Below are 72089 nucleotides of genomic sequence, written 5' to 3' on the forward strand. Positions count from 1 at the left end.
GTATTCTATACAGGAAGGTAAGTGATACTTCACTTATTCTCAAGCTCAGCATTTCCTTCCGTGTTACACAGCAATAACGATAATTGCGAGGCATATAAATATCACCATTTATTGATCCTTCGAAAGAAAATGATATAAATATCATCATTTATTGATCCTTGAAAATGAAAAGGAAGAACCAATGCATATAAATACAAATGCACAAAAAATCGATCATCATAAATCATGAAATGATTCAAAATGTCGAGCTGTCATTATCTTAACTTGTGATTTGAACATATCCTAAGCACTTAGTCGTTCCATAGGTTCTTTTTGTTTAAACATTTCCTCTAAATTTTGAGCTATTACCCAAGCAAAGAAAAGAAAAGCAAATCAAACACAATATTTGAGACTGAATATGCGCAAAGAAAAACATAATAATCTGAATGCAATATTAAGAGTATGCAATTGGGCCTTCAAAAAATGCAAAGGTAAAAGCTATTTAAAATGCATACTCTTATCCACCATGATCGCTGTAGATCTATGAAGTTTCATCTTCATGCACAAATTGTAACAAGTCGCGCTTTTCGGTAACAACAGGTTTTAAATTATACTGTACACAGAGACACGTTATAATGGTAAAGGTACCTAGCCCTAATTCTTTAAATATTCTTTGGGACAGTATAAGAGTAGGCGTTCGGCGCATCTGTTCGACACCGCCATTGTAAATAACACCTACATATATTCGCGATGACATTGTGAAAGATATAATATCAGAAAAACTCGACATTGACGAAGCTATAACCATTAATAGAGCGCATCGCCTGGGAAAACCCACACACGAAAAAAACCGACCGATAGTGATGAAATTTCACTATTACCAGTAACGGGAGCTAGTTCGGACAGCCGCCATTACCAAAACCCGTGAACTCAAAGCAGCCGGTTTGGTGATCGGTATACAACAAACTGAGGCAGTACTCCAACAAAGGCGAGAGAAAAGTGCCTTATTCGACATAGAAAAGAGCGCTGGAAAGCACGTGAAATGGGCCGGCGCGAAACTACTATCCCGTGAAAACGCTAACAGCCAGTTCAAAGAAGTCACGAAATAGGACAAAGAAGGGAAGCTTCGTATTTAAGCGCGGAATGTTAATGGACTCGTTCTGAAAATCAATGATGTGGACTTTTTATGTTATGAAAAAAACTATGACCTTATTCTATTATCTGAAACCTGTACTAACAGCAAACAGCAGATAAACCTCGAAATTGCCGGATACGCTAGTTTCCATTTACATGGCAATAAACGTTTCATAGCCAAAAAAGGTCGCTACAGTGGCGGGCTGGCAATATACTACAGAAACGAACTATCGGACAATATATCAATAGTAGAGGTAAATCAATATGGAATAGTCTGGGTAAAGCTAAAAAATGAAAAAATTGTTTGCCCTAGATTCTGATATGTATTTATGTTATACATATAGCCCACCTGTTAATTCAAAAGTTTTAATTGATACAGATTTTGATTTTTTTTTATAAAATAGAAAAAGGAATTGAAAAGTACGGGTTGTAAAACATGTATCACTGGTAATCTTAATGCTAGGCCAGGTGATTTAACAGATATCTTGGAATTCAACAAACATCTTGACTCTTTAGAATTTACAAACACAGAAAATAATCAAAGCGCCGTAGGCGCTGAAGGCCTGGGGCGAGCTTTTGTGTGCTTGGGAAGAAGTTTAGTTCTTCAAAAAAAGATAGTTCGACTATGTATATAGATGTCAATATCTTTACACATAGTCAAATTATCTTTTTTTAAGAAGACGTTTTGCCGGAAGTTATTTATTAATTTAGTACGTGTATGCATTATTATAAACAGGTTTATAAAAAACAAGGCTGCAGCTGCATTTTTCGAAAAGTCACAATGGATAGTCGATCATTAAGTCATGGCCATCCTTCATAGGCGGTGAAGATATGTGGCTGGAAACGAGATTATGACCCATCTGGGTCTGTCACTTTTTGTGTGTCATAAATGCTGAATGCCCGTTTTGGATAAAAATGACGTCCTTATTTAACCAGTATCGGTACATGTTATGCTGATCAGTTTGTGTTGATAATATCTCCATTGATTGCATATCTGGATGAACATCATTATTTCAAAGTACGGAATTAATTGTACTAATATTAATCCGTAAATACTAATGGTTGCCATGGGAACAAAAAATGTTCTTTTTTCATATTTATTACTATTTTAAAGAATTTAAGCCAAAAAAGCACAGAAAATCAACAAACTATGTTCTAGACAGATATGGAACATCATTAACATGTTTATTATATACATAAATATATGCACATTTTCTGGAAAAAGGTGTGTATTCAGAAATTGAACATTTTGTACCGCTATGAACTTAAAACTAATACGAATAACTCCTCATGATACAATTTGTGTTGTGTGTCTGTACTGCCTATGATCCAAAAATATCTTTCAAAACGGGGTGGCCGATTCTATTGTTTGTACGTTGACTTCCGTAAAGCCTTTGATAAAGTTAACCATGTCAAACTATTTTCATCGTTAGAGAAGAAAGGAGTTTTTGGAAAGTTCCTCAGAGTTCTTAAATCTATGTATTCATGCTTGACTTCTCGTGTAAAAGTCTCAAAAGATGTTACAGATGCGTTTCCCTGTAATATTGGAACCAGGCAGGGAGACAAATCGAGTTCGACTATTTTTGCGCTATTTATAGATGAGTTATCGTCACTTTTAAGGATTAAATGTGAAACTGGTATTTTCATAACTAATGATATCCCAGATATTTTATGTCTAATGTTTGCAGACGATGTCGCCAACTGTGCCGAGACCGCCATTAAGTTACAACAACAAATTAACATTGTTGATCAGTTTTGTACTGATACTGGTATGGAAATTAATCTGGATAAGACCGAAATTACTGTATTTCGCAATGGTGGTCCCCTCCGGAGATATGAATCTTGGTTCTTCCGCGGACAACAACTTAACGTTACTCCTGTATACAAGTACATGGGGTTATTGTTGACTCCAAAGTTAAGCTGGAGCTCAGCCCATGATAAACTAGCTTCCCAAGCGCAAAAGGCAATATTTGCTATACGAAATTATCAGAAACCATTTGGGTTTTTTCCTGCAAAGGATTTATTTAAAATATTTGACACTATGGTAAAGCCAATATTATGTTATGGTTCCCAGATATGGGGTAACGAGTACAGCCCAGCTATTGAATTTGTCCATAATATGTTTTGTAAAAAATTATTACATGTTCGTAAAACTACCAATACTTGCATGGTTTTGGGGGAATGTGGAAGACTCCCATTATGTATTACTTATTTTACCAATTGTATCAGGTACTGGTGTAAACTATTGACTATGACATCTGATAGATACCCTAGGCAATGTTATATTATGCTTAAATCAATAGATGATGCTGGAAGAATTTGTTGGGCGACCAAAGTAAAATCTATACTTTTCACATACGGTTTTGGATATGTGTGGATATCACAAGAAATTGGTGATTGTGATATGTTTATCAATGTTTTTAGAAATAGATTGATTGACTGTTTTACTCAAAACTGGCATGACACCGTGAGTAACTCAAGTCGTTGTCACCATTATAGTCATTTTAAAACCCTACTTAATATTGAGCGATATTTGATAATAGAAATGCCAACCAAACACAAAATAGCCTATGCTAAATTTAGATGTTCAAACCATAAACTACAAGTTGAAACTGGCAGACATCTGAATATTACTTTCCAGAATCGCGTGTGTAATGTTTGTTCACAAATTAATATTAATATGACATTTGTGGATTGTGAATATCATGCATTTTTCCATTGTACTAAATATACAAGTATTAGAAATCAGTTTCTGTTCAACTGGTATAACTCTGGTACTGACCTGAATAACTTCTATGACTTATTGTCAACGAATGATTTTGAAACTATTAGAAAATTAGCAGTGTATATTTTCTATCTTATGAATTCTATAAAAGACTAGATACATGTATCAACTTTTACTTCAATACAATAATAGTGTGACACAATTCTGCAGTCTCTGTATATTACATGATATGTATGTAAAAAATACGCAGTGTATGCTTTCTATCTTATGAATTCTAGAAAAGACTAGATACATGTATTAACATGTACATCTGTACAATATTGCAATGACACAACGTGATAATTTCTGTATATTACATGGTATGTTTGTGGAAAATTTGCAATGTATATTCTCTATCTTGTAAATTCTAGAAAAGACTAGATACATGTATTAACATGTACATCTGTACAATATTGCAATGACACAACGTGATAATTTCTGTATATTACATGGTATGTTTGTGGAAAATTTGCAATGTATGTTCTCTACCTTGTAATTTCTAGAAAATACTAGATATACATACATGTATTAACTTTTGCATCTGAACAATATTGCTGTGGCATAGCTTTGCAATTTCTTTATGTTACATGGTGTGTATGTAGAAAATCTGTGGTGTATTTTTTCTGTCTTACGAGTTCTGTAAAAGATTAGAGACTTTAATATTGTCTGTATACTATCACTATGACGTAACTTTGTAATTTCTATATATTACAGGATATGTATGTAGAAAATCTGCAGTGTATGTTTTCGTTCCTATGAATTCTTGAAAAGGGACTAGATACATGTGCTAACATTTACATCTGAATAATACCACTAACACACAACTAACTGTACATTGAATGATATGTATTTTGGGCCGGAGGCCTCTGTTTCTTTAATAAAATGTTGACTTGACTTGACTACTGCCAGACATTATTTTGTTTATTTAGCGATTCAATTTTGTTCCATAATTGATAAAATTAAGTAGACAAAATACATTAAGTTAACAGTTTCTATGGAAACAGTAATTTGTGGATTGCATATACATGCTGTTTGTGATCAACAATGTATTTGAAGTTAATATATTATAAATCTTCGCATAAGTGTCAAACCAAATTCACTAGTGCATTTTATACGTAGAGATTCAAAAACATGATTTTCAACTAAAACAAAATTAAAGCAATAAGCACTACATAGTTAATGGCACACGTCACTAATTAACTCACTTTAGATTGAACTTTAAACACCAAAATATTCATTTACATGTAAAAATAAATCAAATACAAACATAACATGAACACATACGTTAACATCACATATCTTGATGTTTAAATGAACTACAACATTATTAGTGATATTATTTTATGACCACAATATTAGCAGGCATACAATACAATGTATTTCTTATCGTGTAAAGAATATTTTATAGTTAGATCACTATGAATGAGTTGTTTATCATTACAAGACAAGGATGCCCCAAACTGTAACTTTGTCACTACATAAAAGCACAAGTGTGTAAATGTTTTTGAGATATACATCGCCTTTATTTTATTCAACTTTTAGTTTGCTACATAACAGGTGTTCAATATTTAAATTTTGTTTGTTACATATGTCATCTGCTGCAGTTTGTAGATGTTTTTTTCTGCAAATTCTTTGCATGCGTGTTCAACCTTGGCCTAGAGACCATCTAGATAAAACTTGTGAACAAGTTTGGTGAAGATCAGATGAAAACTTCTTGAATTAGAGAGCGGACACCAAGCTGAATGTTTAAAACGCACCAAGTGACCCAGTGAACTGGTATTTTGCCGGGCATGCCCCATGTTCACACTTGGCGTAGACATTATGTAGATACAACTTCTGACAGAGTTAGGGAAAGATCGGATGAAAACTACTTTAATTAGAGAGCGGACACCATGCTGAATGTTTGAAACGCACTAAATGACCCTATGGTCCGGCATGACCCATGTTCGTCTTGACCTATACATTATCCGGATGCAACTTTTGTCCAAGTTTGGAGATCGGATTAGAACTACTTGAATTAGAGAGTAAACACGAAGTGTTACGGAGGACAGACAGACTGACAGACGGACAGTGCGAAAACTATATGCCGCCCGTTGGGGGCATAAAATATATTTTCATGTATCTGACATGGTGTGCAGAAACAACAAAAATGTAAAAAAAAATATTCCCTTCTCATACTTTATATATTACCCTTGGATGACAGACTGATTGGAAAAACAACACAAGATACACATTGTTGATATTTTGTACTCAAATTCATGCACATCAATAAAAAAGTATTGTATTCATTCTTTGAAGAAAAATCACGTGTTAAGTCTGGATTAAAAAATCTTATCGTTTAAAAAATGTCAATCACAACACAACATGAACACAATATATTGTCCATATTATCATCCACACAGAGTCCAAACTGCCAGTAAACTTGGTAAGCTCAGGTTGCATCAGGACAAATTCACTTGTAAAGATCTGCAATAATTAAAATAGAAAATGACTGATTAGAAACCTTAAACAAACACATAAAAAATACATATCACCAGTAGATACCATTGGCTTGTCAACAATTTATTGAAATTGAAAACCATGTCATTTTTTAGTTTTGCCTTAATGCTTGTTTAACTTACTCTATGTGAAAATAACACAAGAAATATTATTAAAATTATATAATCAAGACGAAAAAAAGATTATTGCTTGGTACATTATACAATCTGAACCCTCAAGATATGCATAGTGAATAGTATATTGTCAATGTTTAATATTAAAAAATAGTATCCATACTTAACACCATAAAGGTAAGCCATCTGTGTTGGGAAAATAAAGCGCACCCTACTTAACATTTTCACGGATTTCTTTTTAAATATTTCAATATTTTAAATGGAATAAAGTCGAGAGCCGGCTGATTCGTGAAAGTTTTCTATAGGTATCATGTTTTTTTTAAAAAACAAATCAGTATTTTTTTCAGTAATGTGCAATGACGCGTTTGAACGGTTAGAAAAATGTCAGATCAGTGTTGGGACTTCATATAACAAACGCGCGATTGCACTTTACTGAAAATTACTTATTTGTTTAAAAAAATCATAATATCTATTGAACCCTCTCACGAATGAGCGAGCTCTCGACTGAATCCCATTACAAATGGTGAAATAATTTTAAAAGACATCCTTAAATATGTTATCTGGGTTGCTCCTTATTCTCCCAACACAGATCTTAAAGTCACATTGTATACATGAAGGTGCAGTGTAAATGCAAAGTGTAAATCATATCAAACCTGCTATTTAGCTGCACATAATTTAGTGTTCGCACTCCACTTTTGCCCAATCTGTTTTTCATGAGGTGGATTTGGCACATCCATCTTTTAGCCCTATATCATGATAGTTCATCATTGAAACTACCAGGTAGTAGGTTCAGCCCCTGAATAAAAAAAAAATAGAGCAAAATAGTTATGTATGAATGTGTTATAGTTGAAAAAAATATATGACAATGACAACAAAGGTCTGCTGAAGTATTGAATCTCAATACAATCTTAACGATATTCCAATAGTCCAGAAACATATTTACTGAGAACATTTAATCAGTTTTCTTAAGCAGCAACCTCTTGGTCATGTCCGACAATTTATTGAAAATATAAAGTTTCAAAAGCATTACCACATATTCGTGTAGTTGGTCGTGCTTTATGAGAAATATATTTTTTTCTTTCTACTTTCTTTATTTGTTGTTATGAATCTTAGATCATCATTGCTTTCATGTTAAACTTGATCATGAACACAACCAATAATATTGACATCCAAAACTATAAATTTTGACAAAAATAGAAACATTTAAATATATACCAATAAAAATAATCAAATATACATTGTATTTAACACATTCCTGACATATGCATTAATGCTATCATTTGTCATGGAATTGTCAACGCTAACCTGTCATTGTGAGATTGCACAAAGATTTGCAACATAAATTTGATATTAGTTTTTAATACAACCTTGCTCAGTTCACAGTCTGTTAAATGTAATACAATAATTTTAAGTAAATAAAATGAAAGTAGAATACGTCTAAGGCAATATATGCCCGTAAGTTGTTCAACGAAATGTTAATATTGTCATTATAGAAAATTTCAACAACAAATGATAAATTGAGAAGTGTTTAAGATTTTGACAACTACTTTGGCAAACAGACACATAAACAGCGTCTAAAATCGTCGTTATGACCGCCAAAACGGCTCATACAAACATCATGATTGGTGTAATAGATTCATTAAACATGAAATTCCATCCTTTAAGACCAACTTTGATTTGTTTAATGAGAAAAACAAATGAAAAACTTTTGACAAAAACCAGAAAGTTTATCCGAAAACTGTCACTGTCGACTGTGCCCTACTGTATCTACTATATTCATTGTTATTAAAGCTGAGGTTAATTTAAACCATGTAAAAATCTAGAGAAAATACGGAAAATTAAAGTCCCACTGACTTATTTTTATTGGTTTAGATTATAGTTCAAAGTTAATGGCAAACAACTTGTTATTGTTTTGACAAAGTCCGCGAAACGGTAGTTAGAGACCGTCAAGTGAGCAACTTATTCTCGCATGAATATGTAAACAATAAAAACTATGTCGTAGCCAATGCTTAACAATTTTGATTCAATCATATTTTTTTTTACATGTATTAAAGTTCAAAGTTAAACTATTATTAATGGCAAACAAGTTGCTCTTGTTTTGACAAACTCCGCGAAACGGTAGTTAGAGACCGTACAGTGAGGAACTTATTCTCGCATGAATATACATGTAAACAATAAAAACTATGTCGTAGCCAATGCTTAACAATTTTGATTCAATAATATATTTTACACTTTGTATGACACTGTCATGTTATATAGTGATGTTCTGTATTTACAAGCCGGGTTATTGAGATCTTCAAAGAACTAATTTATTGCGCACGCACTTATTTTAAGTGGTAAATCGGAGTTATACAAATTTGGTTTTGGCAGCCAGCCAAGTCAGCTCATCTCAGAAATCGGTATCAGTACTATGGCATAGGGGCTTCGCCCCCAGGCCAAGAACGATATTATATCGATCGTACGAAATAATCCAGACAAAGTCATTGATAGCAATGGAAAAAAAATTAATTAACTTATGTAAATCCACTAACCACATAATTATAAATGGTCGTCTAAACAGGGAACAAGAAAACCAGTTCACATTTTCCTCAACACGTGGCTTGAGTGTAACTGATTACCTAATTATAAATGCGAACAATGTTGAAAGCAAAAGCGAATTTGAAATACTTGACTGGACGTGTTTTTCCGATCATGCGGCCATTCATTCCTTGTTTAAATGTATCACAAGAAACAAAGATAAACAACCCGAAGCACAGAAAGGACTAAAATTGTGTTCAATTCAATTCGAGTCTCGTAGAGCAATTCCAAACCTCCCTTAACGAAAATACAAATATGCTGACCAACACTCACGAAAATATAAATGACGAAATAACATGTATCACAGATCTCATATATAACAATGCGGTCATAGTATTTGGCAAAACTATTAACCGAAATGAGCATTATAAAAATGAAAATAAAAAACAGTCTCCCAAATGGTTTGACAGTAATGTTTATGTTACAAAGAATAATTTCAAATGAGCGAGAAACACATTCAACAAATCAAAAACAGATGAAAATAGACACCATTTCGTAAAAACGCGCACACTATACAATAAAACAAGAAAATAAGCAAAAGCGAAATACAAAAAAGTGGAAGAAAAAAAGCTTGAAAATACCGCATCAACAAATCAAAAACACTTCTGGAAATCTCTCAACAGTGCTATAAGCAGAGGTCAAATACAATAATAGTACAAAACTAGATGATCTATACGCACACTTCGATCAATAATTAGGTACAGATCCTACCGAAATAAACGCTAACTTAGATTTCGATTAAATAACTGACAATGAATAAGATGGAGAATTCACTTTAGATGAATTAAAATCAGCCGCTTTTGTCATGCGGCCCGGATAATATAAGCGCAGAGATTATTAAATCGTCTTTTGACATATTAGCACCGCAATTTCTTTCAATACACACTAAGCTATTTAGAAATGCTGATTATCATGAAAGCTGGGGACTTGGATACATAGTTCCAATATTTAAGGGTGGAAAGCCAAACGAAGCTTAAAACTACAGAGGTATAACTTTAAATAATATTTTAGCCAAAACATATTTGCAACTACTTCTTAATCGTCTTACAAAGTGGACAAACAAACATGATAAAATTATCAAATGCCAATTCGGATATCAACAAGGAAAAAGCACATCAGACTGCATTTTTATACTTCATGCAATAATATAAAAAGTAATTAATTCAGGTAAATTTTTTTACACAATTTGTATTGATTAATTAACAATGTTATGATAAAATCGATCATACACTACTATGGCAAAAATAAATGACAGAAAATATGAGCTCCAATATGGTTAACGCCTTAAGAGCCATGTATAGTGTCGTTAAATCAATAATAAAGTTTAATGAAACATTGTCAGACCCTCTCAATATTCAACAAGGCGTGAAACAAGGCGACGCCAGCTCATCTTTGTTGTTCATGATGTTCGTAAATGACATACTAGAACACATTGACACGAACAAAGATGACTTATTCACCTTAAACGAGTTAAAACTCTTTCTTATATTATACGCTGACGACCAAATTGTTTTCGCAACCTCACAAGTAGCGCTGCAAAAGATGTAAACCAACATAGAAACGTACTGTAACACGTGGAAATTAAAAATCAATACAGCCAGAACAAAAGTTTTAATTTTTGAAAAAGGAACCAGATATACTGATATCGATATTTTCGTTTACGGTGAGAAACTCGAAGTCGTAACTTCCTTTAAATATCTAGGGCTATACCTTTTAAAAAATTGCAGTTTTAACAGAACACAAACATGTATAGCAGAGCACGCTTTTAAGTCAATGCATCGATTATTCTCTATCTTCAATGAATACGATTTCAGTGCAAAAAGCAAACTGAAACTTTTCGATATTTTAGTTGCATCATTCTTAAACTACTCATCCGAAATATGGGGAACAACGCGAACAACCGATATTGAAGCCGTTCACAGAAGGTTCCTAAGGAAGATATTATGCGTTAATCAGTCAACTAATCTCAGAGCCCTGTACGGAATTAGGACGAATTCCTTTCAAAGAAATACAAAAAATAAATATTGTCAAGTACTGGTTTAAACTAATATCGTCAAATGAAAGCGGCGTGATACGACTTATATACAACATGTTAAAAAACGATGCAAATAGCGGTTATACTTACGGTAAACAAAACTGGGCTTGGCACGTGAAAAGCATTCTGGAAAAAATTGGGATGTGTGAACTATGGGTCAATCAAAACATTACTAAAGAACAGTTACAGCTTTGTAAACAATGGATAATGGATATTTATTCACAAACATGACATAGCGAAGTGATGAATTCCCCACGTCTCTCATCGTATTGCCTATTTAAAAACCATTTTACACTTAAATCGTTTTTAGATAAAGTAAATGAAACAAAATATAGAATCGCACTTAGTAGGTTCCGCTTGTCATCCCATAAACTCGAAATAGAAAGGGAGCGGTATAATAATATCGAAAGAGAAAATCGGAAGTGTAAATTATGCACCATGAACGTAATAAAAAATGAATATCATTTCCTACTAGTATGTCCAATATATGCACACCTACGATTTTTTTATATTAAACCGCACTATTGCAGATTGCCAACAATAAATAAATTTGCAAGATTAATGTCCAGCAAAAGTAAAACTGAAATGATAAGAACTGCGAAGTTTAATTACGAAGCAAATAACTTAAGACAGCATCTCGATTCGTAATTTCTATATTTAATCAGTAATCAATAAGTAATCTTGAGGTTTATTGTAAAATTGAAACATAAACATGCTAGAAATGTGTACCTTGTGGGTTTTTGCCATCACTTACAAATATATAATTAATGCTCATTTTCAAATGTGAGGGCTATGAACCTGTAAAGGCTTTATTGATAAATACATGAATGTTGTTGTTGTTGTATACTCACAGATGTATAATAAATGCTCATTTTCATATGTGAAGGCTATAAACTTGTATAGGCTTTATTTATGAATACATGTTGTTGTTTGTTGTATTCTTGCATATATTAAATTAATGCTAATTTTTATATGTGAGGGCTATAAACTTGTATTGGCTTCATTGATAAATTGATGTTGTTTTTTTCGCTGTATATATCTCATAACATACACAAAAAGAAATGTATTATAATATAACGAAACAGTGCATTACTTAATTTACTTAAATGTTTAAAGGGGCCTTTTCACATATTTTGGCATTTTTTAACTTATTCATTAAATGCTTTATATCGATAAATGTAAACATTGGATCGTAAAAGCTCCAGTAAAAAATCAAGAATAAAATTAAAAAAAGGAAAAGAACATTGCCCGGACCAGGTTTCGAACCAGTGACCCCTGCAGTCCTGCCAGAGTCCTGAAGTAAAAACGCTTTAGCCTACTGAGCTAATCCGCCGTTTACATATTCATGTTGTATTTTATACGTTATATAAGCAATCTTCGTAGTTTCACAAAATTTAACGACAAAAACAGAACTCTCCAAATTATTCAATCGTTTCGCGTTGCAACGCTTTATAATTTTTAGGTTTTAAAATTGTCAAAAGATGCATATAATGGCTATATTAGACCATGGTAAATGTTCAGTATTACTGTTTCCTCACAAATATCATAACTATAACGAAAATTTGCGAATCTGAAACAACTTTTTTCAATTTTGTCAATTTACCAAAGCGTGAAAAGATCCCTTTAAAGTAATTTATTTAAAATATTCCACGTAGATAAGATTCTTAAAATTGTATTTCAGACACACCCACATATAACATTCGTATGCACAAATGTTTATTTCTCCAAATAAAAGTGAAAATTCTTCCAATCGTATGTCTTGTAAGTAATAAGTAAATATAAGATGTGCCGTTGCAATATCAGATGCAATTATGTACAGTCAAACCTGAATTCAGCGGTCAGTCAAGGGAAATGACCAAAGTGACCGTTGTCCACAGGTGACCGTTGAATTCGGATCACAATTTTAAGATGGTTTGTCAGTTGGTAGTATTGCTACGTCGTTACCCCGCCAAGTCGTTTGCATACGGTGTTAAACAAATGCTCATTGCCGTTAACTAAGCAAAATAACAGAATTTACGTACATTGAAAAAATACAGAATAATATCTTATAGATTGATTTAATTTCATATTGTTATTAAACTAAAGCAATGACTTTATCAACGCTAGTATAATTGTTTACTCATGCATCTTGATTATTCAATAAATAAAACTTGCCACGTGCCGTTGACGTCACGCCCGTACAAGTCTAAAAAGCGGATTCGCATTCATAAATCGACAGTACGGTGATATTGTACCGTTCTAATAAGAAAAAGACGCAAAAAGTTTGTTAAAATTTATTCGTACGCAAACATCACACAAAAAGCATTTTAATTCAACAATCTCATACAAAAGACAACGCTTCAAACTCACATTTGCATTCGATTCATACTCCTACATAATTTCTCGCTTATGCTTTAGCACACTCTGCACTTGCGTACGTCCAACACAGAGCTCACTTGCTATAACACGCGAACATTTTCCAAGTTGAAACAGTTTCAAACACTTGACTCGCTCCTCTAATGTGAGGAACTTACGTCCATCACTCATTGTTATTCCGTGATTTATTATTCCGATTGCTTTCAAAAGTGTTGTGAACGCTAGAAAGCTCTTTTAAAGAATGATCCGAAAATTTTACTTTTAAATCGATACTCAATATTGTAAGTAAAATGTACTTATTAGCGGTCATTTAATTAGCGATTATTACTTTAAACGTGTCAAAAACTCTGACATATTTTCTGTTGAAGAAACCCCCACAATTATCCCGGGAAAACAAACCCTCTCAACACCTTATTATTTGTTTACTCGCAGCGGGTCGCTTTTATAATATCAAAGGCAATTACCGCTATCAAACGCTTTAACCGCAAAATAGACGGACACAGCATGTGCAGTGTTTTTAATTTTCGCGACTCGAGACGATTGACGCGTGACCGTTGATTTCAGTTCAAACATGAATTTCGGAGTTGAATATAGTGGCCGTTGGCCGTTATGGACAGGTGGCCGTTAAATTCAGGTGTAATATAGAGTGTTTTTCGTCGGGGGGATTCCAGACTGACCGTTGTCTGCAGGTGACCGGTAAATTCAGGTGGCCGTTAGGTCAGTTTTGACTGTATTCCCTTCATATCTAACCATGTTAACCAGTTCATAACACCATCGTCCAATTTCTATCTTCTACCATTACTTATAAATTGTATAATGCATATATAATGTTGGCTATGCGCTTGTATAAGCTTTACTGCTGAATAAATGTTGTTGTTGACAACAAAGCAGGTAATATAGTTCGCTTAATCGTCATGCATCATTGTGTACACACCGGTCTTACTGACAATAACGTAGTGACGTCACCATCTATGTTTAGAATGCGTCATGCATATCAAACTTCAGATATTCAGGCTGCAGAAGGTTTTGACATGACGGTTAGAATGGTATTTCGCTTTATTGTTCTCCTTGCCTTAAGTTCTGGACAAAATCTTGAACCGCAATGCTCCAAGTTTGATGACGAGGAGAAATTTATCACAAAAATTATTAAATTGGAGCTTAATATCAACGCATTGAAGAAGCAAATTCAAGAGGCTGATGCCCAACGCGAGATGACGCAGCTGAATGGTAATCAAGGAAGAATTATAATTATACTACTACTAATACTTATTATAATAATTATTATTATTATTATTATTATTATTATTATTCTTATTATTATTAGTAGTAGTAGTAGTAGTAGAGTAGTAGAAGTAGTAGTAGTTAGTAGTAGTAGTAGTAGTAGTAGTAGTAGTAGTAGTAGTAGTAGTAGTAGTAGTTAGAAGTAGTCAGTAGTAGTCAGTAGTAGTAGTAGTAGTAGTAGTAGTAGTAGTAGTAGTAGTAGTAGTAGAATAGTAGTAGTAGTAGATAAGTAGTAGGCTAGTAGTACGTAGTAGTAGTAGTAGTAGTAGTTGTAGTAGTAGTAGTAGTAGTAGTAGTTGTAGTAGTAGTAGTAGTTGTTTGTAGTATTGTAGTAGTCGTAGTGTGTTGTAGTATTAGTAGTAGTAGTATCTCGTTAGTCGTAGTAGTCGTAGTAGTAGTAGAAGTAGTAGTAGTAGTAATAGGAGTAGTCGTACTAGTAGTAGTAGTGTTTTCATTATTATTATTTTTGTCGTCAAAATGGTGGGCTTATGTTTATGATTGCATTAGAAATGGTGAATGATAATAATGAAAATAATTTTAATAACTTCGACGACGACAACGATAATGGTGCTGATTTCACCGATATGGAATCAAGATTTGTTGAGTCATAGAAGTTATTGTTTTATTACAACTGGACTTTCATATTGACTTTCTTTCCCAGGGGGTGGTACTTACGTAAGATAAGGGCGGACCAGCTGTCCTGGAAATGGGACCGAAACCGTCTACAGAGGTAGACCAAATATATTTATAAATGGCTTCCTATCAATACTGGTATTTTTATTACACTAGCTTACATGTCTGTGATTTAATCCAATAGCATGAGAATAAAAATCTATCGAATGGTTGGATCGATGTTAATATTTAAGCCAATATCTAATGCATTTTAAGTCAAGATATAATGAACATTACTCATATGTTTTTGAGCTATTTAATTAATTGGATGAAATAGTTATACCAACGGCAAACTAAAAACATAATTATTAAACAATATACAATAAAACAATAATGATCCTTAATCGATTGTGCAGTTTATGGGTTTGTAGTTGCAGAAAGATTTAGAATTTTTTGTTATAATAATTTTCATTGAAAACTATCGTTAAAGGGACTGTCAACCAAGAATGACGAAAGAAGAAACCGGGGTATATTACATTACTTGAAAAAAAGTTCATATTTTCAGTATATTTGGTAATAAAATTTTGCGATGTGAAATCGAAAGAACATCGCGCAAAAAGGTGACATAACGATATACACACATTCATCAATCTACTGGCGTTATTTATAGTTCACTGGTAGTTACCTGGTAGACATAGATACCCAGTAAAATGTATTACTAAATATACTGAAAATATGAAAACTTAACAACTTTTTTCAAGTAATGTAATATACCAGTCGTGATATTGTAATCAATATAAACTAATAGTTGTAAAAAATATGGCATTTAACAACTTTTCTTATCTTGGTCGTCGTGGTTGACAGTCCCTTTAAGAATACGGTTATATAGTAAACTTTGTTACACCATGACAATGACACAAATGTAAACAGTATACTTCTCTTTGCAACAAAACAACATTAGGCAACTGATAAACTGATATAAGCCTTCGTACCAAAATAACAAGTATCAATACTTTTGAAAAGTTGAACGTTTGCTTATATTGTTTCATCATGATTTGAAAGCATTTTGTTCAGTTACATCTTCCGACCCTCTGAATCCGCCTATAATATGCAAACTTAGAACGAGTTATCGTCCGTTTAGATTTCGGAAAATCTGTTGTTTTTTGTATAAAAGTAAAAAAGGCCTTTTGTCAGTCAAACTTCACACAGTTTAAATCGCAAGCTTATGAACTGCGACTTTTTACGAACAACATTTTTTCAGTGTTTCTAGTATTATACTAGTCAGTCAAACAGGTATCGACCGTAGCCAGACACGATTAAGGCGCGTGTTCGAGCCCTGCTTAGGATTTTACTATTTGGAAAATTTGTAGCGTTCTAATGCTTATAAATTTAACAACGAACGCGTTTGCTGGAGTGGTCTTTCAAGCTTGACATAAGAAAGGCCGTATTCATATATATATATATAATCCAATGAACAACTTTGTTACTAATATATTCTGATTCTTTTTTTAATCTAGCACTGTTATTGCCAAGTAAGAGGACGCAATCAGTTAAGTTTTAAGAACTGGTTACTCAACCATTTTTGACAATACAACCTTCCAACCTAAGAGGTGTCCTCTACATACCACATAATACTTGATTACCCAAATATGTCCTGAACAAATCCTTAGCACGAGAAATAATCCCTTCAGATGCCTGATATGACTGTTAGTGTTTCCTATATCACTGCCTAAATGTTCTTTAATCAGATTGTTTATGCTAGCTGATCACACATGTGTCATGTTACTGTTGTGGTAAAACCCAGTTGATTCAGTTATAGGTTAATACCAGTGTAATCTCCATTTCAAGAAGTGTAATAAGTTACTTAATTAGAAACAAAACATTAATGCAGACAATGTTTGCAAACTGAATGCTGTGCACTTTTTAAAAATCTTAACATGTAACAGGAACATGACTGAAAATTATCAAAACTGAAACTGACATATTCCACGCGTACCACGCGTAAAGTGTGCACCAAAACAAAAAATTGGAACAGTCTCGCCTAACAACGCGCACCTGCAATATGAAATTTTCAATGACAACTTACGGTTCATTTGAGTTCTTCGTTTTGAATAGATATATGCTTTTTATTAAAAATGAAAAATAGTCGGACTGTTCATACAATATTTTAACAGATTTTTTCTTTCGTCCTGTAAGAAAACGGCTTGTCGGATATTCACTTGTCCTTTCAAGATTTCGCTCGTCAATACGAGTAGATAAGTGGAATATTTGTCCCCTTAGCCGTTTGTCGCATTCAAGATAACTTCCAATATATTTCAATAAAAATAAATAACAAAGGACAACTACTCGAAAATATGTCTGCAAGAGTTTCGGTCCTTGCGTACTTCCGTAAATGAAATTCAACTTCCTATGAAGTTTCAAGTTGATGTTCTTTTAGTTTCCGATGTATGGAGAAAAAATAAAAAACAAGGGACTCAATTTTCACAAAACCAGGCTTTCAAAGGAGAAAACTCAAACTGAAATGATTGTTTATAATTAACCCCCTTTGTTTAAAAATAAATCTTTATTTTAGTCGTGGCGACCTTGACCTTGGAGATATTGACGTAATTCTTCCGTGCGACACACCGTCCAATGATGGTGAATAAATGTGCCAAATGATTTTAAAATCTCACAATGAATGACATAGTAATGGCCCGGACAAGCTCATTTATGGCCATATTTGACCTTTGAACTCAAAGTGTGACCTTGACCTTGGATATATCGACGTAATTCTTTCGCGCGACACACCGTCTAATGATGGTGAACAAATATACCAAATGATTTTAAAATCTCACAATGAAAAACAAAGCTATGGCCCGGAGAAGCTTGCTCCACCCGCCCACCCGCCCGCCCGCCCGCCAACATTCACTTATCTAATAACCAGTATTTTTCCTTCGGAAAACCTGGTTAAAAATCAATAATTATAAAGATATTGTAGCTTTATTATTGTTCTTGTGCAGAGAAAATCCCCTCAAGGATATCAATCTTCTTACGAAGTTTTAAGTTGATTGAAATTCAATGCAAGCATAAACATACTGTAGTAACTTTAAAAATATTGAAGCAGTACATGATATTGATAAACAGTATAATTCTCTTTGCAATAAAACAACATTAGGCAACTGATAAACTGATATAAGCCTTCGTACCAAAATAACAAGTATCAATACTTTTGAAAAGTTGAACGTTTGCTTATATTGTTTCATCATGATTTGAAAGCATTTTGTTCAGTTACATCTTCCGACCCTCTGAATCCGCCTATAATATGCAAACCTAGAACGAGTTATCGTCCGTTTAGATTTCGGAAAATCTGTTGTTTTTTGTATAAAAGTAAAAAAGGCCTTTTGTCAGTCAAACTTCACACAGTTTAAATCGCAAGCTTATGAACTGCGACTTTTTACGAACAACATTTTTTCAGTGTTTCTAGTATTATACTAGTCAGTCAAACAGGTATCGACCGTAGCCAGACACGATTAAGGCGCGTGTTCGAGCCCTGCTTAGGATTTTACTATTTGGAAAATTTGTAGCGTTCTAATGCTTATAAATTTAACAACGAACGCGTTTGCTGGAGTGGTCTTTCAAGCTTGACATAAGAAAGGCCGTATTCATATATATATATAATCCAATGAACAACTTTGTTACTAATATATTCTGATTCTTTTTTTAATCTAGCACTGTTATTGCCAAGTAAGAGGACGCAATCAGTTAAGTTTTAAGAACTGGTTACTCAACCATTTTTGACAATACAACCTTCCAACCTAAGAGGTGTCCTCTACATACCACATAATACTTGATTACCCAAATATGTCCTGAACAAATCCTTAGCACGAGAAATAATCCCTTCAGATGCCTGATATGACTGTTAGTGTTTCCTATATCACTGCCTAAATGTTGTTTAATCAGATTGTTTATGCTAGCTGATCACACATGTGTCATGTTACTGTTGTGGTAAAACCCAGTTGATTCAGTTATAGGTTAATACCAGTGTAATCTCCATTTCAAGAAGTGAAATAAGTTACTTAATTAGAAACAAAACATTAATGCAGACAATGTTTGCAAACTGAATGCTGTGCACTTTTTAAAAATCTTAACATGTAACAGGAACATGACTGAAAATTATCAAAACTGAAACTGACATATTCCACGCGTACCACGCGTAAAGTGTGCACCAAAACAAAAAATTGGAACAGTCTCGCCTAACAACGCGCACCTGCAATATGAAATTTTCAATGACAACTTACGGTTCATTTGAGTTCTTCGTTTTGAATAGATATATGCTTTTTATTAAAAATGAAAAATAGTCGGACTGTTCATACAATATTTTAACAGAAGATTTTTCTTTCGTCCTGTAAGACAACGGCTTGTCGGATATTCACTTGTCCTTTCAAGATTTCGCTCGTCAATACGAGTAGATAAGTGGAATATTTGTCCCCTTAGCCGTTTGTCGCATTCATGATAACTTCCAATATATTTCAATAAAAATAAATAACAAAGGACAACTACTCGAAAATATGTCTGCAAGAGTTTCGGTTCTTGCGTACTTCCGTAAATGAAATTCAACTTCCTATGAAGTTTCAAGTTGATGTTCTTTTAGTTTTCGATGTATGGAGAAAAAATAAAAAACAAGGGACACAATTTTCACAAAACCAGGCTTTCAATTTGAAAAAAAGGAGAAAACTCAAACTGAAATGATTGTTTATAATTAACCCCCTTTGTTTAAAAATAAATCTTTATTTTAGTCGTGGCGACCTTGACCTTGGAGATATTGACGTAATTCTTTCGTGCGACACACCGTCCAATGATGGTGAATAAATGTGCCAAATGATTTTAAAATCTCACAATGAATGACATAGTAATGGCCCGGACAAGCTCATTTATGGCCATATTTGACCTTTGAACTCAAAGTGTGACCTTGACCTTGGATATATCGACGTAATTCTTTCGCGCGACACACCGTCTAATGATGGTGAACACATATACCAAATGATTTTAAAATCTCACAATGACAAAACAAAGCTATGGCCCGGAGAAGCTTGCTCCACCCGCCCACCCGCCCGCCCGCCCGCCAACATTCACTTATCTAATAACCAGTATTTTTCCTTCGGAAAACCTGGTTAAAAATCAATAATTATGAAGATATTGTAGCTTTATTATTGTTCTTGTGCAGAGAAAATCCCCTCAAGGATATCAATCTTCTTACGAAGTTTTAAGTTGATTGAAATTCAATGCAAGCATAAACATACTGTAGTAACTTTAAAAATATTGAAGCAGTACATGACATTGAATGAAAAAAAGTAAGGTATCAACATTAACAAAGTGAAATGGCTCTAAAAATATATATGCAAGTATCATGACTATGCAAGGCACTTCCGCAATCAGAATTATTTACAAATAAAGATGCAAGTCGATACTTCTTGTAGAGTTCGAATATGACCTACGCCCAATTTTAACGACGGACATGACCTAAAATATTGTTAAAAAGAGTCATTGCTCTAGAGCATTGCACTAACACCAAATATTTATATCTACCAATGAAGTTCAAAGGTGATACATCATTAGGTTTTAAAGATATTCTCTGGAATAAAATGAAATAATAAAGAGCAATAGCGAGTACTCTTAAATAGGTGAAAGCGTCTCTTGTGAACTGCACTTTTCTGCATAAATAATTCAGTGAAGTTTAAAGTTGTAGTTCCCGTAATAGTTTTGAAGACATCAAACAGACAAGAAATCCGACGTATGAAGGGACAGACAAACAAACCTATAATCAGGATATCCCCCTCCCCTACAACTTCATTGAGGGGCATATAACTAGCATCAAAAGGCATTTTTCAAATGAAACAAGCAAATTCGTTGAATTGATATCCCCCGCCAATATGCTTCTGGACACAAAAGTGTTATATTTGACACTCAAAAAAGCATTCTTTCAAGATACAAAGGGTTATAACTCCGTTTTAAATAGATGGTGTATAATGCCATTTGGCGTTCATCATCCTCTTATCCATATATATACTCATACCAAGTTTCAATGAAATCCGCCAAAGCACTTCCAAGATATGGCTCCGGACACAAAAGTGCCGGACGGACGGAAAGACGGACGGACAACGCTGGCTCCGGACACAAAAGTGCCGGACGGACGGAAAGACGGACGGACAACGCCAAAACAATATCCCTCCGCCTATGGCGGGGGATAATTAGAGTACACTTTTCCTAGTCTGTGTTCCAGATTATTTAGTTTAGAGTTTTTATGAGTGCTTCTATCTGTGTAAATACGATTCTAGTTTTGGGGAAAACTGGACTCAATGCGCATGCGTTAAGTGTCATGGTAGATTAGCTTTCGCTCTTCACACAGGTTCATCAGGGACAGCACTTTCCGTCTACACTGGATTTTTGGCTAGAAAAGACATCTTTTAAACTAAAAAAGTCTATATAAATTGTAGAATATCGTCCCTGATAAGCCTGTAAGGACTGCACTGGCTTATTTGGGGCAACACTTTATGCACATGACTTAAGTCACGTTTTGTCAGAGAGGGGCTAATATGAAGATAAGCGAAAAAATATGCATTTAATTATGCTCGATTTCTGTCCCATGGCCCAGCAAATGTTTTTAAGAGATTGAACAATCAATTATGTTTAATTCTTCATTAACACTAACTAACACATAGGCAAGAGTTAAAATACACTACAGATTGAACACTGCCAACTAGCAAGCTAATATAGTACAAAATATAACGTTGTAACTACACATAATATAAACACTTTACATTAATTCACAATCGAAGTAAACAATATAGTTGGTCGAAATAATGACATTTAGTGAAAAGAATGCTGACATTGGACTAAATTGTGTCCTTTTTTAAAGGAATGAATACGAAATATGCCCGTGCACTAAATAACACAGTGAGAAGTACGAAATATGAGAAGTGTTTCCCTACCAACCAACAAATAAAATTAAGCATGTGTTCCTCAGTGTATGCAAATTCAAGCATGTTGCTGGTTTGGACTTAGGCAAGAACAGATGCCATTTTATTTGCTTATAACTCAACTACTGTACATAATAAACCCTGTTAAATCATTGATATTTTTTTTTCTTGGACACATACATAAATGGTTTTCTAATTTGCAAAAATAAAATTCTAATTTGAAATACTAAAACACCTTAAAGGTGCAAAATGTAGGATGAAATATGAACCATGGCATAAATACAATAAAAAAAATAAAAATACAAACACATAATGCTGTTATATTAAAATAATAAAAAAACCACAAAATTATTACAATATAAAGATGAATATCATCCATGTATCACTATAAATCACTGGCAATTATCTTAAATACATGTCTGTACACATTGCAAGTGTTCTGTAATTTATTTGTAAGTTATTAATTCCCCCCCTCCAAATTTTTTTTAAATATATATATTGAAAAATGATACTTTTAAAACTATAGTTTACATTGCCATCTACTATTATTACAAGGCTACAACACAAGAAGAAGAAATATTACAACATTGCACAAAATTGTCATTTTGATGCAAAATCAAAAGAGGAGATTGGGTTCTACAAATTTCTAACTCAAAATAACTCGAGTTTGGATTCATGGTCCATAGGTTTGTCCCAGAAGGAACTTTAAAAGCGTTGGTTATTCTGGTTCTGGTTCCCAGACTGCTCAAAGTACATGAAGTCCTGGAACACAATACAAATTAAAAACTCATTAAGATTGCCTTGTTCTGGGGAAAACTGGGCTTAATGCATGTGCGTAAAGTGTCGTCCTCACTGGGTAATCAGGGATGTCACTATCTGCCTAGACTGGACTTTTGTGCAGAAGAGTCTTCATTTTAACGAAAAATTCCATTAAATAGGAAAATGTTTCCGTGATTAACCTGTGCGGACTGCACACGCTGATCTGGGGAACATGCATTAAGTGTTCCCAAAGCGAGGCTAAAGTATGGCAGGCTAGCAAATACCACAGACCTCGCAGGTCATTAGTGTGGATTCATTTCAATGACATGTAGTTCCATGGATCAATTACATCGACCATATTTGTTGGATTTTATATTTGTGGATTTTTTTTATAAGGTTTTAATAGGACTTCAGACATTTGTTTGTTGAACTCTTTATTTTTGTGGTTGAGCTGATGAACACAAATCCATGAAAAGTATGTCTCAAAATAATATCAGTTTCGCAGTATAAACATTGTATGACAAGTACTAAAATAGGCATTGCTATACATTTTTCCGACAAGAATGAATCCCAAGATTCAAAATTTGTGATTTCTATATTTCATTCAGTACTTGTAAACTTTTCTTGATATCTTCGTGTGAATTTTAAGGAATGTATCCATAAGAAAGTTTAAATCCATCATAATGCTTGAACCTCCGAGAAAAAAATGTATCCGGTATACTCACAATCAGGAACACAGCACCCAGCATTGTAGCCTTCATCTTGATATCCAGGTCCATGGGGACTGCAATAATATAGGCACATGGGTGAACAGAAGGAATACTTGGTCAAAGAGACAGACACAAGGGTGAACAGAAGGAATACTTGGTCATACAGGCACATGGGTGAACAGAAGGAATACTTGGTAACTCAGACAGACACATGGGTGAACAGAAGAAATACTTGGTCATACAGGCACATGGGTGAACAGAAGGAATACTTGGTCACATAGACAGACACATGGGTGAACAGAAGGAATACTTGGTCATATAGGCACATGGGTGAACAGAAGGAATACTTGGTCACACAGACAGACACAATGGTGAACAGAAGAAATACTTGGTCACACAGACAGGCACATGGGTGAACAGAAGGAATACTTGGTCACACAGACAAACACAAGGGTGAACAGAAGGAATACTTGGTCACACAGACAGACACAAGGTTGAAAATAAGGAATACTTGGTCACACAGACAAACACAAGGGTTAGCAAAAGGAATACTTGGTCACACAGACAGGGTGAACAGAAGGAATACTTGGTCACTAAGACAGACACAAGGGTGAACAGAAGGAATACTTGGCCACACAGACAAATGGGTGAACAGAAGGATTACTTGGTCACACAGACAGACACATGGGTGAACAGAAGGAATACTTGGTCACACAGACACATGGGTGAACAGAAGAAATACTTGGTCACACAGACAGACACAAGGGTGAACAGAAGGAATACTTGGTCACAAAGACACTTGGGTGAATAGAAGGAATACTTGGTCACACAGACAGACACAAGGGTGAACAGAAGGAATACTTGGTCTCACAGACAGACACATGGGTGAACAGAAGGAATACTTGGTCACACAGACAAACACTTGGGTGAACAAAAGGAATTCTTTGTCACGCAGACAGACACATGGGTGAACAGAAGGAATACTTGGTCACACAGACAAACACATGGGTGAACAGAAGGAATACTTGGTCACACAGACAAACACATGGGTGAACATACGGAATACTTGGTCACACAGACAGACACATGGGTGAACAGAAGGAATACGTGGTCACTCAGACAGACACAATGGTGAACAGAACGAATACTTGGTCACACAGACAAACACATGGGTGAACAGAAGGAATACTTGGTCACACAGACAAACACATGGGTGAACAGAAGAAATACTTGGGTCACACAGACAAATACAATGGTTAACAGAATGAATACTTGGTCACACAGACAGGCACGTGGATGAACAGAAGGAATACTTGGTCACACAGACAAACACATGGGTGAACAGAAGGAATACTTGGTCACACATACAGACACATGGGTGAACAGAAGAAATACTTGGTCACACAGACAGGCACGTGGATGAACAGAAGGAATACTTGGTCACACAGACAAACACATGGGTGAACAGAAGGAATACTTGGTCACACATACAGACACATGGGTGAACAGAAGAAATACTTGGTCACACAGACAGACACATTGGGGAACAGAAGGAATACTTGTGGACACAGACAGACACAAGGGTGGACAGAAGGAAAACTTGGTCACACAGACAGGGTGACCGCATGAGTTGGATTTCAGGTTAGAAAATGTCAGAACAATCTGGTTCAGCAAAGGAAAATATCAGATACTATAATACATACACAAGGGATGCAATTCAATCATGATTTCAGTCTGTAATATGCATTCAAATACAAAGTGACATATATTTATTGATGTTTATCATCTGATATTCAATAAATAAGTTAGATAGAACTTATATTTTATTGCTATTAAAACCAAATAAGCATATTATATGAAAATATTTACAACTTCATCAATATTTTTACAAGTCAGTCATTTATCTTTTTTCGGTTTGCCATTGGCAATCACCACTACTATATTGAATGGCTCCAGGCTTTCAGTATGTGACACTTTGTAAAACAGGGAACCAGTGGTTGCTATTACACAAATTATGTGAATAAAACATATCCAACTAATTTATTGCTTTAAAAAATATTAGGCATCTGTTTTACAATGAAGATATCAATAAAAAACAATTGCTGACAAGTTTTAATTTTGAACTCTTTTTGCAGAATGATAGATGATGTTGGTGTTGCACTGTATTTTATTTTGCATCTCTGAAAAATGGTTATGCACAGAAGATATAGGGAACAAAATTTGACTCATAATGAATAGCCTTAAGCATTGACATCTATTAACAAGATGACTGCCAATCAGTTAGAAAATGTACACCATTTGGAATAATTTCAGAATAAAATTAGCATAGACTTTATTAAAGTATGTTTTCATTACACACTTTATTTATGCATGGACGTATTTTGTAAACACGTCCTATTAATTTTTTTTAACTATTTATGGTTAATCCTAAGGTGCAAAAACCGCTTCGGTGTTTTATTCATTGGCAACATTAAGACTTCTACCAACATTCTGATAGCTGCCATTAGCACATCTGCTCGACCTATTGGATTCACGGTTTTACTTGATATATAACCTGTTCAAACATATGCCTTAGTTTCAGTTGTATACCTTTAAACCCTTTCTCCCAAAAGAAGCAAAGTGAAAATTGCTTTTGAAACCAGCATAATAGCAGAACAGCCTGCAAGTAACTCACAGTCTATTAAGGTTTTATGCTGTTTGCAGCTCATCAGTATCTTGACGTTCACCTGTAGGAAATTAAGACTATGAAACTTGAATTTAGTAATAAAGGTATTTAATAAAATGTAACTATCTGAGGGACTACAATTGCATTAAAATACATATCTAAGTAGTAAAGGGTTATATAAAAGCTGCACTCTGCAAAATACGGGGTTACTGCATGTTTATTTATTATCCTTCCTGATTAGCCTGTTTAAGATGGACCTACTTTTCCGTCATGACAGTATTATTGTTAAGGAGTGACTTGCTTTAAATTCAAAATTCCATAAAAGAGAAAATATTCATGATTAGCCTGTGCAGACTACACTGTCTAATCTGGGACAACTCTTAGGCACATGCGTACACCCCTGTTTTCCAAGAGTGTGTCTCGGTTACATGAGCAAAGTATGGTAAGGAGTCAAAGGAATTCCCAGTGGTGTTCGTGGTTAACTGATTAACCATACGTACATGATATCCCAAAGTTGTCAGCGTCGGTGAAGTACTCGCGGAGGGCGCCGGTCCACTGCTTGCTGATCCTCCCCACCTCCGTGGTCCCGTCCTTGGAGAGCACCTACATAACACATGTTCCACATAGTTAGTAAACTCACATTCAATTGTGTCTTGTTCTGAGAAAACTGGGCTTAATGTATGTGCGTAAAGTGTCATCCCAGATAAGCCTGTGCAGTCCGCACAGGCTAATCAGGGACGACTCTTTCGGCCTAAATTGGATTTTTGCTAAGAAGAGACTTCATTTAAACGAAAAATGTCATAAAAGCGGAAAGTGTCGTCCCTGATTTGCCTGTGCAGACTGCACCGGCTAATCTGGGATGACACTTTACGCGCATGCATTAAGCCCATTTTTCCCAGAACGCGGCTCAATTGCTTGACCTGTTGGGAATCTTCAACCAAAATAACTGATTCCCTATGTCTTCTAGATAAGTGATTTGTGTTTGTTAATCTATTTGGTGTGACTTTTATAAACCTTAACTCAAATGAGCACTGGTATCTCCTACTGGTAAGTGTTACACAATTTGTGTTACCACAAGGAAGTTGAATATTAAAATGTAGCATCAGGAACAGGTACAGATATAGCGTTGGAGGAAGCTTTGGTCTATTTCATAATACAAGTGGTGGTAGATATAGTCTATTTTATACTACCACACTAAGTACTCAGTCAATAATCAATTATCTTTAAGGAAACTTCAAGCACAAATGGTTGACTTGTTGGCAAACTGCAAGCTAAATAGTCAATGCCAAATGGCCGCACTGGTTGGGAAACAGAAAGCCATCAAACATTTAAGATAATCAGGGTATAAGAATGTTAGCTTAAAACATAAACAGGGTGTGTTCTGTCAACTTAAAATTTCCAAATCTAGAACACAAGTTTAAAGCCAAAAAGATAACCTACCAGAGGCTTGACCAATTACGATACTTCAATTCATAAAAACTTAAAGCTAAAGAGCTTAAAGTCAACTTTAATCTTCAAAGCTGAACCGTAAGTAAACTCCAAAGGACTGACTAGAAGGGGAACTTTAAGCAGTAAAAGGTTTACACTTAATAGTTCGTTATTTCCCAATGGCTTCATAAAGTTAGAAATGTCAAGGCTGTTTAATGCATGTGCTTTAAGTTACATCCCAGATGTTAGCTAATAAGGGACAACACTTTCAGCTTAAATTGCATTTTTCGTTTAAATTAAGTCTCTTCTAAGAGAAAAATCCAGTTTAAGCGGCAAATGTTGTCCATGATTAGCCTGTGCAGGCTGCACAGGCTTAACTGAGAAGAAACTTTACTCACATGCATTAACCCCATTTTTTCATATTATGTCGCAGATGACAGGCATGCTTAGTTCTATTACAAAATAATGTTTATGAGACTTGCACTTAAACTAACTTTGTCATGGCTGTAATTTGTCAAATTGTTATTATTTGGATAATTAATTGGTTTTAAATAAGAAAATTGTGGAGAAAAATAGAAATTTCCTTATCAAAATTTACTAATTTTCATCCTTTGTTTAATTTGGCTTATGTCCGAGTAACTGATAAGTATGAATAGAGAATACCTTTCAGCCATTATAATTCAGATGCAAAGTGAAAATACTTTTAAAGACTAGCAAAAAAAAGAAGAGTAACTCACAGGCTGTTCAGGTATTATTCTGCTTGCTGCTCATCAGCATGTGAAGGTTTGACATAAAGCCTTCAAAATGTATTAAGAAAGTTCCCTAATTTTATTAGATATATTAATTATGGGACAAGATTTTATTTTAAGGAAATGAAATCATCATTGCCCTCACGTTGAACTCCACATCTGGGCATAAGGGCCCCGAAATGACACACATCGGACCTTTGATTGTCAGCAGCTCCTCTTCCTGGGCGTTCATGATGGCATAGCGGGGCTCAATGCAGCTCTGCCTGCATACATACATATATGGATATAACAATCAAAAGGAACAAGCCTAGATAGACGATTCAAAAGATTGAAAGCACATTAAAAGTTTCAGCATTTAAATGTCAAATACGTATAAACACATGCTTTTTCATACCTTTATTGGCATGAAACAATTGATTATCACCCTTAAACTGTAAAATGACTCAGTGGAAATAAGCCTCAAATCAATTATAATAGAGCAATAATTCAATCAGCTAGATAGGCGCTGCCATATTTGAAATTCAAGACAACATTTGAAACACAAAGGACACGTTGGAGAATAAAAAGGAGCTAAAACCCATCTGCATTATATTGGATTCCGTATTATAATAGAGCCAATTATGATGGATTTGCAGTGTATGACTTAAAACAGCCTTGGCTGAACATAAGTGTTCATGATTGCATAATGTGGCCTCTTTGCATTTCTTGGTAAAGTTTTACTTTTTTTTGTAATATGTGACTAATTGCCATTCTATGTACATTTATATTGCATGTAGTTTAATGCATTTTTGTGTGAAAAGTAAAACATAAATATTATTTGTTTGTATAATGTGGCATAATGCAACTCGCTGTAAAGTAATCCATGCATGGATGGTAAAAACAGACTTCAAGCCAGTTTGTGTAAAGTGATCCATATTTGCTTTTTTATGATGTGGCAAAAAGAGCCTTTGTGAACAGTTATATATTTTTGTGATTGTAAAGAGGGTCTATGCAAATCGGTATCAAGTAATCCATGTTTTCTATTGTATAATGGGGCTTCATGAAACATGATGCAGAGCTCCGCATTCTGTACATTAATACATGTTTTGGAATTTATGTTAGGTGGCTAAATACAATTATGTGCAAAGAACAACATTTGTGTAATTGCATAATGTATCTTAATGCCTTGCTGTGTAAAATATTAGCAGTGCTCTGGGAAAAGAGGACATAATGCATGTGCGTTAAGTATTTTCCTAGACATTTTCCTCCTAAACTGGATATTTGTCTAGGAGTCTATGTTTAAACTTTTCTTTTCATAAAAGCGGAATGTGTTGTCCTGGATTAGCCTGTGTAGACTGCACAGGCTAATCTGGCTGAAACTTTACCCACATGCATTGAGCCATGTTTTTTTCACACCACATATCACATTTGTCCTACTTTTGCAGAACGTATCCGACAAGGGTTCCTGGCGGAGACTCCACTGTGACCTCGTGAGCACAACCCCGACTGCAAGCACACCACGAGCAGCCTGCGCAGCACTTGAACTCTCGGTGCACTCGAATGATCTCCTGTGAATTTATACACAGACCGGCGTCATGATTGAGTTATAGTTTGAGAGAAATCAGCAACATTGCAATGTTATAGCTACCAAAATTATATCAAACAGTATATGTGTTCCACAGTTGGCATTAGGAAATAGTATTTCATGTGAAAAGTAATGCTTTCTCACTCAAGCCATAGATACACAAATCCTTATCAATTGTTTGTATTAAGACCCAAACAAAATTGGGGGGGAGGTTTTAATAAGTAATCATTCATTTTAGTTATTATCCCTGGTTTTCTAAGTAGGAGATTTTTTATGGTTGAGGAGTATATGAAGTGGAATACCCCATGTGGAGGCCAGAGATTCCTTTAACTAGTCCTTTAATTGAGGCTTATAAAGAACGACACTTTCCCTTTTTTAATATTGTTAAAGAGAAGTCTCTTCTAAACAAATCCAAATCAGGCAGAAAGTGTTTTCCCTGACCAGCGTGTGCAACTGTAAATTCTAATCTGGGACGACACTACGCACATGCATTTAGCCCAGTTATCCCAGAAAAAGACTCAATAGAGGAATGCCTACCACTCCATAATTGTCTGTGATGTGGATAGTGAAGCTACGCTTGGGTCCACAGCATTGCCTGGCACACATGTTGGATTCTGAAAAACAAAACACAATGTTTGGCTGTGATGTTGTAAGTAAACCCATGCTGGGGATAGCGTTACAAACATTCTATTGCATGCCCACAATAACCAAACTGACCTTAGCCAGAAGCTTTGCCAGAGCTTTTTTCTTGATTTGGGGTAATAACCTGGCCTCCCATCTTGAGGAAAAAAATATTGAAAAAAATGAGAAAGGAAAAAAATGCTTCAAATTTTGATAAAACGTAATCATTTTAAAGAAATTTTCTTTGGGGAAATAGCTTTCCTCTTGCGGGAGAAAGGCCTTTATATGGTCCTAGCTTAAGAAGAAAAAATGCCATGTATTCACAAATGTTTTGCATTTCAGTACTAATATTTCTAAATAGTTTTAAAAAGACATAAAAGTATATCCCAGTAAATAACTGCAATGATTTTACTATAACCTACAAATACATAAAGGATAATAAGGTTTGCCCTAACGCTACAAAGAGGTGAACAATTATATTAATCATACAATTTCTGGACATACTTCCATAAACATACACAAATGTAGAAATTGACACATAGGACTCAGTTGACTGAGCTTTGAACTGGAATATGGATAAATATTCTTTTTTCTCTCCTGATATTATGATCCAACAAGACTATTGCCAAGCAATATAAGTCCCCTAACCAGCACCGCCGTTGTAAGATTGTTTTTTCTATTTGTTGTCATAGCAACCAAAATTGTTGAAGTAGGAATAAAATGAAATGACGTGCATAATGTCCATATTGCAATCTATCCATGTTTGAAGTTTCATGAAAAAATATTAAGAACTTTTAAAGTTATCGCAGGATCCAGAAAGTTTGCAGGATCCACCATTTTCAGCAGTATTTCTAGTCTATTTGTTGCCATAGCAACCACAATTCTTGACCTATGGACACAATATAATAACATGCATAATTTCCATATTGCCATCTGTCCATGTTTCAAGTTTCATGAAAAAATATTAAGAACTTTTAAAGTTATCGCAGGATCCAGAAAAAGTGTGACATACTGACGGACCCACGGACACACATAGCACAAACCCTAAGTCCCCTCCGGTGAAACCGGTAGTGGACAAAAAACGCTTAATCAAACAATAAAAGCCCTGCACATTTAGAGAGCTTTCTGGTAAGTGGAGGGTTTAGTACACATATTTCACACCTAGGCCAAGCCAGTTCTTTTTCAACTAAGCACATGTTTACTTGGTAAACTACCATACAGGACACTCAAGCCCCCCACCCGAATGCAACACAAAAGTTCAACCTCTTAAAATTTAAACATTCCAAATTTGATCCCACTTGTGTGAGTAAAGAAAGGAGTGCTGGGACAAACTTCAAGTCCTCACATATTGCAGCCTCAAACGCAAAATGACCTCATTAACCTTTGAATTATACAATGCTTCATGTAGTTTTACCTTCAGCTGCAAAGAAGACCTGCTGGCCAACGCTGTTCTGTATCTTGTACTTGTTGGCACTTTCCCATCGAGTCAAAACTTAATAACAAAATAATGCAAACACTATATACATGTATTGAAATGTGTATAGTTAACATGTAATGTATAGTTCATTGTTCACAAACATTAAATCATTGGCCATGTTGTTTTAGAGGAAAATATTTTTTCAGTCCTTTCGCTATATAATTTATATAAAGTATTTTCGTCTTTAGTGAGGCCAGTTCTGCCCCCAAAAATGCCAGCTACACCATATAAATCTAGCAATTTCGTAATTTGAGAGATATATACATGTTTGCTAAATTAGTATATTGAAGAAATTTTAAGCATAGTACAGACAATCTAAGTTGTTAAGAGAAACAACATTTTTAAATATTTGAAATAAATAATAATACAAAAATGCACAGCTTCATATCAAAAAGAAAAAGGCAAGCAAATTATAATTTAGCATTTTCAAAACAAATTTGCTTTAATGGATAGTCGAGATGGACAGACATAAATGGTGATTCAAATAACCAGAGCCTCGATCTGGAAAAATGGGGCTTAATGCATCTGCATAAAGTGTTGTTCCAGATTAGCCTGTGTAGTCAGCACAGGCTTATCAGGGATGACACTTTCTGCCTAGACTGGATTTGTGTATAGAAGAGACTTCCTATATACATAAAACTTCATAAATGCAGAAAGTATTATTGCACAGGCTAATCTGAGACGACACTCGTCACACATGCATTAAGCCCTGTTCCCCAGAAGAAGTCTCAAATAATGGAAATCACAATGGACGTCTGTCTGTCCATCTGTCAATTGTAAAATAAAAAAATCTCATTCGCCTCATTTCTAAGTGGCTGATACCTTCCAAGAGTTCCACTTGCTGTTTCACAAGCAGCTGGTCAATCTGTCCCAGGTACTCTAAGCCAGGGGGTACTCCTGGTATGCCCGGGGGTCTGGCCATCCATGCCTGGGGTTGACCCTGCATGGGGATTCCTGTAACCACATGGAAAATTAACCCTTCACCTTTTAGATAAGCACTTTGATGTGTTTATACATGTAGTTCCTTAGAAAATCTAATTATATTTAAGACCTTTCTTACTAGATTCAAGTTTCCAACCTTAAGATACTGACGAGCAGCAAACAGCATAAAACTTGAATAGACTGAGAGTTACATACCTCTTTTACTTTGCCTCTTAGCGGAAAAGTACATTTAAATTAATTCATTTTGTTCTTTCAAAACACAGGGTATTTTAAAATGAATTTGTTCCCTCTTGTTCGTGTATCTTTTTTCTTTCAAACCATAACATTTTTCTTTACAAACTTAATGAAATACTTTGTGTCGGCTACATTGAAGGATGTAAATGTCAACAATGGTTGTACAAGTTATTCTATATGGCTCTTTTAACCTTCCCTTATTTGTCAAAGGAAAGGCTTCTTAATAACCCAATTAAAGCAGAGTTGACACAACTTACTGTGATCAAATTTCTTGTTAAAAATTGAAGTTACTAATTTCAATGAGTAACATCATCACAACTCACTGTTAAAGCCTGATAACTACACTACCTCGTTGCCCATACCCAGGCTGCGCATACCCTTGGACTGGAGCACCGTAGGGAGGCTGACCATACCCTTGTGGTGGCTGCCCGTAACCTTGAGGGGGCTGACCGTAACCTTGAGGGGGCTGCCCATAGCCCGGAGGTGGTGCCCCATAACCTGGTGGCTGCTGTCCGTATCCTGGCTGGGGGGCTCCTACAAGAGGAAAATACATGTACATGGGGTTTGAAATTTAGCCTCATTCTGTGAAAACAAGGCTTATGCATGTACTTAAACTGTCATCCAAGATAAGTCTGTGCAGGCTGCTCAAGCTAATCAGGGAGGACAGTTTCTGCTTTTACTGAATTTTGTGTATAAACAAATTCTTTTCTGAACGAAGATTATCTAGGGCCCACTGGCAAATCAGTTAGTGAAAAGTTCCCAGCAAAACAAACAGTTGGATATTGACCTGAATAAACATTGATACTGCTAAAATTATTCTAATTCTTATACATTTATTATCATATACTTGTTTTGGCAAGTAAAATGATACCTTAACAATTACATAAAAAATAATCATGATTGGGAAATCTTGCTGCATTGTTAATTTAATTTGGTAATTTTACAACAAGCAATATTTGTTCCACTGTTGATAAAATTATCACAGAGTACCATCTTAAAATTATTAAAAAATATAGGCTATAGCCACCAGCAATTGTATTTGTCCAACATGGAAAAAGACCGTTACTGTACCAATTGGGTAAAATTAGCGTGAAAAACCTGAAATCTGGAAGTTTCCCGACATAAAATCTTCATATTGGGAATAAAGGGTATTTTTAATTGCTTGGTTTTACTTGCACAAACCAATTCTAATATTCATTTATATGCATTTGGGTTTGAAATGTTCAAGAGCTCATTGTATTTGTTCATTTGCAATTAATGCACATTTGGAAGCAAATTTACACAATTTTCCTCCCTTTTGGCCATTTTTCAGATGGCAATAGGGAATTTTGTAGTTTTACCTCAATTGGAAAAGTACAATGTACATGTAAAAGGTACTTAATACAGGATAACATCGCTGACCACAGATTTAGTATAGTCTCATTTACAAATCAATTGCTTTTCAAACAGTTGTTTAACAGGGCTACAACATATCAATACTTGATAGCATGTATGAAAGGAAAAATGTACTTGAAGGACTTCCTGATTACGAGTTCGATGACACTTAATGACTGTTCATTCTAAATCTGAAAGGCTGAGAAGGATACTATTATATCTCATTGGGAAGTGTCAATAATAGAATTGAAGTGTTCACACTACTAATTGTTTACAACTTAAACCCCTTACTGAAATACGTGTATTAGGAATGTTTCAGGATATGTCACTGTAAATAATTATAACATCACATTCAACTATAAAATATTGCAACCGGCTATAAAATGTTGAAAGTTTTATTGCCACATTGGCTACGAAGATAAGTTTTGCTGTCTAAACAGTTTTACAAATATATCTAATTCAAAACATTTATTATTCATAATGGCCGAAAAGTAAACAGTGATTTCTTACTTAATTTCTGATTGAACTTTTTAAACTGAGTTTAAAATTTACCTTGCTGGGAACTGCAAGATAATTTACACGTCTAAAATAGATGTCTTGTATATTTAATTGTTTGCATTCAAAATCTTTTTTTCCATAAGATTCATTATTCCCAGCATTACTTGTGGTAATAGCAATGTATTAATCAGAAGCAAATAAAGTTATCAGGAAATCGGACAAACACATCATTAACCTTTGAATGACCTACACATAGGCAGACAGTTTAATTTAAGTACATTTTCTTTCAGGTCATTTAATTTATAAATACAAACACAAGAATATTGAACATAAATTTTGATGTCTACTGGAATAAATACACTAAAACAAACATGCTTAAAAGCCATTTAATGTATATATAACAATGTGTTGTATAACTTGACTTAAGTGTATTTCTTTAAATCAAAGTATCACAAATAAATCTAGATTTTAGAGAAACTGATTAAAATGTACTGATTTGAGAAACATGATCTATGAACATCTGTCACCAAGAAAGAATTTTACCCAGTGCTTTCAATCAGTATCACCTTTCATTCATGGTAACAGATAATCATTTTGAGGAAAAGCACACATTTATCGTTTAAGGAAAAAAACAATTGGGCGACATTTTCAAGCCGAAAAGCCACAAAGGGATGGGGCTACTTCATGAAATTACCATATTCGTATTCATTGTAGAATCACATAACAAAAAGGTAAATCATTAAACGATACTTAATAGATGTAGTTTAATTCTTACTTTTAAATAAGCCATGTTCTGGGAAAACTGGACTTAATCATTATGCATGTGCGTTAATTTAGTGTAGTCTAAGATGAGCATGTGCAAATTAAATGGAATACACTTTCTATTTTTACTAAATTGTTGGTTAAACAGAAGTCTCTTTTAACCAAAATCCAGTTTAGGTGATGATTGTTCTCCCTGATTAGACTGTGTATTCCTTCAGACTCGTGTATTAAGTCCAGTTTTCCCAGAATGCGTCTTTGATTATGAGAATGGCACAGCGACAGAGGGTATCAAGTTGTTGTGTAAAGTGCTTACACGTGGCAGTCACGGCAAAATACCAGTCATATTTTATCTAAGACAAGGATAAATCATTATTGTTATAAGCTTGTATAACATTAACATAGCTTTAGCGAAATTATTTAGAGACTCCAACAAAAACAGTTAATTGAAGTAAATTTATAGTCAACAAGAGATGTGTTCGTCAGAAACACAATGCCCCCTATTGCAACACTTTGAATGTTGTTTTTTTTACCTTTGACCTTGAAGGATGACCTTGACCTTGATATTCCACCACTCAAAATGTGCAGCTTCATGAGAACGCCGCTTTCAAATTTATTTTTTTACCTTTGACCTTGAAGGATGACCTTGACCTTGAACTTCCACCACTCACAATGTGCAGCTTCATTAGAACGCCGCTTTGAATTTTTTATTTTTTTTTACCTTTGACCTTGAAGGATGACATTGACCTTGAACTTCCACCACTCAAAATGTGCAGCTTCATGAGATACACATGCATGCCAAATATAAGTTGATATCTTCAATATTGAAAAAGTTATGGCCAATGTTAAAGTTTTCGGACGGACATACGCCATGTATTTGACATTTGACCTTAAAGGATGATCTTGACCTTCACTTCTCACCACTCAAAATGTACAGCTTTATGAGATACACATACATGCCAAATATCAAGTTGCGATCTTCAATAGTGAAAAAGTTATAACCAATGTTAAAGTTTTTGGACCGACGGACAGACGCCATATATTAGACATTTGACCTTAATGGATGACCTTGACCTTCACCTTTCACCACTCAATATGTGCAGCTTCGTGATATGCACATGCATGCCAAATATCAAGTTGCTATCTTCAATATTGAAAAAGTTATGGCCAATGTTGAAGTTTTCGTACGGACAGATCCCATTTATTTGACATTTGACATTGAAAGATGACCTGCACCTTCACCTTTTACCACTCAAAATGTTCAGCTCCATGAGATACACATGCATACCAAATATCAAGTTGCTATCTTCAATAGTGAAAAATTAATGGCCAATGTTAAAGTTTTTGGACGAACGGACAGACGCCATATATTAGACATTTGACCTTGAAGGATAACCTTCACCTTTACCTTTCACCACTCGAAATGTGCAGCTCCGTGAGATGCACATGCATGCCAAATATCAAGTTTCTATCTTCAATAATGCAAAAGTTATGGCCAACGTTAATTTTTTTTATCGGACATACGGACAGACTGACATATACACATACTGACATACACAAATACTGACATACACACATACTGACATACACACATACTGACATACACATATACTGACATACTGAGTGACGGACAGTTAAACTGCTATATGCCACCCTACCGGGGGCATAAAAATACAAAATCCAGTAAACATTAAGAACTTTTTGAACATGTGCATGTATCATTAACTTTTTATTTTTTTTTTTTTTCCTTACAATTTAACAGGAACACATTTGAATGTGCATGTACATAAATATTCTTCTTTGTAAGTTACTGTTGGTTTTGATTACGGAACAATAATAAATAATACAATCATGATTCAATGACATATGATACCTTTGTACTCATTTGATTTATCACATACTGAAGTTTCTATGTTTTCTCACCAAGTTTTATTGTCATCTTATCAGATAATCTTGAAAAAGTGCTCCATTGGTAAATAAAGAAACTATGTGCCTTCTAAATTCAATGTGACATGGTACCTTTTTAAACCAATGGGGCGAAGTAATCTTTATGAACAAAAGTGCATGCGCACTCTCATTTCTCTTTGATTACCAGTTATGGCTGTGCAAGTTTTCTCTGGGAAACTGAAGATTATCAAAACTCTAAAACTTACCATCAAAAGATCCTAAGAACAAGGAAAACTGAATTATATACTCTAATAATGTTCATGACAAGTACAATTGCCGCTTTATATCGTATTTAAACAACAAGATTGCGTTACAAAAATACGAATACAATTGATAATGAAACTGAAATGATGAAATAAGGATCGGTCTGTCTTTTGTCTTTTTAATTGTATTGAGTATTTGGGAAATTTGCATAAATGTATAAATAAAATTTAAGAAGAAATACATGTAATATACAGCTAATTTTTACCTTCATTAATAAGAACATGTACTAAAATTGGCACATTCCCGATTGGGAAAAAAATACAAATTTCCCAATTGATGTCAACAAATCCCAATTAAAGATTTTATAAATAAATTGCAACATTTAGTTAGTTTCTCTATACAGCTCTATGGCTTGAACCTACATGTAAATAAATATAATGTATTGTCAACTTGACAACACTAAGTTATCAATTACAAAGTATTTGTGAGCAAATAAAAACAATTTCCCAATGTGAAGACTACCCGGTACACAACACAAATTTTCCCAATTTCGTGGGTTTAAATTTCACTCAAATTTTTACCAATTAGGCTGGTACTGGTACTTTTCCCAATTAGGCAAAAAAATGGCTGACAAACGACACTGAAGACACTCAAAAAAGGTTAAAATCAACAAATACTGTGCGTAAAGTGTCATCCCAGATAAGCTTGTGCAGACCGCACAGGCTAATCAAGTACAACACTTTCTGCTTTTAAGACATTGTTTCAATTTGTTTGCTTACAGGAAGTCTCTTCTAAATGAACATCTAGTCTAGACAGAAAGTGTTGCTCCTGAATAACCTGTGCAGTCTGCGCATGCATTAGCCCAGTTTTCCCAGAAGTTAGACACGCCTCAAATTTCAAGAAAGAAGTACATACATGTAGCTGCAGCATTGAACAAAATCTTATTTTAACGTTTTAGTGGTTCAAATGGAAAATAAACAATGAAACATTGAAGACAAATAAATGAAATAAATGTTAAGTTAAACAAACAAAATAAAAGAACTAATGACAAGTAAATTAATTCATGTTTATAAAAAAAATCAGTCTTGAATGGGATTCAATTTCCGCCTATACATACATAATTTTGTTCAGATAACATACTCAGTGCTCCAGCTAGGCCTTAATGGAAGGGCACATTTTTCGCACTGCCCTTCCGAATTACTGACCAAGCTTCATATAGATTTGATGAAAATTGTTGCCTCTATAAAGTGGTTACAAACTGAAAGTTGACGTAGCACAGTCTTCACTCCTACAGACAGCAGTGTCTTTTTTGGGAATGGGGCCAGTTCCCTTTGGATTAGGAAAATTTGCGGCGTTTTGACTAAAATTGGGAAATTAGTGTTGTTGTTGTTTTGCTAACAAATGCTTCAAAATTGAAGTTACAACTGTGTCCAGTATTATATTATTATATTTACTAAAGTTGATCTTATATGGATGATGAGAGATGAACAAAATATTGAGATCTAAAAAAAAAATATTTTTTAAATTTTTGTTGGAAACTTTCCATTGGGAATTTTTAGAGCTCTCCCATTGGGAAAAATATATACTTTTTTCCATTGGGAATGGGTCCGGTTACCGGACCCAATTTTGAATGAAAACAAAAATGTGTTTGTCAGAAACACTATGTCCCCTTCTGCGCCGCTTTGATTTGATTTTATTTTACCTTTGACCTTGAAGGATGACCTTGACCTTGAGCTTTCACCACTCAAAATGTGCGGCATGTGTTTGTCAGAAACACTTTGTCCCCTGCTGCGCCGCTTTATTTTTTTTTACGTTTGACCATAAAGGATGACCTTGACCTTGACCTTTCACCACTCAAAATGTGCGGCTCCATGAGATACACATGCATGCCAAATACCAAGTTGTTATATTCGATATTGCAAAAGTATTCATAAAATGAGCGATTTTTGCCACATATATTTGACCTCTGACCTTGAAGGACGACCTTGACCTTGACCTTTCACCACTCAAATGTGCAGCTTCATGCGATAAACATGCATACCAAATATCAAGTTGCTATCTTGAATATTGAAAAGGTTATTGCAAATGTTAAAGTTGGAGCAAACAGACCAACAGACAGACAGGGCAAAAACAATATGTCCCCCACTATAGTGGGTGGGGGACATAAAAAAACTCGATAGTGACACCATAGATAAGATGCTCACAATTACAAGAGAGTCTTATGCCCATGTCGCTCACCCGATATATGTTCAAACAAAACTGTTGTGTGAAGATTGTGTTAGGTTTGTCATAAAACTGGATTTTATCCAAGTTTTATACTCTGTATGACACAAGTTGATATGTCTGAGACAGTTTCAGAACAAATTAAAACTAAAAAGAAACTAAACTATGATGTGCAGATTTTATGATGTTGACGTTATAAATGTGGTTTTATAATTGTATAAAGGTCTTTTCACTCCCAGCGATTTTTTTTGCTTTATATTTAAAGCCTGTGAATTGTGGAAATTCGAAAAAAATGGGACATTATTAATATGATAATAAACAACATTATTCCGATTGTTTATGATTGCATGTTTAAATGCATTTGTAAAATAAACTCAAGAAACCAATTAATAAATTAAATGGAAAAGTTGGCATCTTTTGTAGGAAATTTGGGTAAGATTTTTTGGGAAGAAATGTATTTGTTTGCTACATTTGAAAACATCCTGTAACAATTACAGGCTGTTATTTTTGACAAAAAAAAATCACTGACCCTGTAGCGCAAAGATTTGATATAATCTGAGACAGTATTAGAACAAAATTAAATGTATTCATTGTAGACAAAAACACATGTAACCCCTAGCTTGGAGCAAAGTTTTACTTCAGGGTCATGATTTAAACAAACTAAGTAGAAGACAACAATAAACCAGACAAAACTAAACCAAATATTATTCACTTACCTTTAGCTGTTTTAAAGAATAAGATTCGTTTGAGTCAAGTTCCAGGAAAAATAGTCTCGTAGTAAACAGTATACCATCCATAACGTATGTTCTTTATTGTTGTTTATATCAAGTGATACTGCATGTTCATCTTTTATAGCATCATAAATATCAAATGAAAACACGTTGTGTGTGTCTGTATGCATGACAAAATTGACAAATTAAAAAGGGATAAAAATGTGTGCGACATTCTTTTAAAGATGGGCATAAAAGGGTATGGGGGCATATTTTTAAAGGTTGGAGCATACAAATCGAAGGGGGGAGGGGGCAAAAATTCCTATTCGCTTTACTACAATGTACATCATATTGTATGATTTAAACATTTTATCAGTAATTAAACCTACAAAATAATTGTGCCAAATAGATAAACAGCCCTCATTGTAATTTTTGTTAGATCAATACACATCATCTATTTAAGGATAAAACTCTGTGTCATTGTGTTTTATTATCATTTAAATTTTGCATTTGATAAACAATTTAATGATTATATCAAATATATAGTTTAAATGTGTATTTCATGAAAACATGTATTACGGGTAAAAAAGTATCTAGAATGACATCATGTCACATGTACCATGTATATAGTATAATATTATAAATGCGACTATACATAAAATTTGCATACAATTTATTAAAGCATAAAATATAGAAAGGCTCATGTCTTCACTTATTTACTGCATATGAAGACAAACTAAAGGAATAACCTTTCCGGAGAACTAGCAAAAACAAAAATCTGTATCAATTTGTTTACATGTAGATTATTGTTTCTAAATATTGGCAGTGTTTCAAATATGTTCAATCATCAATGACTAAGTCCACTGATAACACGAAACAGAAGAAACCAAAAATAAACAAATTTGTCCTAATAAAATTTAGTGCCAAAAAAAGATAACATTCTGATTATTCAATCATTAGCTGACTCATAAAACATTTCACAAGAGCCAATCAATACAATCTATTTAGATGCATATATTTCTATATTTTTCTGAATCAAAAGTACATCTGTATTCAAATTAATATTCTAATAAATATGTGTGGATTAAACTAGGCAAAAGTTCCCTACAAAACACATTATAGTATCTTGTCTTTTCCCCAGGCGAATAAATGTGTAAGATAATATAAAATAAACCCTTGCCACAGAGCCTGGAAACATCCTCTGGAAAAGCCTGACATATTCTCTCTCCTTCAGTCCTTGTCATTTTCATGGGGCCTTGGCCCTTTGACATTGAATGGCAGGGCCCTCGTTTGGCACTTTTTACCGCCGAATAAAGGCGGCTTCCCCCATGAAAAAAGTATACTTTTTTTCCCCTTTTTCAGCTAAAAATTCCCCCTCAAAAAAAAAAAAAAAAAAAAAAAAAAAAAATTTAAACTTTTTGTCCTATGTTGCCAGCTTGTATCGTGCTACTAACCTTTGATTAAATGTATATTTATGTAAATCACATTAAAATATAGCAATTTTAGGTGTTGAATGGTTGGTGAAAAGATCTTCTAAAATTCCCCTTTTCGCCAAAAACAAAGCGGAACTCCCCCTAATAAGGGATGTGGGTGACTTCCCCTGGCGGCAAGAGAGGGCCCTGAATGGGGAATTTTTATAAGGTATACCTTGAGAGTGGGAATGCAAAAACATTTTCTATTTACATAAGAGTATAAATAGTATCTATAAGTATGACAAAGTTTAAGTCCTTTCAAAAATAAATTGCTCATTTGAACATGGAATAATAACTGAAAATGGCAGAAAGGTGGTAAATGTTAGCTATGGGCTTCAATAATGTTGTTTTTTCATAATCAAATACATACCATAACCCTGTGGTTGCTTATCCATTGTGGTACCACTCGGTAAACCTATTAACAGAAAAAATCACTGATATAAAACAGATTTTTTTTAACACTGTCTGCGCCTCCAGAAAACGGAGGCACTCCCAAAGCAAACGGACCCGATCCCAAACCAAAATTTAAAAAAAAAATCACGTGTGTATTCCTTTTTGTTATCATTTTAAAGTTATCCAAATATATGTAATAGAAATACATTTATAGTTTGTTTTATTTCCCAAGCCGTCTCAGACTCTTGTATCTAGGCTATAATAACGCCTCATTTCAACGACGACATACCTGAAGCAAAAGACAAGACAATCTTTTTTCCAAAGGAATGATCTTCAATAAAGATAATATAATACTGTTATAAACAATATTCCATAGTTTTAAAGAGTATCGACAAATATATTTTCAACGATTTATGCAAATGAAAAATTTGGCAGAAAAAGCCTGATACTTGGAGATATTTTTCCATACCCACCCACTGTTTCGTTTTTGTTTAAACACAATAAAATCGAAATAAAGCATAAACATGACCGAAATTGAATCACATATACCAGGCAATTACGAATTTAAAACAAAAACCTACCATATAAGCTATGATGGGGCGAGTCGTTAAATATGTGGGGCGAGTCGTTATATAGGTGGGGCGAATCGTTATAAAACATGGGGCGAGACGTTATGGGGCGAGTCGTTAAGGGGGCGAGTTGTTACCAATTCATGAAAAAATACTTGATTAATTTTGAACATATGCGGACCATACAGACCCGATTTGCGGACCATGTTAACATAAATATTCATTTCATGCCCCACTTTCTTCAATAATGCATCAATAAATTTAATAAAATATTAAAAGTTGCTGTACTAACATTAATAACAACATACTTGTTTGAATTTGAACAGTTGCGGATCATACGGCCCAGACTATACGGCGTAGTGGATAAAACATGTGTTGTTTGCATTTATTTGTTAAGATAAAAACGTGTGTATTTTTTGAAAAATATTTAAGTGATGTAAGAAAATTTAATTAGCGTTGTCAACACGCGGCATCTATTAATTTAAAATAAAATGTCAATTTTTATTTAAATAGATTGTATCGATGAAAGTGTATGTTTGCGTGATGCCCATTGTTCAAATGAATAATTGATGATTCAATTAATTCAGAGTTTGAAATCTGAGAATATGAATAACTTTATTGAAATAATCATGAACACAAACGTTTCATTACCCGATTTTTAGTTTTATCATATCTATAGTATCACAGCATACTTAATTATCAGTGTAGTATTTCGTGTATTAAAATATTCTACGTGGCGAAAAGACGGGTCAGTATAAAACGCGGATTTTAGCGCAGACTGCAAATTGCAGACTGCGTTATCGAACCATAAAACGCAGACAATATAGACACCGTTGCAGTCAATATAGATATCGTTGGAAAACGCAGACAATATAGAAATAGAAGGAATACGCAGTCAATATGAAAATAGAAGGCAAAAAGGGTGAAATTAGAGAGAATTGCCGTATCAATAATTCGAAGGTTTAAATTAACAGTATATGTATGAACGTGGTAAATGTCCAAACAATAATTAAGACTTAAATTATGCTTTTAATCGCTAAAATGGCAGTATAAATTTACACGTATTTAGATTTTCTGTATCAAGAGGAAGACATAATAATTTGTTTTGATTGTATAAACATAATTATGTGTAAATTGTATGCATGTATGTACAGATTAAACGTATTGTTGTTTTCAACACAGCTAATCGTTGGAAAATGCAGCAAATATAGAAAAAGAAGGAATACGCAGCCAGTATAGAGATAGAAGGCAAAAACGTGTGCACTTCGAGAATGACTGAATCAATTATTCGAAGGTTTTAATTAACAGTATTTGTATGAAAGTGGTAAAGGTCCATACAATTTTAAAACTTATCGTTTTTTATCGCTAAAATGGCAGTATATTTATACACGAATTATGATTTTCTGTATCAAGATGAAGACATAATAATTTGTTTTTTATGAGCACATGAGTAATTAAAAATGTATTAGCATAATTATATAAAATGTATGCATGTATAATGTAGATTGAACGTATTATTGTTTCTAACGCAGACAATATAGACATCGTTGCAAAGTGCAGCATAAAACGCAGCCAATATAGACATTGTTGCAACCGATATAGATATCGTTGGAAAACGCAGACAATATAGAAATAGAAGGAAAACGCAGACAATATACAAATAGAAGGAAAACGCAGCCAATATAGAGATAGCAGGCAAAAACTTATTTATTGCGTATATTGTGCCTATAGTGTTTCATGTGCGTCAACAGTTTGTGTATATAATATAAGTTTGTGTAGTTCGTATCGTGAGTGTTTAAGAATGGCTTTGATTTGTGTTGCTTTTGTGTATTAATAAAACCATATTATTATGAAACATTCTTACATTTAATTGGAGATATTTTTTTTTTATAGAATTTTGTCTTTAGATTTAACTCTACACTTCATAATTGTATTTATACAGTCGAGTTGGTAATAATACAAAAAATAACTTACGTTTTATAGCTGGCTAATATCAACCTTACAGATTCCTTTATATATACGAAAAAAGAAATGTAACAGACTATATAATTACAAATATAATTCCGTTTCGAAGTTGACTAATGTGCTAATGTTTTATTATTATAGACGCACAACTTGTTTAGTTTTTTTCGTTCTGGCATCTTAAGAGGCATTTTATTAATATTGCAACTTAAAGCGAAGTTAATAGTTGAATTTGATGCTATCGTCACATTTGCAGGGGTGGTAGCTTGGTTACTTGTGACATCTCATAACAACTCTCTTGTGTAACACTGTTGCACTAGTCTGTTAATTGGATCATAATTGAAATGAAAGCCCCTTTACTAGTGTTGATGACATAAATGAATAGTTACTGGAGTAAAAATTGTTGAAGCTAATGTTTTGTTACAATTAAATGTATACTAAATTACACCATCACGGATATTGACGATTTCAAACAAACGAAAACTCTAACCATAACAATTTCGATATAAATTAATGCTTGGTTACTAGAAAACGGACATGTCGGTTCTATAAAAGATATACGCGAATGATTCGACTCGCATCATTGCAACGCGAAATGCTTCAACAAGTCGTCCGTTTGGCAAAACAGTATTTTTTTATTTTTTTTTTCTACGGTATTTTCTTTCTATTGCGATATTATCTTTTATATTACTTTTTATCTAGCTTCACATTATCGGTCACATGTAAAGAACGAGCCCTTTAGTATTGGTGTAAAATCAAGAGTGCCAAACAAAAAAATGTAGAATGGATTTAAAAAGTAACTTTATTGAAGATAAATTAACGATAAAATAAAGCAAAACTAAATATTTTTAAGATTTGGTGCATTTAAAAAATAAAAGTAACAATAAAATGTTGACTTAAAGACTGAAATAATAGAAGATCTTCAGTTCCTCGCCTTCTTATCAACCTGATGCCTGTTGTCTGCTACTGTATCTTATCACTATTGTATATATTACAAAACACCATCAGCGGCCGAGCGCGGAATATTGCCCTAGGCCGCTAAAAAAATAATTATGGATTGCATTAAATTAAAAGTCCGATTGCGCTTTATATAAAACAATTTTTTATTACACTTCATTCACTTGGTTTAATTAATATAAGGTTGCATCAGAATCACAAAATCGATAAAATTTGTATGCTTAAACGCTGATTCCGTGATCTTTACATTCAAACCTGGTTTGAAATCAAGAGTCTCAAAGTAAGCTTAAATATTATAACATATTTGAAAAAGAATTTCGTTTGGAACCTACTTGAATTGTGTAGATTATTAAAAACACAGAATTGCATTGATTATATTCCGATTGTGTTCGCATCACTTTGAAATAGAAAGAGGAAAATTTAATATTATTAACGTTAGTTATCTTGAGTGTAAAGAGTGTACTACTGGTACGATTGAATATGAATTTAATTTCCTAGGTATTTGTCCGATTTATAGAGATCTAAGGTCAGAATGCAACATGAAACTTTCGTTTAACACATAGAATTATATAAACAAATTATGCCAACAAAGTCTGTAAAACGTATCCGTAAAGTATCGAAATTTATCAATATTGCAATGATAAAACGAAAACATTTCATTGATTAATTGATTTGCATGTGTTATAATTTACTTTCCTTTACTTGTGGAATAGCATAATCAATAAATCATACAGTAATTCTCTGTATAGCCGAACTTCTTCTCATGCTGTATTTATGATATGCTTCATTTTTTCAACAGCATGTATCGCTGATTATGGGAATAAATAAACCATTAATGTACATAAAATTCATGCACAATTATTGAAGTAACGTAGCCAAATGCCGCCTTATTGCGTTGATAAGACAGGGATCCCCACAGTAGGTCGCTTATACCCAGTGTAGGCAACCGCTGTTTTATTGGGGGGGGGGGGGGGGGGCGGTGCGGATAGTTCACATTAAGAAGTGCTAATCGAGCTATTTCACATAGAGCTGTAAAATATCATTGAATTAATGTTAATCAGAAATATCATACAAGAAATGCCATTATTATGGATATCAAATTGTGCGACTACATTATCAAAGTTCTAACAATGCCCTTTTTTGTTCATTAAGAATATATTTGTTATGTTTGTAAAATAATTTATTTTGTTTAAGTTGCAAACAAACGTTCATTGTTATTTAATCGCATGCATAAATAAATAAATAATTTAAAAATGGAATAACTGTTGTTAAAACACAAAAAGCATTGCTGAAACGTAAATCATCATATACCCACCATGGAAAACGTGGGCCACTTCAAGCATATAAAAAATGTAGTGCAGTACCAAATATATGAGAAACGTTCGGTAACATGCAATTGAAAATGCACAATTAGTTGTATTGGCGCATCGATTGAATCGGAATGCGATGACGTTATTAAAGAAACTAAAAATGTCTGATTGACAGGGTTTGATACAAAATAGCTATTATCTCTCTGGTATCATTCTAATTGAGCTTCCCATAATAGACATGACCCCTTTCAAATTGGTCACTTTAACGTCACTTTTGAACTTGTGGTCGGTGTTTTTCTCGGGTAATATGTCTGTTCCTGAGGTGTGAAAGGTGTTAAATACAACGAACATAAATTGAAATTGCAAAACATTAATCAATTAAATTTATTTGTTATGTTAATAAATCAGTTTTACTTAAACGTTTGTCACATTACGGATAATGGTGTAAAAGGTGTTGTATACTGCACAAGAAGTAAATATATCTTGTAATTAATCAGTTTTACACGTATAATCATGTATAACACGAAAAATTAAATTTTATGTGGAATAATGCCCTTTTGTCCATGAATCAAAGAAAATTAAAATGTTGTTTGTTGCGTGCTGTTATTTCATAAAAGACAAAACATTCTTTGTTATGCATATATAAGTATTCGATAATGAACTATTAAAAATGACAATTTAGTCACGATTGTTTGTGTGTCTGGAATTTAATCTGTTGACAAAATGTTAAGGCCACCGAAAAATAAACATAGAGAATACTAGGTTAGTGTTGAATGCAGAGAGGGTTATGTTCCGAGGCTTAGAACGCCGGGAGCGCGAGCCTAGGCGAGCGCTTTCGGTGTTCGAGCCGAGCAACATAAACGTCTCTGTATTCAACGCTAATCCTAGTATTCTATTTATCCCATTTGATTTTTTTTCAACGTGACATTTAACATTACTAGATTTAATAACCTTAGCCTAACAATTATTTTAATTAATTCTTAAAAATCGCTTAAAATCTAACGAATGTAACCATGCGTAGTGATATAAATGTATTTGTTCTGGTACGCAAAATAGTCTTAAAAAAATCACACACAAACTGTAAAACTAGTAAAAATATCACCATATGCCTCGATTCAATTTAACGCAGCATGCGAATTGTAACACATTACGACCGCGAAAAGAAGATTTTACTTGAATATAATTCATTTTATTTTCAAAAGAAAATGATCAAAATCCAACAAGGCGGCGATTGCTCCTGACAAAATGATGTCGATGTCAACATAGATTTTACACGCACACTATCGACGAGTTAACAGACAATTGCAGCGACTGACACTTAATTTGACTAAATATACAGGGCAATGCGTTTTCCGACTTCGGACGACGAATTTAAGGACGCGCAGAACGTGTTTTTTATACATAATGTTATGGGTATGCCTTGTGTGATCCACTTCATCAATGGCCCCCATGTTAATCATATCCCCGAGAACAGGGAACGACAAAAGTACAAACAAAAACCAAAACACATTCGAACTAGTATCTTACCTTTAATTATCTTTTAAAATCCATCTAATAATCCATTTAACTCAATAATTGGCGATCATCTATGGTCTTAAATAATAATTTCAGCATAGTTAAATAAAGACCCTTATGCCATCCTATCACTATTTTCAAATGAATTTATGAACTCGTTAAACACGTCATGTACTTTATTAATATAACTGCTGTTAAAATGAACCGAAGCAGTTTATCAAATAATAGCCGTTGGTAAACATGGATGCATTCGCAGATTTCTGCATACAAACATAATTATGTTTAAACTTGCACAATGTTATTTGTCTATGATAAATGCCCTTATTGTGTACAAGAAAATAATGTAATATATAAATACACAAAGAATGGAAAACATTCCATTACACAACAGATAAATCAATGGGACGTTCCGAATTCCAGTGTGGTGCTATTTTTACCATCTTATACTTAACACAACTCTATGCTTAACGTAAATTAAATCGGACAGCAAATATTGCAGATTATTTATGAATTATGCGATATTTGTATGGCTTGTTGTACATTCTTAAATGTCAAAAGTATATGCATGGATTATAAACAATGCACATTACACGAAATAAGGAAAATGTGATAAATTGACAATTCAAATACCGTATGTCGATATACAGTACATGTACATGTGAAATAAGTCGCGTTTATAATAAATCGTCATTTTTTGGGGGGAAAATGACGCAATAAGTGTCATTTTATGACGCCATCAATTAGCGGATGGCGAAAAATTATGTCATATGACTAGATTTAAATGTTGAAGGTCGTATAATTTTGAAGCTAAAGTTTTCTCGACTTTATTAATTATGAAAACTCATTCAGTGGTAAAGTAAAAAGTAGCCCGTGCACGTGACAGGTATATCCCAAAGTGTTGAATACAGGCTAGTATATTCCATAAGGTGTTATACCGTCAATGTCGCGTTAAAAATGGGATAAAATACAATATTATTCGATTAAATGGACAATTTAGTTAAATTTATAAATAAATTATTTCATTGGGTTAATGGAACTTCACATGGCGTTATTCATCGAACGAACCTCGGTATAACCCGCTTAGCTTTGGCAAGTTGTATAAATTGATCATATAAATTGCTGGTACGTTGAATCCCGGACTATCGGTCCCACGGATAATCGCTCCTACGCTAATTGTGGGGTTATTATGGTTTTTTCCATTCAAAAAATTCGCACTTCTTCCAGTAAACGTAACGTAGGGGCGAATGCCCGGGTTGTCAAAAAAATGTTGGAGCGACTGTCTGGGTTGTCAAAATAAAGAAGGAGCGAACATCCGCCTTGGCAAAATAAGCGTAATGGTGATTGTCCGTGGGAAAAAAATTGTCCGGAGACCGTTTCAGCTATATGCGTTTTCTACATATATCGTTTTGTGTGTTGATTTATATTACATATTGAAAAATACATTTACAAGTCTAAAAGAAAGTTATTAGTTTGTTTTTAATTGTTAAGTCGTGGTGATCGTTGCGGGAGTGAACGACATCGGCCAGTCGTCTTCTTTTGAGATCGTTCGCGATTTTCAGCAGTTGTGCAAAAAGGTTCGATCTGCGAACCCATGGTAATGCCAATAGTTGTCAAACTTTAATGATAAATACTTAAAAATAATTTGTAGAACATTTGTTATGGTCAAGCATTTGTCTGCATATTAATTAGTTATCATCGTTGATTGGTCTTTAAATTATTCCATTTTGTGCTCAGAAATAACCCGAAAAATACAATATATTATTATATATGTAAATACACAGAAACACGCATTGAATTAATATAAATCGTACTTTTTTTAAGTGTGAGCATTGTTTTTATGTGCATCCTGCCGAGAGGCAGGAATATGTTTCCTGGTGGCTCTCTTCCGGCAAGCGTTCTTGAGGCATACAACCAGGATGCGACCTCCGTGAACCGGATGCTTACCAGAAGTGCAGTGATCAAGAACCATAACTCTATCTACCTTAGTTTTTTAATGATCTCACGTTATTTAATTGCAAAGTTAATTTTTGTCCGGAGCATAACTCTAAATCTATTGAAGGGATTTACTTGAAACTTTAAATATAAACAGATGGCAAGTAGGAGAAATGCAGTGACTAAGAAACATAAATCTATCTACCTTAGTTTTTGAATTATCTCCCTTTATTTAATTTCAAAGTAATTTTTTGTCCGGAGCATAACTCTAAATATACTAAAGGGATTTACTTGACAGAGGTGCCATGTTTTACAAATATTATTCTACTCTCTAAAACAAATATTGTCATACAAGCAAACACATTTCGGCGGGGATTTGGCACGACTGTGACAAGCTCTTCTTTAGATTAAATACAGAAGTATCTTCATACCAAAGAAGTCTTTGTCTTTGTCTAATAGTTATTTCATGTTTAAGAAAAAAAATCTTACCATATCTCAGCCAAGTTAAAAAATAGCAATGGGCCTAGAAATTAAATATATATGTTTCTTTTATACCTAATGATAAAATATGACATTTTTGCAGTGAAATAACAGCAGTGAAAAGAACAAAATTGTTCTTTTCACAGATGAAAAGAACAAATTATCGGAATTCCTTTTTCTATTTTTAGATTATGATATTAAGATGAACTTCCCTTTTTTTATATCCTTGTTTATATGTTTTCCATGATCACGAGTAAAATAAATCGATATTCCACCAAATGCAACAAATTTTCTTCTAATTTTATGCTTTTTTTACTGTTTATTTACATTGTAAAATAGTTTAACTGAAGAATATTCCTGGAATAATGACGTCATTTCATCAACAAAATGACGTCATTTCAATGTATTGAGGCACGCCACGGGAGAGAAGGTCACTTTTCAGCGAAAGGGAAATTATTATTTATTATTTTCTTGAAAAAGGGGCATAAAAGAAACAGAAAAATTGTTCATGTCAGTGTTAGATTGTTTGTTATTTCACTTGTGATCATAGAAAAATAATATTTTCACGAGTGGCTGCGCATATTTTCTATGATCACTCGTGAAATAACAAACGATCTTACACTGACACGAACAAATATCCTCTATTTTATTATGTACTAGTCTTATTTTCAGTTCTACTCTGGAATTACAGTTTAGTTCCTTAGGGTCTCAGGTGAGCGCCTGAGAGCACATTGCCCTCTTGTCTTAAATATTATCCCTGTTGTATTCTTACTTTCATTTCACATACTTGTTTCTAGTTTTTTAATTGGAATTTTTATAATGAAATACAAATGAATTGTCATGCAAAGTTCTCTCTGTCAGATTGTACTTTTTTTTCATTAACATTGATATTGAATGCACCTAATATTCTTACTTGTGATAGTCTTATTCTAAGTGTGTACTTTAATTATATTTAAAAGGTTTTCTTACTTTCATTCCATGAGCTACATATATTGGATATTTCATCAGTTGTTGAACAAAACCAAACCTGCATCTCTATCACAATTTGACCTTGATTAAGATTATAATAGTTGTATATTCACCCTCTACATACTGCAGAAGGAAGTTTTTAATATCTAGTCACGTCAGCACTCTTCAACCACTGCTTGAGAAACATAATTGTTCTCCTTAACAAGGAAGATTATAAGCAGCTGGTCTTTTGAAAGTGAGAAGTGTTCAATAAAAAAAAGTGATTACGGAAACAGACTAAAACTAAGACTAAAACAATACCCTCATTGTGCTTATGTACTTAAATAAGTATTTTCCCTTAATTCTATGAAAGCCACTGTCTTGTCAACAAGTTTGTTTTCAGAAGATTCAATATGTACACTTATTATTGTAACACAATTTGAAACACTCCCCACAAGATGCTATCCAACGTTATTTGATAGCCAAATGCTTTATAGATGTGCTAATTTACTCTTTTCCTCTTTTCCTTTTTATGCTCCCCCAACACATTTTTGGGGGAGCATATAGTCGCCGCTTCGTCTGACCGTACGCCCGTGTGTCCGTCCGTGCACAATTTTTGTCCGAGCTATTAATCAGCAACTAATGACCTGAATTCAATGAAACTTTATGGGAAGATTCACTACCAAGAGGAGATGTGCATATTATCAGCGCGTTCTTGTCGAATGTTTTTTTACAGAGTTATGGCCCTTTGAAATTTTTGATTAACTGTAAATATAGTGCAATTCTTGTCCGGGCTATTTCTCAGCAACAAATGACCGGAATTCAATGAAACTTTATGGGAAGCTTCACTACCAAGTGGAGATGTGCATATCATCAGCGGGTCCTGGTCGGATGATTTTTCACAGAGTTATGGCCCTTTGATATTTTCTAATAAAAAATATTGTCCCCCAACTACTGTGTCCTCAAGACGTTTCCTTTTATCTGAATATATAGTGCAATATTGTGACAAAAAAAACTTTGGGGAGCATCACCCGTCTCCGACGGTTTCTTGGTGAACTAGCTTGCATATTTAGTTTGGTCCAAATTAAAGCAGCAGTTCAGTTGCTATGGCAGGTTCAGCATTCAGTTGCACATTCCAGTATCATATTAAGATATGCACTTACATGTATCATTCTCACCATGGTAAATAATTTATCCATCTCTGGTTTAATCAAACTACAAGAGCAATGTATACATGCGTGATGCTATCAAATGGTGGGCCTTTAAGGGGATCATAACTTCTCATGACACACAGCAAGGACATTAAGTAGATCTTAGTGAGAGTACAGGTCAAGTGAAGAAAGCGATTTTGTTGTTGACATATTACTCTTTTGACTTTGGACCTTAACGTTTGATACCAAAGTCCTATAATGTTGAGTTGTTCTTTTGTTCTGTTGTTATATGGCCGACACAAACGTTGAAACTGGACCATAAACGAAATATAAACTGTAATATAAATTATATCATGTTAAATTTAAGAAGAGGTTGCTTGAGTACAATTTGTGTTAGTTATAATTGTGAAAATCGAAATATTATAAGATCAATCTTACAAATACTTAATTAAACGTGGCATTAAGATATTTATAGTGTTAAGCATGTATTGTTTACCATAACCTCAAAAAAAATATCCTCAATAAGAATGGCAGATACACTATAACAGTAAATTTGTTATTAAAAGCCATGAATGAGAACAAACATTCTGTCTTTAAAATGTAAAAGGAGGAAGTAGTGTGAAGGAAATGCAACACAAAACTGTGCAAGTGACAAATATGGATCAAAGCACAATAAAAACTATAAGTAATAGCCAATACCAAAACAGAAATTTGGCATTTTTATTTATGACATATAATTTAAAACGCATTCTATTATTCATTGTATTTAAATTGAATCAATGCAAGTTTAAAACGCATTAAACACATACACAAGACGTGCTTGTTTTGATTACAAAACACAATCAGCAAACTAAGTCATATTCATGTATAATTAAATTCATAAGTGGTCCTTTCTTTATTATGTAAATATCTAGTTAAAAGACCATCTATGCAACAAACTGTGCATTATATTAACTATTAAAATATTAAATACAACAAAAAATAACTCGGTAAGTCAATACCATTTGGATTAATTGTCGCGATCCCCATTATCATCCTTTCAGTTGACCGTTGATGACAACCTATCGCGATCCCCATTATCATCCGCTCAGTTGACCGTTGATAACTACCTCAATGCAATAACCTGAATCAAAATTTAAGAAACATAATTTGTCCTTCAAAACGTTGGAGAAAGTTGTCATTAGTATATCAATGAGATTAATCAAATATAACAGCAAAAGCGTGACTGAACAATAAATGAATCCCTCACCGTAGCGAAATACCGTAGTGATATTAAGCAAAATGTGAACATTTGGAATTCAACACCAGCGTTGTGCTATCTATCGTTAACAACCCAGTGAAAAAGTAAGTCGCAAAACTCAAGCAATCTGTAACACACAATACAACAATTGACCATATCATTTTGGCCGGTGGATTCTTCGACTCCCAGTCATCCCAAACGCTGCAGTTTCCCAGACAAAAATATAATACTTCCACCAGATGCGGCTTAGCTTTCTTGTAAGTATCAGTTATAAACGAAGATAATTGTGACACAAAGTCTCAATCGGTTCCATATCTTTTAAATAATTGGATGTACGTGTGCAAAACCTAGATTGTATCACCGAAGTGAAATTCTTTAGACATATTTATACTTGGTTTGAACAAAGGCATTACTGTTCGACGGGCTCGTGATGATGAAACTTATCGTGCAAACGTGACGCCCCGTTGCACAATAAACATACTTTAGACTACAACGATGCGGTTAAGAGAGGTCCGATCCCGGATGTTATGTTGTCAAAAAAACTTGCTGTTAAAATACTTGTTGCGAAAATACTCGTTGTAAACAGTGATTTAGTCGTAGATTGCACTGATGGTAAGAGTGGTGTTGGTACGGAAGTTGTGTTTCTATTTTGGGAGCTTAGCGCTTTGTGAATCCATCAGACAGGTAAGTGTCAGCCACTATTTAATAGCCTGATGAAGAGTCTTTATGATACCAAACTATCACATTTACATAACATTAAGTCAATGTAATCAATTACGTTGATACATGTGTTCTACCTGATAGACTTTAAATATATATACTGCATAAAACATGTATTGATAGCTATGTAAACTCAATATAAGGACAGCAAACCGAAAACATACATCACTTTTGTGATGACACTTACACAGTTAGCTGCCTTCAGTACTATCCAGAAGACCAGGCAACTCTTTGCCGCAGTTCAGGTAACTTTATTCAGCAGAGCATGGAACTATATTCAGCAGATCAGGATACTCTATTCGGCAGGCCATGGAACTATATTAACCACGACAGGAAACTATTCGCCAGGCCCGGGAACCCTATTCAACAAGTCAGGGTACTCTATTCAGCAGACCACTAAACACACCACATAGGCAGATTGTTATCGGTGGACTGTTCTGTTCTACTCAAAGTGTATGCATGTCATCTGCGTTTTTATTTATTGGACCATTTCCAAATTACGTAATATTTTACTTTTAAATAAGAAAACATTTTCTGCAACTTGTCACTATTTAATTAGATAAGATTGACGCTAATATTTATCATGCATTACTTGCTTTTTTGCTATTGAACTTAAACTGAATGTATTACAAGCCGCAGTCGTGCAGCGTTCAATGTGTGTATCGTTAATTGTGAACATTCCATAATTGATACACAAAGCGGCATTATGTTTTATTTGCTTTTGCCATCTTAACTTCACCATTTCGATTAATCTCCACAATTTGATTACAAAAGTTGATGTCATGCACCAGTAGAAATGCTTTTTGATAAGCATATTGTTAAAAACAAATTATTCGAATCATTCGGAAGGATTATACCAAAAAAAATGTTCACAAAATTGTATAGGCATATACATATTATAAATCATAAGCAACGCTTAATCGCGTATATAAGCATAAACTAATGTTAACAAAAGTGTGCTTCGATAGATATTATCAAAACATTTTAAGGTCCATAAATCTTTAGAAACGGCCGCCCAAAATATACTTTTAGTTGGTTGAAAAAAGGTACAATCATATCCTTAATATCAACAGAAATAATTTGGATATGATTTGGTGCGTTGTCTGTCTAGTAATTGCGAAGTTGCAGCATAACGTCGCGATGTGTCATGTCGATTTAAAATAACTAAAATTAAGTTTGATTAAAAGCAAGTTTGATTTCCAATAGGAAAGGAATCTTATTAAAATATATGGGAGTTAAACAAATTGAATATTTGGTTCATGTTTTTTCACCGAGTACAATATATACAATATAATACTATACATACGGAGCAAACTACACAGTAGACATGGGCAAAAACCTTAAAATACTGTTTTTTATTTTATGCTGCCCGGTGGTTTATAGAGAAATATCAGTGATTTAAAACTGATAATTTCACTGCTTCAAACAGTGAAAATTATCAGTGAAAATTATCGTTTACTGTGAAATGACGTCATTTTTTGACGAAATTACGTCATTATCCCAGCAAAATTCTTTAGTTAAACTCTAAAACAATGTTTATTAACGGTAAAGAAGCATTAAATAAAAAGAAAATTTATTGGATTCGGCTGAATATCGATTATAATTCACTCGTGATCATAGAAAATATATATTTTTAGTCGAGGCTGCGCAACTCGTGAAAATATTATTTTATATGATTACTCGTGAATTAAAATCGATAATCCACCGAATCCAACAAATATCCTGTATATGATGAGTAAGCATCAGTTTAAAATAGGAAATATAACCAGTGTATGTTACGCAAAATAATTGAAACGTTTGAAAATCTTCTGTTCTTTCTTTTAATTTCTTAGAAAATGTTTTCCGCTCAGATGACTAAGAATAAGCAGTCATCTAAAGACTGGTCGAAATGGCCGAATGTTTAAGATTATAACCTTTTAATTGGTAAGCAAACCCGTCTTTCGATGGAATGTACATGTTTTCTCCTAATTTATATCTATTGACTTAGCTTAAACAGTTTAGGCATCATGCATGGAGTATTTTACGTAAAACTAAGAACTTAAAAATGCACAAAATTTGTGAAGGCCTCTTGCATATTTTTTTTATTTTTGAAAAGAAGGCTTCAATTTTGTCGTCCTGCATTATTTGCTAAGGCTATTATTTATTTAAACTTGTGTATTTTGTAAAAAGCTCGGCATTCCGTTCAACCGGTTTTAACCCTCGTTGCTTTACATGGACCGTCACAGGTCATTAACCGCATCTTTAATCATTATGATATGTAATGCTGAGTTGTTTATTAGGCAATTTATGCCTAGAAAAAAGGCCTTGGCAAACAGCGTCTCATCAGGGTCTGCGCTGTTTGCTTAAAGGAATTTCTGTAAGAAATATTCTAAATATAGAAATTAATGTACTAAACATCCCTAATTTTGGAATTAAATTGATCCAATTTAAAAGGATTGGCCAGCCCACTAGGCATAAATGGGTTAATGTCCTAATTGATATAGGCCATTGGTCACATGCCTTGCATAACAACTAGCAGCGAACAACACTATTTTTTTCCCCGACACGCGTTTATCGAGATTGATTGTTCCTATATGTGTGAAATGAACAATCAAGGCTAAACTATAGCTAATAATTATTATATAACCTAAGTTTTAAAGACCCATCCATTACTTAGTGTTTTTGTTATATATCAAATAACCCGCTTACTACTTTACATTTAGTTCAATTGCTGATATATGAACGACCGACATGTGTGGTCGATGTGGGGCTGGCTTTTTTTCCCTACTATGTTTAACCCATTTATGCCTAGCGTCTACAAAAAAGGCCTTGGCAAACAACGTAGACCCAGATGAGACGCCGCATGATGCGCTGTTTGCTGAAAGGAATTTCTGTAAGAAATATTCTAAATATAGAAATAAATATAACTGACATCCCTAATTCTGGAAATAAATTGATCCAATTTAGAAGGATGGGAGAGTCCGCTGGGTATAAATGGGTTAAATTGCTTGATATTAGCTATGTAATATGCTTAGTGATCAAACAAATTGACAAATATTTTTAACGCCAACCAAATGTATGTTCAACCAATGTTTAATATGTCTATCAAAAGGAAGCGTCTGATCGTATGGCTGTCTGATACGATTGTGAAGTTTTTTTTTATCTGTTTTGTGCAAAATATGTAATGCACCATTTTGTGTGATGTCAGTGCTGACTCATTCCAAAACATGATGAACGCTAAATGAAAGTATATCATGAGATAAAAACCCTTTTAACTGCAAATGTAAACCAGATCTTGGTTTATGTCAAACACAGAAACAAATATAGGCGAAACAGAGCGACGAAGAACGATTGAACATAAACATAAAAAAGACAATTAACATTTTTATGTATAACATATTATAAAAAAGCATTGCATGCACAATTGTTTTTACATTGAATCCCTCAATGTTTGGAAAGCATTAATTTACAACATATACAACAAGGTGAACTAGATTAACAACATATCCAACAATGCGGGCTTGTTTGTTTTAGAACTAATACATCTGACACAACCGTTGAACGTGTCTTAACAACATAACTGATCCTTTTTAAAATTGCAAACATATAAATATCTAACTTAAACATCGATTTCTAAATCAAAACCAATCATTGGTAGAAAAGTATACAATTTTTTATTAGTTAATGTGATCCCAACAATTATCATATTCGTACACATTGACACGTCGAAGCCATTGTCGTGTGACGTCATTGTCGCGTTCTAATCATCATCCCAATCTCCCATTCTCATATCTGGGAAGCCCTTACAGTCCACCAAATTGAAACCTCTGTAGCATTAACTGTTGCCATGCGTTAAACATCTGCATCCATGGATTGATTGGCTAAAGTATGATGATCGAATAAACATGTATTTCATCAAAGCTGGATTGACATTCCGTGAGAAATGTTTCCCTATGAAATGTACTAGTAAAAGTGCAGGAGGTTTTTCCTTGCCGTGATTTAATTTTGTAAGAAACAGTGTGAATACACCATTTGGTTGTACGAATTGTTCTGTGAAAACATGCTTTGTTTTGAAATAAATATGTATTGCACAGTTTTATTTCGGAATAAAAATATCAGTGCAAGTATTTGTTCAATTTAATTAGGACGGTGAAAACGTATTGGCTTTAAAAACAAACAAAATAGTAACTGAATGAAATCCCGAAGGAAAAGCACAAACTTAAATATTCAAAAATACTGACGTAAGAATTATGCCGTGCATTTATACTGTATTTTTAGAGGCGTGGTTGTTTTAATTTAATCTAGTAACACTATTAAAACAAGATAATACCTTATAGTTGTAACGTACATCATAATAAAGATTAAATTTCACATTTTGAAACAATATTGCGTCAGTAAGCATAACGTTGAAACAGTTTGCAGTATAATATTCAACAGTAACACTAAAATGGTAGATTCATTAAGTACCGGTATTAACCTGATTTCGCAATCAACAGTATAGCAGTTAAAACTATGTATCTTAACTTACTGTTTGATGAGTCTGTAGATGAAGTCTGTTGTTGATACGATAAGTTTACAGCTATCAGTATCAATAATACCCATATACCAATCCCAGCTAAAGTCCGCGCCATTGCGATAGCAGAACAAAATACAAAATACTCCTTAAAATGCACTGTTGTGTAAGAGATCGTTTTTGGCGTCTGACAACTTTAAATCAGAGACTTACTGCACATGCAGCCATCAATCAAGAAGGGGCGTGTGGACCGAATCGTGTTACATCAACTATGTCCGGGAAAGATTTATTTATGCAACTAATCGCCTGCTGATCTAGAGTGGTCGTACATGTACACTGAGTAGATCAAACGCAACTACGCTTTTGTAAAAATTAATTTGCATAAATGAATATACTACCTTTGCATTGACACATTGATGAGTTTGTATCGATGAATCATTGACATTCAAATGAATTGGCCATTACATAAAGTTCTACCAGACGTGTGCTTCGAATAAATGACTCACATCATCACACGGGCCATTAGTATTTATATTCAATTGCAACCTATCGATGTGAAACGGAATTGTAATATCCTAGATCTTCAATGAAGAAGGGTCGAATACATGCAAAATACTTAGTTCAGTCCCAGTAGCGTAATTTATTGTACGAAATAAATGCACCATGGGAAAGTGTTCACTCAGTTTATTTTAGTTGTTATGTAAAGCACAAATAAATCATGCACTCTTCAAAATAATACACGAGAGACTCACCAGACGGACAATATGGACGGGACCTCCATGCGGGAGGCATTAAAAATGAACGAAAATAACTCACAACTCTAACAGAGCTTCCTTTTTTACTGACTACCTACATTTGCACTCACATTTGCGTGGTCTTCAAACTGTTATACCACACGACTGTAAAATTATTCTAAGAACGTTATGCACAAATATCTTTCGGTAAACACATTAAACTAGTAGATAAAGGATCTTACCGTGTTCGTATGAAACTAGCGAGACAAAGATGCAATCAATAACAAAATAAAGCATGATAAAATGCATGTATACGAGTTTAACGTGTGCATGTTCTTTAATTGCATACGCGTGTTCAATCGAAACTTTTTGCGTGCAATCTTTCTTTAAGGTGATTTTTGTCGGTCTTTCAACAAACAGATATGTTTTGAACATAAAATCATTTCTATGTATTTTGAAACGCTTTGTCGAAATATTTTTCTAAACGATGTCGTCGCATTTTGCAATTCGTTATTTTATGAACAGGATTTGTCCTACAGTAGAAAACGTTTCAAGAGACACATACCCTATTCATCAGATTAAAAACCTCTGCAGTAAACTTTCCAGTCGTAAATGATCGAATGATTACAAAAGAGTAATGATTCAGCATCACTGATGATAATGACGAAAAACGTTTCATGGCTGACATTGTGGTTTGCCCGTATGTTGAAATATATCAATTGAAGGTGTAAGTGCGCACAAATACATTTGTGTTTGGGCCTGTCATTTATTTTACTTTCCTATAGAATATGAATGTTCGTGAACAAATTCATATGTTTAATACAAATAGCTAAGATGTGTATGCTTCAAAAGAAACCTGAAGATTTTAGGAAATTTGACACACTGTTTGTAATGTATTAAATTTTAAATGTGCTCATTTAATGTGTGTTTTAAACCCGAAAATCCATGCACTCATTCATTAATTCATTATTGATTTATCTACTTACTTATTTTAATTTAATTTAAGAAGCGTTTTGTTTTATCTATTTAGCTTGGTTATTTTAAAGTGTTTATCAGATTTAAGTTACTACCTATATTTATATGGTGTCAGCTTTTACCCTCATAATTTATATTAATGTTATGTTATATTGACATGAACTCGCATAAAAATAGGCGTTTAATCAAATAAATCAGTTTCAGTTTCAGTATGCTTCCGTCGATACTATAATCTGTCCTTCTGTCCGTCCTTCAGCCGGTCCCTTCCGTCCGTCAATCGGCCCCACTTCTTGTGCGGAGTATAATTTGGGGAATATAAAACGGATAAACATGTAGCTTCGTGTAATGATTGTTGGCATTTACGGAAAGTATACAATGCAGGGTCCGAAACTCTAACTGAAGGATTTAAAAAGTTATTACACTTTAGTGAATGCTTTCTCGTGGACCATAACTCCCTAATTCTAAAACAATACTCTTGGACAGCATTGAGGCGAAGTGCTGATTACATGACCAACAACTCTTTTATCAGTACTTTCGGAGTTATTTCTCTTTGCTTTGTTTTGCATAGCCTTTTTTTCTTCATGTGATGAGCATAACACATGAAGTATTGAAGGGTCTCGCGTGAAACTTTCATATCATGATAAAGTGTTTTAACGGAACGTACAGAGTGTAAGGGCTTTAACTCATATCTTCATAAAAGCTTTAACTCCAAATTTACAGAATTATCGCTCTTGCATGCATTTTCTTTCGCGGAACGTAATCTCATTTCAATTGAAACAAAAATAATTATAACAGATAAGTATTGATGAACGGCATTTAGAGTACGTTCATAGTATAAGAATTCACAACTCTTTTGTGAGTGTTTTGGAATTATTTCCTTTCTCAGATTTATTGTAAGGTCCTTTTCTTGTGTGGAATATACTTGTACAAGAATTGAAGGGTTTTGCATGGAACATCATATCATGGTAGTTGGCTTAAAGGCAAACATCCGAGTAAACGGACCATGACTTTGTCCTCAATATTACAAGTTGTGCATTTAATTAAATTTATTAATTAAAGTTAATATATATCATATTAGATTCTAGGGATGCGGCTATAATAACTGTGCGCCAACATCAGAAAACAATTGTGTGAGATTTTTTTTTACAATCAATTACTGAATGTTGCATCTGAAACATAAACTTTAAAATGCTAGCATGCTCCGAGTAATTATTTAAATTTCTTTAGTGCATTTATTAAATCTATTCGAATCATGAATTCAGATCATAGTCCAAAAACCATGTACGGAATGCGCTTAATTGACGCTGACGTCTTTCAGCCTTCATTGGGCTAAAGGTTATGCTAGAAATAGAGCAATTAGGAGACCAATAATTACCCTCATGAAATGTGAGATTCGTGCCTGGAATGAACATTGTTCACGCATAAATTAGTTAATTACTTGCATGGATATGAAGTCTGGCAGTTGTAAAATAAATAAACTATTGTTGATATTTAGGATTGCCGGACGCGCCAATTAAAATGATCTTGATTTAAATTTACCAGAATATTGAATCCATCCATGTATGTGTTCATTAAAATGTATTTAAGGACACGCTCATCCTACTTTTCATCGTGAAAGGTGTATTTTGCTGTTTAAATATATTAGTAAGCTTCGTAATATAAGGAACCAATGGTTAAAAAGGTGGTACGGTACTAGGTATGTGTTGATATTAAATATGGATGATATGTGAGCTTTTGCATTCCTTTTACAAGAAAAGTGTCATCCTACTTTTCAAAGTGAAATGTATTTTGTTGTTGAAATATAATATATAGCTACTTATTATGATTAACGAATCATGAAACACTTGGCAATATGTATGTGCGTTGTTGCACTTTCTTGTAACAAGTTTAAACATGGGCTTGGACAGATCGTCCCAAAACGATGACCAGCTTTAATTAGTGTGTTCGTTTGTGTTTCGTAGTTTTCATAAAGTGCTAACAATTGTGAAAATGATATCCTGTTTCAGTTTCTTCCAATATTCAGACACTTTGTAAAGCGCAATTGGTTTCACAATGAAGCATTGGTTAATATATGACAAGATTCAACATGGGCGGATCCAAGGGGGGGGGGCGGACGCGGCGTACGTCCCCCCCCCGAAAATCGCCAAAGTAAAGTCAATTCATTTGATGTTTCACACCTAACAAGGTCGAAATCACCTATTTAAAAAAATAAACTCATGTTCTTCTTTTTTGTACACAACATTTCCCACTATACACAGACAATCGTTAAATGTTTTAACTTTAGACTCTTTGTTGCCCAGTTATTCAAGTCGAACTTTGCGATTCTGATGTATCCCTCTTTTTGCACATTGATTCAACAAAGATGGATGCGTCAACGCCAAAACGAGCGAAAATTTAGAAGACTTTGACAAGCTTTTATCCCAAAAGCCGTTAGTGGGTTCTTCTTAATAGCATTTCTTCCGGAAAATCCATCCGTCTTACGTATAAACTATGCACTGTTTGGCATTATAAGAAGGTACTTTGATGAAAGTACATAAGGCGTGACATGCTCGAGAAGTGGCTTTCATAGCCTTTAAAATCACTAAAATCGCGGAGCTTCGGGGGGGGGACCCCCAGGACCCCTTAGCAGGTCTGCACCCACCATGGGCTCTAGCGGCCCCCTGGACCCCCAGCAAATCTTTCAATATCCCGCCTCCCTAACCAGAAATCCTGGATCCGTCCCAGTTCAATATACGACAGTATATAACTCTTTACGCCGGAATATGGTTGTCAAGAAATATACATTATAATGGTTATATATGTAAGCAACATTTAAACGACACTTCAGTGTCCATTAATAAACTTAAGCATTTAAATGTTTTAAATGTTAATTGAGTTTGCACATAAATATTATCAAATTAAAATTGCTATATGACATGCACATTTTATTGCCTTTAACAGGGGCTAAATCAAAGACATTAACACGTATACATTTATTTAAATCATGCTAAACAATGTTATAGTTAACACAATTAAATAATAAGCCTAAAATAAATTCGCAAAATACCATAATGCATGTGGCGGAACAACAAAACCATATATAAATGATCAAAAATGCAACATTTTCGTTTAAAATATATATATTAATAAATGTGTTACATTTTGGCTGAGATGTACAATTAGCATGCCCATGATTTAATTCTCGTTACAAGGCTTATCTGAATCCGTATTATTTTTTAGTAAGTAAATAATCGTTTAGCACCAAGCACGTGTTGTGTAAATATAGAAATAGTCATGTTAGCTAAACAATATATATTACTGGTCTTGAATAACAACAATTTAATTACTCGACGATTGGATGAAAACCAAAGCAACTGAATTGTATCTTTCTGAGACGAGATCAATCAAACAAAAGCAGCAAGACCTTTCAAAGGACAACGTTCTCGACTATTCTTCTGCTTTGATAGTATTAAGTGGATGGTCTGTCAGTAATCTGGTATGATGACTACAAAGACATGTCTGATGTTGAATATGTGTAGCAGATATAAAGTTTGTGTAGACGCGAAGCTTAACATTTATAAATTAACTTGAAATACCTGTAAAACACAATAGTTATAAGGAGAAATTGCAAGTTTAGTCACTATGAATGTTTCCAAAAGCTCACCAAACATTAATTGTTACAATATATACAAATAATCTCAATTAATAGTACTCACTACTGTTCGTAAAACGATCTTAATTGTTCATATAACTTATTTGTATACGCATAGTTAACATGCATACAATATGTGACAATGGAGCACGTTATATATATTACACATGCTCAAGTAATTATTTATTTGTGTATGCATAAAATTTACTCGAAGAACACATGTTATATATTTGCATGTAATATACATTTTATTTGATTACATAAATTCTTTCATTGACTTTTAACTGAGACTTCTAGTCACTAAAGATAATTAGTAATTTTGTTTTCTATAGGTGGTCGTCAATTGGAAATGCTCAGATAATACTTCTAGTCATGCAACTATTCCTAATGTTTATGACAAATGATAATATAAATACCGGAATTAACAAAGATCGATACTGTTCCCACATAGACAATATATTAGACAATATATTATTACTTTGTATATAGATGGTACAAAATGTGATCGTACTTATAGTATTAATAAGTTTTTAAAAAACAATAATAAGTTATTTTACCAGCACAAACAATTACTGAAATCATTCAATGACGAATAAAATGCATCTATTAAATTGTTTAAGAAATTTACTATAAGTTAATTAAAAAAAGTTAAATATAACATCAAAGTACAAAAGTGAAAATGTGAATTTATTATATTTGAATTGTTTGGTGATTACCACTATTATTTGATTTTATCAAATTATTTTTACAATAAGTTCAGTTCAAACAAATGTTTAGTATAACTACTTGTATTTTATGTGTCGTTTACAGTTTGCGTACACTATGTTTGATCAATCGGGCAAACAGAAATATGTATATACCTTTATGCTGATAAATGTTGTTGTTGTTATTTTTGTTAACCTTAGCCAAATGTCTAAGTACAAGAATGGGGTTTAATGATGCTAATTTGATCAGTCTGTGTACCGTCTGTGTATCCCTCAATAATTTTGGCGACGTATTTAAATCAGCACTTCTCATGGGCCAATGACGTCGCTACGGTCGTGATTGGCAACTAATTCTGTTACAATACATGCGTCCAGCGGTTTCCTCGACAGTATAAAGCCCGCAGTGATCATCTGGGAACGCCAGCTTGTCTTCATTCCTGTTCTGTGGACATCATGTTCGGAAGGATTTGCATATTGCATTTACTTGTGTAGAGCTGTGAAGGTGCTTTTCCAACAGACGAGATCTTGGTATTTTAACACTCTCTTATATGGTTTTCTTTCAATGTTGTTTGCATGTGTACATTAGTCATTTAAATGCGTTTTGTAGTTAGTGTAGTTTTCCGCTTGATTAATACATGTATTTTAGCGCTCAGTACACAATGGATGTACATGTTTTAAATATCTTTAATTAATGTAAACGATGTTGAAGTATTCCATACAATATTATAAAAATGTGAGCACGTTTTCAGTTCTGAAAAAGTTGTTTTAATTATTCATCTATTGTGTTGTATTCGTTCTTTTTTTGTTTTGTTGTGTTTCGTTCGCATATATATTTTATTTGTTCATTTAAGTTTTCGTGTTATGTGAATGAAGGTTAAAGTGGAATTGTGCAATTTTGAATGAAAACTATATGCGTTTAGTTATGAAATAGCAAAAAATAATTACCGTCAATCTTGAAGTGTTAATACATTTTGTATTTGACAAACGGTCGTTTTGTTGGTTGTAAACTAAAGAGACCTGAAATAAAATTACTAAAAAATAAGACAAACCTTCTGTAATATTAAGTTTAAACATATTTATTTCAATCAATGCACATTTTTGTTTTACAGAGCATTTCATGTAGCATTTATACAATAAACTTGTTTGAATAGGATTAGAACGAAGGACAATGGTTTATAAAGTTCTTCTCCCTGATATATTAATGTTTAATATTTTTACATGAATTTCATTTTAAGTAACTATAATATGGTTTATTTTTGTGGTGTTTTGACCATGGAATCTTTGTACAATATTTGAAGACATCATGCAAACATTAATTACTTGGTTCAATGTGATGAACAATTAGACGCAGTAGAATGTGACATAGTAAAGAATTATCGCGTTATTATGTGACGTAGAAAATTTGACATAGAAAAATGTGTCGTTTTATAATGCGGCGTAGATAATAAAATAACGTGCTAGAAGATGACGATGTTTAACGTGCCATAAAATAATCCAGCGACTGACCGTACTGTTCTAATATATGAGGCAGCATTTATACACTTGCGTAACGTTAATTCCGTTTTAACCTCGCATTTTTATCTAGCATTTCCCAAACAATTTTTAAGTCAATCCATTTTAAATCTAGAAAGCTTTTGTGAACGTATGTACATTACAAAGTCACATTTATTGATGTTATTATGGATTCGCTTTATGCCTGCTCGATCTCAAACTGATGATTTTCCAATGTGTAACCTTATTCGAGCAAGACGAGAAGTATTCAACACTACAATGGACTTGTATAAAAACAATCATAACTGTCGCTCACATTTTGGGTAGTAAAACAATGCATTTTGTACATTATTTTACATATTTTACGTTCAAATTTAATTCATTTATATTGCATATAAAGTCATTGCTTCAGCCTTTTACGAAAATTAAATTAAAACGTAAAAAAGTAGCTTCAATTAAAACACATTAGAAAATCACGTCTATTCAAAATCGCTTTATTAGGAAGTCGTACACTCATCGGTAAGGCTATTAACTCTAGATGCGTCATTACTTATTACACACGGAAATATGTTTTCAAGTAACAAACACATTATCAATTCACAGACTTAAATTTATCTTGATAAGTCAGATTTAAACTGAGAGAATTTTCTGAAACTTGTGTGTTCTCTTTTTGCAAGGCCGACGCTGTAGCGGCCTGTTTGAAAACACATTTCATCGAGAAGAAGATCTGCATGGATGTTGACATATTGCGTGACGTCATACTCTTGGAATCCATGGTAAGTGATATGTGTCGTAGTTGTGCTCACATTTAAAAACGTTTACAAGGTTAGCAAATAAATTAAATGGAAGAAAAGTAACAGCCTGTAGCAAGTTGCTCAAAATCTTAACGATCTATCTCTCAAAAACGAAAACAAAACATAGCACGGAAGTGACGTTCTAAGTTAAATTAGCGACGGAGATTTCCGTACAGAACAATTCAAAATAATCAGTAAAAGGTATTACCGCATCAATATGTTAACAATATTAATTTAAATAAGTATGGAAAATGCTCAGTGCAAAGTTATCATTTATACGGTTCGCATACAATAATACAAATATGTGGCCTCTGTGCTTGTTAATAATGTATAAATGCCAAAATTATGGTATGGTCTCTTTATGCTCAGAAATAACGTTTCATTTCTCTTTATCGCACTGCAAAGAATAAACTTGTTTTCCATCCTATTTTTACCATACGAGCAAATAGCACTGTATTAATAACATAATAGATAACGTTCCCACCAAACCTTTTACAAATAAAAATCACACCGATATAGATTACCAGCTGAAATATAGCTAATACTTCATAGAAAAATATACAAGGTCCACTGTCAACATATGTTAATTTCCCGTAGTCTGTTGCAAAGATTGAAATTTCCGGCATTGCAATTTGAGAATGTCTCATTCACTTACCGTTGCATTGAACGGTCTGCACGCATTGTCAACGTGTGACCAATTTGTCTTTGAATATACGAATTCCTCCGATCCGTCTAAATAATTCCTGAATCACAGTTTGCCACATTGAACCGCATATTGACATACATTATTTAGAAACACAATTTACGAGACGTTTACCTAGATTTCCGCTGATGATTTGAACAATACCTTGAAAGCAACAACCTTTATCTAATAGTGCTAATACAACTGATATGTACATTCGTGAAAATACTGGGAATTGGTTCTTATTCCATGATATGTATACAGCGTATTACATTCAATGTGTTCGGACGCAGGCGAACGTTATGTTTGTAAGGTGCACATCTTTAAGTATTTACTGTATTTTCAGTAAAACACAGTTATTGATAGGTATCCATAACAAGTTTCCCATTATAATTTATAGTGGGCAAAACAAATATCGCTAACACCAGTAGAACCATTTCAGGCTTGTAATTACGAACTACTTGAAACGTTGTATTTGTGCTTAAGTTAATTCAAACATACTCCCTGAATTCGACGCGGATATATTTCCTCAGAGAAGCTATAGTCTTTTCCTTCCGTATTATTTACAACAACGCACACGAAAATTGACTCCTGAAACGTTCACAGTTTCGCATTTCGAGAGCAATACTATGGAACGAGCTTTCGACTCCATAGCATATTTCGGAAGATTTGGAGGCTTTAGTAAATAACTTTTAACGTCAAGAAGTCAGCTTGAAAGTAAAACAATACGTTTTTTCACAGTCATCAAAATGACAGAGTTTTAGGAATTTGTATTCTGGCAAAAATGACATCAATATTAGTTTAAATTGCATAAACTTGTAAGAAGTTGATTACGCAAAACATGTGTTATCATTTGCATTATAGATTAACTTTTAAGTCGTTGATTTTTCGTAACAAGTTGTAAATCAGACAATCAGCGGTCACCAATTATTGTGTCGTTTAAGCGATGAAATGTTTGTTAAATAAAGTATATGTATAATATACCCACTAGGTATGACATGCCTGCGCACTCTGCCGTGCGTTTTAACACACGGACATACGAATACTTATGGTAACACTTGACTGTATATACATTATGACTTACGTACAAATTACAAACTAAAATTATGACAAGTCCATCAAACTCACCATAAAACACTTATAAAACAAATGGTCAAAAACAAGTCTTATTGTCACAAACTACGCGCATATAGAAATAATTTTCTCTTTGTAAAGATTGTAGTCTGAACTGGTTTATCTTACAATATCTTTATCCTTGAATAGTGCCGTTTACCGTCGACATGTGGGCTTATTAATTGCGTGTGTTAATAAGTATGTGCATACTTAAAACTTTTGTAAAGTTAATTAAAAAAGATACGTGTTGTGATGATGTTCAGTTTTGACATATTACCTTGAATTGGAACGTTGACATAGGGGTTCGGTTCTAGTACGAAACAGAATGTATATCAAGTATTAAACAATCATCTATGTATGACAAAGTTATTCTATGCAAACAATTATATTTTGTTTTGTTTCAATTATAATTGAAAAGAAACCTAGAACAGCCACCTCGTCCTTAGATCTATGTTCTTATACGGGAAACTCTAAATCATCATGCTTATTACTCTGCTTTATATTAAAAGAAATCCAACATCTTTGATAAAGTTATCAATTGTTGTCCTGCAAGCATGTTCCGTTTCTCTTACGAAAACAGACTAATTTCTAATGATTTTTCTTCTGACTTTAATGGTAAGAGTATACACGTCGCAATCCTTCATTGTGTAGCCTCTATCTGACCCGTTAACGTAGTGATAGGTGAAGTTTCCCAGGCTACGGCTCTTGTTGTTCAGCATGAATACATAAGGCATAATATGTGAGTTTAAGCATAATATGTTCAAATAAATGTGTGTGTTGTGTCAACTTGGCATGATACACAATTTCTAATAAACCCTTATTTCCGTTTTCTATTTTATATCAACATTAATAGATTATTTTATTAGATCATAAATACCACAAGAAGAGGTCGAAGGACTCCGTGTTATTTATAAACATGAACATGGATATGCAAATCAGTGGCACAACCTGGAAATTCCACCTTAAATACTACACTAACAAAATTAGTACTAGCCCTTCGCGGGTAAAAATAACGAAAAGTAAGATACAATATTATACCAAATTTCAAATTTCAAAATGTCCTTATGGTCATCCGCGGAGGCGTAAGCATGTAAAACAAAAACGACACTCCAAAAAGAAGCCGTTGGTAACATAAAGGGACGTACAAGCTGATTCGCAGACATTGAGAATTTGTTCCGTTTCTTAAATCATATGTTAAAATATGAGTTTTAAAGATAACTTGTGTGAAGAGCATTGCGTGGTATTCTGAACGTTTCTATGAATTAACGTTGAAAGTATTTTATAACTATAATTTTAATGTTATATATACATATTCTGAATATGTATCTTAGACTTTTTTTTGAAATTTGGTTAAAATATATCACCATGAAACATGTTGTTTTTGAAAGTAATGACTGGGATACCTAATTAAAGAAATTGGATGTATTTACTCGATATGTTTGTTATGTCTTTTTACATCAATAACCATTTTATTGTGAAATTTGATAAATTATCTATGATTATTGCATTATTGTCAATAACTTAACTAATGTTCTTAGTTCTTTATATGTAAGTATAAAAAATCTTAGAAATTATCAACGACTAGCTGTATCTGTTTCCATAAACCTTAAAAACCGATTAAAAAACCTATTACATCAACACTGCATCAACTTCAA

At 33.7% G+C, this 72089-nt stretch overlaps 1 protein-coding gene across 2 annotated transcripts; it reads right to left on the minus strand.

The window, feature by feature from the left end:
• Window positions 1-22009: 22009 nt before the first annotated feature.
• On the minus strand, window positions 22010-49751 carry LOC127880658 (phospholipid scramblase 2-like). Of its 2 annotated transcripts, none has more exons than XM_052427981.1 (11): window positions 49360-49751; window positions 43012-43056; window positions 33803-33988; window positions 33101-33232; window positions 32216-32293; window positions 30718-30794; window positions 30033-30163; window positions 28762-28879; window positions 26940-27042; window positions 23790-23848; window positions 22010-23067 (listed from the first exon to the last, which is right to left on the minus strand). In XM_052427981.1, exons 2-11 carry the CDS (start codon window positions 43034-43036, stop codon window positions 23011-23013), a joined length of 966 nt encoding a protein of 321 aa, XP_052283941.1. In that variant the 5' UTR covers window positions 43037-43056; window positions 49360-49751; the 3' UTR covers window positions 22010-23010. The 2 variants fall into 2 exon arrangements, with proteins under 2 accessions (XP_052283941.1, XP_052283940.1); XM_052427980.1 differs by lacking the exon at window positions 49360-49751 and adding an exon at window positions 46855-47010.
• Between the last annotated feature and the right edge of the window lie 22338 nt (window positions 49752-72089).

Source organism: Dreissena polymorpha, chromosome 5 (assembly GCF_020536995.1).
Source record: "Dreissena polymorpha isolate Duluth1 chromosome 5, UMN_Dpol_1.0, whole genome shotgun sequence".
NCBI lineage: Eukaryota > Metazoa > Mollusca > Bivalvia > Myida > Dreissenidae > Dreissena > Dreissena polymorpha.

Coding starts and splice junctions, on each gene's coding strand:
- LOC127880658 (XM_052427980.1), bottom strand. CDS start 46,891: ATGCAATTCTGTGTTTTTAATAATCTACACAATTCAA. Junction 30,164..30,717: donor TCACAGACAATTATGGAGTG/GTAGGCATTCCT, acceptor ATAAATTCACAG/GAGATCATTCGAGTGCACCG. Junction 23,849..26,939: donor TGACAACTTTGGGATATCAT/GTACGTATGGTT, acceptor ATATTATTGCAG/TCCCCATGGACCTGGATATC.